This window comes from Triticum urartu, chromosome 1A, assembly GCF_056163025.1.
Source record: "Triticum urartu cultivar PI428250 chromosome 1A, HENAU_Tu73, whole genome shotgun sequence".
Classification (NCBI taxonomy): domain Eukaryota; kingdom Viridiplantae; phylum Streptophyta; class Magnoliopsida; order Poales; family Poaceae; genus Triticum; species Triticum urartu.
In genome coordinates, this window is record NC_141873.1 from 549,203,808 (window position 1) to 549,274,195 (window position 70,388).

Consider the following 70,388-nt stretch of genomic DNA (forward strand, 5'->3'; position numbering starts at 1 on the left):
TTTATTCCGGGCTACTGCGCTGATCCGTATGTGGTCGTTACTCACTCTGACAAAGGTCAGGGAGCGTTTGGTTACTGGATCTGTCCGCTGGGAGATGGTAGCGCGGGATATCTTCAACCGGTTTGGATGGCGGTCATGTAATAGGATAGGGGATTAGTTTACCTATCTTTGTTATGCCAGCCGGTTGTGGCTTTTGGGCCTATTGTTTTTGGCGTTGTGGCTCTTTGTGAGCCTGCCGTTATTTTGTTTTCAGACTATAAGACCTTATTAAACCTCTTTATTTATCTATAAATGTGGCCGTATGCATCGTTCTGATGCAGAGGCTGGGGAGTCCCCCCTTTCTGAAAAAAAACGAGTTGAGGAGACATAGTTGCCGGTGAAAACCGAGCCGTTGGTGGGCGGTGGCGGCGTTTTGCGCCGTTACCTTGATGAATGCATCATAGTGTAACTGTTGTTGACTCACTCGTGCTGCTTCGAGGGAAACCCCAGGATCTGGTCTTCCAGATCGCACGATGGCGGTACTACGGTGCCGTTTCTTTCTTGGGAGCATCGTTAGTGGAGCAGCGCTGGAAGACAGAGGCAGAAGGTGGAGCGTCTTCGTATTGCACGGAGCTTCGGTGAAGCTGTCAAGTCATGCCTGGGTGACAGGTGCTACGCACGACATATCTTCCAGAGTCTTCGCGTATGGACGGACGAGCGCAGGGCAATGGCACCGTTGGTTCCCGTGGTGGCATCGACGGATGTCCGGACTGGCAAGAATGATGCGGATCTCTTTTCTGAAGATGGGTCAGTGGTCTGATAATGATGGCGGCTTTTAAAATGTGTACATGTGGTGTGCGTTTTAGGTAGGTTGGACTGGCTGTTAGTCCCGATACATTATGTGGATGGATCGGCAACGACACCGATTTTAGATATGAGGAGTGAGAACACTCCACATTATCGAGTTTGTAGATGTGAGTGGTGATTTTGGTGGATTGATGTATATTCTTGTCAGATGTTTGTGGAATAATTAATAAAAATGACTGCATACATCGATTGATGCAGAGGCCGGAGATTTAACCACCTTTAAAAAAAACTGCTCTGATCCAACCTGAGTCAAAATTGAATTAAAAAGAGAGGGACATGATGTGGGGCAAGGTGACCATATGCTCTCTTCTTCCCCTATCCATGATTTACGACTGTATTATCTTTCCAATTTGGGCGTAATTTCTGTCCCAACTCGTTTGGAATCAGCGGCATTAGCACACATAATGTGCTCCAAATCGATATATGATCTTCAATTATAAGGGTAAAAAGTTTATCCTTAGTTGCAGCAGCAAGATTAAAAATACTCTAGATCCTTCATATTTGTATGTAGTTTTTTTTTGCGGGGTTGCATGTCGTTGTGCCAATTGAAGAAAAACGTTTCCACATAAGTACGTACTTCCTCTGTTCGGAAATACTTGTTATCAAAACGGATAAAAGTGGAGTAGTTGTTAGTACTTGTATATGCAGAAATCAGTACCCGGAAATTGCGGTACAGATTGACGGTATATTACTTTGCTACACATGTCTTGTGACTCATTTCTGGCCATCTTAGATGGAAAGTGCCTTTATTTAATGTCCAACTAAACCTTACTAGTTGTTCATGTACATGAATGCCTCATTGGCACTCAGGTAATATGTGATTTCCTTTTGAAATTCATGTTTTTCAAGGAAAAAAACTTAGTTTGCACCAGCCTTCTAACGAATTGCTTGTAGGAGGTCCCTGAAATGGGTTTTCACATCAGTTGCAACCTCTTTGAAGCAAAAACAAAGCATGTTCTTCTGTTAGAAAATAAAGTTAATTTTAGAGTTTAGAAACCAAATCATGGAACCTCCCTGAAGTGAAACCAAAACATATCAAACAATACATAATTGTGGTCTTTAAATTTTTCTCATTTCTAATATATACTCCCTCCGTTTCTAAAGAACTGCCAAAACATCTTATATTTAGGAACATTAGGGTATTCCTTAAACAGAGAAACCAGTATAGGCCAAACAAAATACCTTTGATGTACGCGGAGATATGCCACTCCTTACTTAATGCTTATTTAAGTAAGTGCTTCTTGGTTTCTCACAGTTTGGAATATGTAGGTTGTGTTGAAAGATGATGCAGATGTCGAATCTAATGTTACAGGCCTCTGTTCTTGAACATTTTGAGAAACTGAAATGCTATCCATTTTCCTGTTTTGTGTTTGTTCCTTTTCTTGTTAGCATGTGGTCTTTGACAATTTCTTTAGTCTGCCAAAATTCCTTTGTTAATGGAAACGGTTTATCTTCAGTTTGTGGCAAGAAATCTGATTGAAAAGAGTAGTCAACCAACAACCAGTAATTAAATCAGAGCCCAAACCTCCATTAATTGAATCAAGGTAAAATATCAAGAAAAGTTATTTATGAAAAATAATGATGATATACAAAAAATTGGAAGTTCTCATACTGTTCTGCAAGTAGATTACTCTTTCTAATTTTACTATCTAGTTCATCTCCCCGAAACTGATGTTTTCAGTCTCATATATACAATTTAGTAACCCATGACTTGCAGAATGTCGGTGTTCCTTATAATCCGTTTGCAAAACGTCATACATTTGAGGTTCCTATAATCTGTTCGGAAAACATGATATATGAACACATAATATTAGGTCTAGCCAGTAGTTGCCAATTTGTTTCTTATGTTGTGCGATTGACTGTTGGTTGTCCTAAAATGACTGATCATCGTGGCCAAAGAATTACCAGATACTAATCTTCTACCCGTCATCTATTTATATCTTCTTTAGTTACAAAAACCTTTTTAGCTGACTACTACTTCTCTAGAACAATCCTGTTGTATTTATTTTTCTTTTGTTTTTCATTCGAGTTATTGTCCCTTCCTCCATCTGTTATGTCATAATACATTGGAGTGCCTTATCTGCTTATCCATTTTGACAATCAGTTTATACTTGCCAACTCGCCATCCCTCTGTTGCCAATAATGATTGTTTATAGCAGCAGTGATACATATGAAGATTATCTCCACACATATTTTCAGGGCACACAAGCCTCTTCAGCGACCACTCGTTGAAATTCAAATATTTCTACATCATGGTTTTTATGATTGCTCCACAATTCACTAAGTATTTAGTTACTGTTCAGATTCAGGACCATCTTGCACGCTCCAACAGTATTTTGGCTTTGATCAGTGGGGAATGTGAAGCATCACCCTCCTTCGCAGCTTCACCAGGCTTCAAATCGATTAGTTGGAGGCATGAACTAGGGACCAGCCGGCATCCAGCATTTGTCGGCACTGGGAGAATTTTCGCAGAAATCAGAACTGGGTTAGCTACGAAATCTGAACGGACAACTGCCGAGTCTGCATTGAGTAGTGCTATCAGTCATCCTCATACATGTAACTCCACACACGTCTTTCAAACTCAAATTTCACTGAACAATAGCTAAATTCGACCTTCACACATGAAACTCCTACCTAGCACTTGGGGTTGCAGGAGCGGCAATTTGCCTGGCACTCCTAAACCTTATGCCAGCACGGAACTCCCGGCAGCACGATGCAGCAGAAGCAGTCCGGTTTCCACTTCCAGAACTCACCTTTGGTCTTGCAATCCCTTATGACGCAGAACTTGAGGGAAAGATTGCACTCTCCAGCAGCTGCGTGCCATCCAAACGCGACGAGCAGAACGATGGCCGCGCACGCGAGGCTGCTCCGCTTCATGTTTGGTCTCCACCAGCCAACTGCAGGGAAGTCATAATATTCAGTGCGTTTTAGGTGAGGAAAATTAGTCTGCTGAAGCGAAATGCAAAGCAAGGGCTAGTGCATAATGAATCCGCAAAGCAAATTATGCGCTTGTACTCAGTGTGAAACTTGCACGGTCGCAGAACTAAACACATATTAGTAGACATAGAGAAAGCAGGGGAGAAGAACCGAGTGGCTTACCAGTCGACGAAGAAGCCGTCACTGGAGGAGGGGCAGGGCAGGAGGCGTCCAGTAAGCTCCGGCACAGGCTGACGGAATAGCTGATGATTGTGAGATGGACGAGCTCCCCGAGCTCCAGAGGGATGCCTCTGAAGTAACCAAAGAACAGGTTGAGAACAGATTGAGAACCAAAACACCAACTTTTATATTTCAGCAGTCAGATTCATCAATCTACTGCCAACAAAGAACAAACAAACAAAACCCAATGAACTAGTATCAGCCAGATGGTATGCTTGTGCCTGGTGGCATAGTACATTGCTCTGAGCTCGGTGCAGTTATTGATCTCTGCTCCAAAATAGGTTGTTCTTATGCAGAGCTCTGGACATGTAGGTTCTTTTGGTGCCGAGCTCTGAAAGAGGAAACAGGGGATTTGAGGCCGATACAGGTTGGTTCATAGCTCAAAAAAATTAGAGTGGAAGTATGTAAACATGAGACGATATAAAAAAAATAGGAACCAAGACTCACAGGTAATTATGTAAACATTGAGACAATCAACCAGTCACATCAGCATAGGGGAAGAAGTAGGGACTACTAAGCCCTTCTTCGCCAACAGAGCAAGAGACTAGTAGAACAATAAAATCCACTCATGCATGGAGAAGAAGCAAACAGCGGCAAGGTTCACGGGAAAAGAAAGGATGGTTATTGCATCAATCATACTCCCTCCGTTCCAAAATAGATGACCCAAAAGTTAGTACAAAGTTGGTATAATCCATGAGAGGACGCCTCCCTACTTATCTGGGGTAGCCGAAAGAAAGAACCGAACTCTTGTGAGAGAATGTCGTACCCTGTCTAGGGCGACGGTTGCGTGTTATATAGAGCGGGTCGCGACTCCCGTATAGCATACAGAGAAGATTACATTGTTAGGATCCTTAACTTGGAGCCCAAGAGATAGACTAGAGAGATAGAGATAGTTACAAGAGATAAGATGAAATCACAACTAACTACCCTAGTCTAGGCTAGGCTGAACCGGACCTTGCACGCCATATCTGTCGCTTAACACCCTCCCTTAATCACAACTGTATAAGGTTGAGATTACGCTTGAATTCTTCAAAATTCCTTGTGGGCAACGCCTTGGTAAAGCCATCTGCAACTTGGTCTTGTGAATGAATAAATCTGATTTCTAATTGTCTGTTTGCAACTCTTTCTCTGACAAAATGGAAATCTATCTCAATATGCTTTGTTCTTGCATGGAACACTGGGTTAGCAGATAGATAGGTAGCACCCAAGTTGTCACACCACAAACATGGAACTTTGGTATGCTTCACACCAAGTTCTCTTAACATAGACTGAAACCAGATAATTTCTGCTGTAGCATTTGCTAATGCTTTATACTCTGCTTCAGTGCTTGACCTAGATACAGTAGCCTGTTTCTTGGCACACCATGATATCAAGTTTGGTCCAAAGAACACTGCAAAGCCACCTGTGGATCGTCTATCATCTACACATCCTGCCCAATCAGAATCAGAAAATGCACTGACAAGATTTGATGATGACTTGCTGAAAAAGAGACCAAGCTTCATAGTATGTTTAACATATCTCACAATGCGCTTTGCAGCAGTCCAGTGAACTGTGGTGGGTGCATGAAGAAACTGGCATACTTTGTTGACAGCAAAAGATAAATCAGGTCTAGTCAAGGTTAAATACTGAAGAGCCCCAACTAAACTTCTGTATCTAGTACTATCTTCTTGATTCAAGAGAACTCCCTCTTCAAGTGATAATTTTTCAGTACTTGAGAGGGGGGTCAACGATGGTTTGCATCCTTGTAAACCAACCCTTCTTACCAGGTCAGCAGCATATTTTTCTTGAGATAGGTGGAGGCCATCTTCATGTTTCTTTACCTCAATACCTAGAAAGTAGTGCAGATCTCCCAAATCCTTGAGAGCAAACTCAGCATTTAAGTCTTTTAACAGCCCTGTCACTGCTTCATTTGATAAACTTGTAACAATGATATCATCCACATAAATCAACACAAAAATTGATGTATTTGACTTATTGTAAATAAATAGAGATGTATCAGACTTGGAAGGAGTAAAACCAAGTGCTTGCAATTTCTGACTCAGTCGTGAGTACCATGCTCTGGGAGCCTGCTTTAGTCCATATAGGGCTTTATCAAGCTTGCACACATAGGAAGGCTTGCTCTTGTTCTCAAACCCAGGAGGCTGTTTCATGTATACTTCCTCTTCCAGAACGCCATGAAGAAACGCATTCTTAACATCCAGTTGTCTAAGACTCCATCCCCTGGATACAGTAATAGACAGTACAAGACGAATGGTTGCGGCTTTAACAACAGGACTAAAAGTGTCCTCATAGTCAATACCATACCGTTGTTTGAAACCTTTTGCGACCAACCTGGCCTTGTAGCGATCTATAGTTCCATCAGATTTTCTCTTTATTCTGTAAACCAACTTGCAATCAATTAGATTTTTACCTCGCCGTGGGGGAACTAAATGCCAAGTTTTGTTTTTCTGAAGTACCATGTATTCTTCTTCCATGGCCTTCTTCCACTTTTCATCACCAAGTGCTTCATCAAGAGTGTATGGCTCACCTGTAGAACAAGCTAGACCAAATTTGGTTATTTGCTTATAATTAAGAGGTTTAATTACCCCTTTTTGCAGCCTTGTACGTGAAGGAACAGGAGGAGCTGCACTGTTGCCCTCCACAGAGGATCCAACCTTTGGTCGAGGCGCTCCCGAGGCGGATACTCCTGGCGCGGTTTCTTGAGCAGCGGGATCTTCTGCGGCATCATCGGTCGGTGTGGTCGTGTTGAGCGGAGCAGAAGATCCCGAGCCATGCATGCGATCTGCGTCGGACCCATCATGACGCAATGATTGCGCGGGCCCGGCAGAATCTACGCCAGATCGCGCGTCTGTGGCAGGATTGGCACCGGATCCCGTGCCTGCACCAGCTTCCGCGCCTGAAGGCCCACCTGGCTGGCGGCGCACGTAGTGGTGGGGTCCGTCCGCTGGCCAGCGAGGCGGAGGCTGGCACGTGTCGCCAGCTGATTGGCGTGGAGCGGATAGCGCACCTGGCACAGTGGGAGGTGCCCGCATGGCAGTTGCGGGCTGGTTGCTGCCGCGCCCAGCAGTTGGGGCAGAACCCGGCGCGCTGACGCCCTGCTGCAGCACAGATCCCGTGGGGGATTCACTGGCGCGCTGCTGGGGCACCGATCCCAAGCCGGATATGTCCCCCGTTCGGTGGCACATGAAATATCGCTCTTTTGGAGCATATTTTGCACCGTTTTGAGAATTTCCTTCGCCATTTTCTTCAACGTTTGCATCTGCATCAGTACAGGACTCAAGAGCAAGGTTATGAGGATTAGTCAATAGTGAATCGTCACAATCATTTCCCCCTTGATGAGCGCCGGTGAGACTAGATGGTAGGAGAAGTATTTCTTGACGTAGAAGAGTTCCGGCATTGGGGTGAAGATTTGCGAAGGGAAATTTTGTTTCATCAAACATTACATCTCGGGAGATATAGACACGACCAGTGGAAATGTCAAGGCACTTGAAGCCCTTGTGTTGAGCACTATAACCAATAAAGGCACACTGTTTTGACCTAAGCATGAGTTTGCGATCATTGTAAGGGCGAAGATTCGGCCAACGGGCGCATCCAAACACACGAAGTGACGTGTAGTATGGTTTGGTGTGAAGAAGCCTTTCCATGGGAGTTTCATTGTTAATCACACGACTAGGTAGCATGTTTATAATGTGGACAGCAGTGAGGAATGCCTCGTCCCAAAATTTAAGGGGCATGGAGGCGCCGGCTAGAAGAGAAAAACCAACATCTACGATATGTCGATGCTTGCGCTCGGCTGACCCATTCTGTTGATGGGCATGAGGGCATGAAACATGATGGGATATGCCAAGTTTCTGAAAAAACGAGTTTAGCTTCTCATATTCCCCTCCCCAATCAGATTGGAGAGAAAGAATTTTACTGTCAAATTTTCTTTCTACAAGAGCTTGGAAATTGAGAAAAACTTGGCAGACATCTGAACGTTTCTTAAGGAGATAGATCCACGTGAACTTGCTATAGTCGTCAATGAAACTCACATAATATGTATGTCTACCAACAGAGGAGGGGGCAGGCCCCCAGACATCAGAAAAAATGAGCTATAAAGGTTTGGTAGAAATACTTGTAGAAACTGGATAAGGCAATTGGTGGCTCTTGGCCCTTTGACACGAATCACAAATTGTTTCAACATCACGATCCCCAACATATGGGAGTTTATTTTTCCTAAGCAAACGCTCAACTAAAGAGAAACTTGCATGACCTAACCGATCGTGCCACCGTGTTGAAGACACTTTGGTGGCACTAAGAACTTGTTTATTGGATCTTCTAATCTCCGGAATCAACGGGTAAAGCCCACGAATGCATCTACCTCGATACAGCACCCTCCTCGTTGCCTGATCCTTGACCAAAAGGAAGAGGAGGTGAAATTCAAGAAAGACATGATTATCAATGGCAATGCGGTGGACAGAAAGGAGATTTTTGTTGGCACTAGGGACATGCAAGATGCGTTTGAGATGAATTTTCCTATGAGGGGTTTTAATAATTGAGTGACCAATATGACTAATCTTCATACCTTCTCCACTAGCAGTGTGGATATGATCTTGGCCGCGGTACTTCTCCCGCATGGTCACCTTCTCCAGCTCACCGGTGATGTGGTTTGTGGCACCGCTGTCGACGTACCAATTTGTGTCGACGCCGTAGGAAGCTTCAGCAGCCCCGGCCACCTTTTCATCTTGAGATGATTCTTCATCTTCATCAAACCGGTACCAACAATCTTTTGCAGAGTGGCCCAGCTTATCGCAGATTTGGCAGCGGATAGCATCAGGCCGAGACTTGTTGGTGGAGCCATTAGATCGGCGGCCGCCCTTGGTGTTGGAGTAGGAGGGTCGGCCACAGCTGCGTGCGTTGTTGTTGCCGCTGGTGTTGCCCCCGCCAGGGCCCCTGCTCTTTCCGCGAGGAGGGCCATGAGGACGAGAGGCACCGCCACGCCCACGGGTGGCGACATTTGCCGAAGACTTGAAGCCGCCACCGGTCCCAGCCCCTTGGAAGAGGGCCACTCGTTGATCGAAGTTGCTCATCTGAGCGAACAGTTCGTCAAGAGTGACCGGGATGACACGAGCATCAAGGGCAGAGACCAGTGGCTGATATTCCATGTCCAGGGCGTTGATGATGTAGGAGATGAGCTCGTCGTCGTCCAGGGGTTTGCCGGCCGCCGCGAGCTCGTCGGCGAGAGATCGCATGTGTGCGAAGAAGGTGGCCACGGATTGTGTGCTCTTCTACGTGTTGGTGAGCGCCGCCCGGATGTTGTTGACGCGGGACAGCGAGGTCGACGAGAACATCTTCGCCAGTGCCGACCACAGCTCGTGTGCATGGGCGATCGACGTGACCTGCACGAGCACTTCCTTCGAGAGGTTATTCACGAGATATCCCAATACCTGTTGATCCTCCCGGATCCACACGTGGTGGAGCGGATTTGGGATGGATTCCTCCTTGCCATCCTTATCCTTGGTGACGACGGTTTTGGCCGGCTCGGGTATGCTTCCATCAACATACCCGAAGAAACCAGCACCTCGGAGCTGCGGCGTGATTTTGGTGCGCCAGAGGATGTAGTTGGTGCGGGTGAGGCGCTCGGTGACCTGGCCGGAGAGGTTTGAGCTGGAGGAGCCGAAGTAGGCCATGGTAGGAGGTTTGTGGCAATGGAGGAACTAGATGAGATGGAAGAGGTAGGCTCTGATTACCATGTGAGAGAACGTCGTACCCTGTCTAGGGCGACGGTTGCGTGTTATATAGAGCGCGTCACGACTCCCGTATAGCGTACAGAGAAGATTACATTGTTAGGATCCTTAACTTGGAGCCCAAGAGATAGACTAGAGAGATAGAGATAGTTACAAGAGATAAGATGAAATCACAACTAACTACCCTAGTCTAGGCTAGGCTGAACCGGACCTTGCACGCCATATCTGTCGCTTAACAACTCTAACTGATATAGTTAACACCATGTTAGACACATCGGGTCTCTCCAAGGAATGATGGGGGGAGGCGCTGATGACTGCGTGTCATGTCCTAAACCGAGTACCCACAAAGCATAAGACTATGACTCCATTTGAGAAATGGGAAAAAAAAGATTGAAACTCTCTTACCTACGTACTTGGGGTTGTTTGGCGAAAGTAAATATACCAATTTCTAAGAAGCACAAGCTTGGATAAAAAACCGTGGATTGTGTTCTTCTGGGCTATGCTTTTCATAGCATTGGTTATATATTTTTGATAATAAAATCTGAGGTATCCGACATGCATGTTGGTACGATTATGGAGTCGAATGATGCAACTTTCTTTGAGGACATATTTCCTATGAAGGATATGTCGAGTTCATCAAATCAGGAGATACCTGCTCCATCTAGTGAGGAATTCGCTGTAATTCCTGAACCCACCATTGCGATGAAACACGTTGAGAATCCCGTTGAGGGTGACAATGGAACTCCTGTGAGGAGTAAGAGACAGAGGACTGCAAAGTCCTTTGGTGATGATTTCATTGTGTACCTTGTGGATACACACCCAGGACTATTTCAGAAGCTTATGCATCTCCCGATACTGACTACTAGAAGAAAGCTGTTCATAGCGAGATGGATTCCATCTTAGCTAATGGAACCTTGGAGATCACTGACCGTCCTTATGGGTGCAAACCTGTAGGATGTAAGTGGGTGTTTAAGAAGAAGCTTAGACCTGATGGTACAATTGAAAAGTACAAGGCACGACTTGTGGCTAAGGGTTATACCCAGAAAGAAGGTGAAGACTTCTTTGACACTTACTCACCTGTGGCTAGACTGGCCACAATTCGGGTTCTACTGTCACTGGCTGCCTCACATGGTCTTCTCGTTCATCAAATGGACGTTAAGACGGTTTTCCTCAATGGAGAGTTGAAGGAGGAAATTTACATGGATCAGCCAGATGGTTTTGTAGTACCTGGCCGGGAAGGAAATGTGTGCAAGTTATTAAAGTCTTTATATGGTCTTAAACAAGCTCCCAAGGAATGGCATGAGAAGTTCGAAAAAACATTAACTGCAGCCAGCTTTGTAGTAAACGATGGTGACAAATGTGTGTACTATTGCCATGGTGGGGGCGAAGGAGTTATTCTTTGTCTGTATGTCGATGACATACCGATCTTTGGAACCAAACTTGATCTAATCAAGGAGGTTAAGGATTTCTTATCTCGCTGTTTTGAGATGAAGGATCTAGGAGTAGCTGATGTTATCTTAAACATCAAGCTGTTGAGAGATGACAATGGTGGGATCGCACTGCTTCAGTCTCACTATGTGAAAAAGATCTTGAGTCGTTTTGGGTGTAGCGACTGCACGCCTTCTCCAACTCCATATGATGCTAGTGTGTTGCTTCGAAAGAATCGACGGATTGCTAGAGATCAACTGAGGTATTCTCAGATTATTGGCTCGCTTATGTATTTGGCGAGTGCCACGAGGCCTGACATCTCTTTTGCTGTGAGCAAGCTGAGTCGGTTTGTGTCAAAACCGGAAGATGATCATTGGCTTGCGCTTGAGAGATTTATGCACTATTTGAAAGGCACTACGAGCTATGGGTTTCACTACATCGGGTATCCAAGGGTACTAGAGGGTTATAGTGACTCAAACTGGATATCTGATGTTGATGAGATTAAGGCCACAAGTGATAATGTTTTTACACTTGGTGGTATCGCTGTTTTCTGGAAGTCTTGCAAGCAGACCATCTTAACGAGGTCAACTATGGAAGCAGAACTCACAGCATTAGACACTGTCACTGTTGAAGCAGAGTGGCTTCGTGAGCTCTTGATGGACTTACCTATGGTTGAAAAACCAATACCCCCTATCCCGATGAACTGTGATAATCAAACTGTGATCGTCAAGATAAACAATTCTAAGGACAATATAAAGTCCTCAAGGCATGTGAAGAGGAGACTAAAATCTGTCAGAAATTGAGGAACTCCGGAGTTATTATGTTGGATTATATCCAAACATCAAAAAACTTGACAGATCCCTTCACAAAGGTCTATCACGTAACGTGATAGATAATGCATCGATGGGGATGGGTCTGAGACCCACCGCATGAGTTGTCCATAGTGGTAACCCACTCTATGTGATCGGAGATCCCGTGAAGTAGAAGTGGGGGACAAACTGTTGGTCAGTTGGAAGGAGAGTATTCCTATATTAATTATCTCACTCCGTGAAGATGCAATACTCCCCTGATCTGCACGGCAGGTTGATATTTATCTTAATGTGTTCCAAGTGGCTTATTCGGGTAAGCAGAGATGTTGTCGTGCGGAGCATCTCCTGAGGAACTCTAATAAATTCATGAAAGGCCCTGGAGTATGACGTATACGCTCCACCCACGAGGAAGCCTTGCGGCGGCCCAGTATCGGTCAAGAATTTGTGTGAAACTAGTCTCGCAGAAAACTTGCAGTTCAAGGCATAGTCCACTATTCAAGTATTGATCTAGTGTAGCATAAATCTCTGAGTGAAAGTTCAACTTTACAGTCTCCACTGAGCACCGGTATATAAACAATGTTTTGCAACTAAATGATGAGATGTGCCAATGAGACTTTATGGGGGATTGTTGAAATTTTGTTAGTAGGCCTTTGGCCCAAAGCCCAAATAAAATTCTAAAATTCTCTTGGCCCATTCATGCACACATGTGAGTGGAGTGAGTGAGACTAGAGTTTAGTCCCACCCCGGAAGTTGAGAGAGACTTGCACCTCCTTATAAGGTGAGCTCATCTACCACTTGTATGAGCATGAGAAGATGAGACCTACACGCGCACTCTTTCTCCTCGCTCGCCGTGCTGCGGGATTGAACCGAGTCGAGGACAGAGTTATGCACGTTGTCTATATTTTTGCTGCTCGAGAAAAATTAATGAGTCATTGCTTAATAATTAACGGATGCGTTATTTACTGAACCGTTTCCGATTTTTTGGATCGCGACTCGGATGTGGGGTTTAGTCCCACGACCTACCCGGCCTGCACTATATAGTCAGGCAGACGTCTACCCTAGCCACCACTGCTTCGTATGGTTTCGCATCACCGTTCCAGATCATTGCGCTGCCAAGCAAGTCTTCTCCATCCCTCCTTTCGGTGTGCACCGGGAGAAGGGGCAGCAGGCCTTCGGAACCCGGCCTCTCGTGATCCTGTACGGGAGAGGGACGATCAGGTTTTTAAGGAGCGCTCTCGCGCGACTACTGGCAGCGATGACTTCGCGAACGACGACTTCTTCCCCGACCTCGGCAGCCTCATCCTTGACGACATGGGCGACAACGTCGACGTTGGCGGTGCTGCTCCCGCTGCACCGTATGTGATTCTATCCTTCCTGTTCGAGATTGTGGTAGAATTCGTGTTTTTAGTATGTGTCCTAGATGTGATCTGTTCATCTACTATGCTTTTTTTTGAACGAAGGCTCAAGAAGAGCCCGGCTTTGAATTAACAAAGCCATCAACCGGCCAGGAATACAAGAACACCAACTTACAAGGAAAGCAAGAAGAGAAACAAGCGGCTGATACAAGGAGCAAAGCGAAACAGACTCAAAGGCAGCAGCGATAGCAAGATCATGCCATGCTGCCGCCAACACCCTACAGGACGACCTACACCAACCGGACAAGCTACGGACTTGAGATGATGCACCACCGCGCAAGCTTCGTGATCGTAGCCAAACTCGAAGACAGCACTGACACTCCTCTGGAACTGCCACTGCAAAGGGCCCCTGCCCTCCCATCCTGGCTCGAAGGATGCCGCACCGGCAGGCGACAGCTCGGTTCACCCTAGAACCCAGAGGAAGACGCCCAAGCTGCGCATGAAGAAAGAACTAGGAGCAGACCTTCTAGCTCAGAGCACACCATTCCGAGCACCGTCGTCGTCCGCGGTTAAGCCACACCGAAGGGCTAGAGCTGTCGGCCACAGTCGCAGCAATAAGGGCAACAGCGATGAGCCACCGAAGAAAAGGCAGTGAAGCGCCGAGCCAAGCTGCCACCCGCCACCATCACACCCACAACCCGACTCTCTCGCCGCCCCTGCGATCCCCGGACTGCGCCTCCAAGAAGGAACACGACACCGATGTGTCGTCGCCGCCCGAATCAGGGGACCTAGGCTTTCACCTAGCAGGGAACGGAAGGAGGGGGAGAAGGATCCTCACCACAGCCTCCAGGGAGGGGCACGGCGCCCAGGGCGTCGCCTGCGATGTGGCTGCGCCGGCCAGGGGTTTCCCCCGGAACCAACCCCCTCGACGAGATCCGCGCTGCCGACGCCCGGGAGGACCCGGATCCGGCGATGGAAGGAGCAGATCTGGGCGGAGAGGATGAGATGCATCTGGCGACGGCAACCGCGCAGGGGAGGCCGCACACCAGCGACCGTGGACCGACGCCTCCTCATCCCCCGCGACACCGAGGGAGGCGCCTCACCAGCTCCGGCCGGAGTGGCCCGCCGCCCGGGCCACCTGGCGCTCTCCGCTCGGGGCCGCCGCCCCGGATGCCGAGCCCTGCACGCTATGTGGAGCCGCCGGATCCCCCGCCGCCACCTTCATCGCTGTTGTGCGCACGCTGGCGCACACCTCTGGCCACGTTCATCTACTATGCTAGTTCACATGATTAGTTTAACCTATACTATTGCCGTCATGATTTATCTTCTGTTTGTTCGGATTAAATCTCGTAGTAATTTGTTCATTTTTCCAACATCCTCAACACCGAGGGATGCATGAAGGGGCCGCGGCTCCGCGTCATCAGCCAGAGCCTCCGGTGCGTGCAAATCTGTATGTCGATTATGGAGAACATCGCAGTGGTGAAGGCTCCACACCTCGAGAGGCTCATTCTGTTCCGAACTTACAAGATCGGCGGTGGCTTGTGCACCCGAATTAGGATTGGCGATGCTCCCAAGCTGCACGCATTTGGATACTTGGAGCCAGGCCGCGTCCTAGAGATCCAAAACACCATCATCATGGTACATCTCTCGTCCCGTGTCTGGTCTTTGCATTGCTTAAATTAGCATATGTGTCCAGCTGATGGATGTCCATGACTCAAATGTGTACTCTTCCTTATTGGATTCGGCGAATTCCAGGGTCCAGGCTGGGATAAATGCGAGCACAAGTGCCATTATCACAAGTGTGAGGATTCTAAGTCTGAATGTGCGGTTCGGAGTTCGCAATGATGTCAAGAGGGTGCCCACCTTCCTCAGATGCTTTCCCAATGCGGAGAGACTGCACATTGTGGTATTTATCACCAATTCATATTCTGCTTACGTTTGTGTGCAGTTCTCGCATGTCATCGCTAGTTGATAGTGCTTCAGAATTCAGATTGATTGCATAGATTGCTGCAAGTCAGTTATGCTGCCGAGATAACTATGGTCTTTTGGTTTCTTCCAATGTAATGTGAATACTGTGCAAGCTAGCTTAAGTAATTTTGCTGTGCGTTAAATTAAGGTGAGGAAAACATCAGCTGGATGACTAGGCATACTTGGCAGCTATAATGTCTAACATATGTGCCAGTTCTAGGTTAGATGGACATGCCTTGCCATTTATTCTCAGAATCAGGTCTTCTCTACTATCTGCATACATAGACTAGAATACAAAATTATTACTTATGAAGTGTTTCTTGTGGCACAATGATCATTGTTTCAGTATAGATCTTGATTTATGGTGCTTTTGCTTCGTTAGGTATGTCCAGATTTTCTTTTTCTGGTGCCTCTCACCGTGTTCATATGAGCTACTACAGTAGTATTTGGTGCTATGGTGTAACAAACATTTTCTTATTACAGACTTACAAAAGTTAAAATGGTACATAAACTAGCACATTCACGTCGACTGTTCTTTATTGGTACATGTACGCTAGTTTCGTCATATCAGGAGCTTACACTACAGGAAAATCACGTTTTGCCGTGTGAAATAGTATAAGCCGAGTTCTTTTTTTCGGGTACTCGGCTTATGTCACTCTAAGCCGAGTCTACTAGAAAAAACACCCGGCAAATAAAAAGGACTCGGCTTATGGCAGTCTATAAGCCGAGTGGTGCCGAAAAGCCCTCAGCTTACATGAGGTACACGGCATCTACACAAAAAAGCACTCGGCTTATAGAGCAGACACGACAAAGATAGCTGTCACGTGTCCAAAACGGAGGTGATTGACGGTGCCGTCACAGAACAGCCTGTAAGCTGTGTGCCCTGCGACAGCACTCGGCTTATATGGCCTATAAGCCATGTGCACCGCGACAACACTCGGCTTATATGGCCTATAAGCCGTGTGCCATGCGACAGCACTCGGCTTATATTAAGTACATTTTTATATCTTTAGCGAATATAATTCAAATTTGAATTACAAGTGTGTGAAAAAGTTGACAAGGTTAGGTTAAAAAAATCATACTTGTGTTCTTGAGTCTATGTTTAGGCCATATGCAAGAAAAGTAAATGAACTTCAAACATGAGGGTGCCAAGACTTGACCCCGAACATGTACTTTTTCTTTTTATAAAATTTGAAAAATGCAAACGAACCCTGAAAAGCATGAAAATTGGCATGGTGCCCTTACATGACACCTAAATACCGTGGTGAAAATTTGAGAACATTTCGTAAAAGGTGTGATGTATATCGCTTGGAAACTAGACCATCTCCGAAGAAGAAACGTGTTTTTGAGATGGAGCGAGCAAGGTGTGAAGGCGACGCAACTGTTCCTTCAACCATTGGCCTTGAATTTTTTTTCTACACTCAATATACACCATTACTTGATCCATGTAAAAATTTGGAATATTTCGGGCTTTGTTTGCTATATTTAAGTCATTAAATGCATTTCTATATCTTTAACGGATATAATTCAAATTTGAACTACAAGCGTGTGAAAAGGTTGACAAAGTTGGGTTAAAAAATTATATTTGTGTTCTTGAGTCTATGTCTAGGCCATATACAATAAAAAGAAAGGAACTCGAAACATGAGGGTGCCAAGACTTGATCTCGAACATGTAGTTTTTCGGTTTATGAATTCCAAAAAATGCAAATGAACTCCGAAAAGCATGAAAATTGGCATGGTACCCTCATATGACACCTAAATATTGTGGTAAAAATTTGAGAACGTTTAGTAAAAGTTGTGATGTACATCGCTTGGAAACTAGACCATCTCCGAGGAAGAAACATGTTTTTGAGATGGAACAAGCGAGGTGTGAAGGCGACGCGACCGTTCCTTCATCCGTTGGCCTTGATTTTCTTTCTACACTCAATATACACCATTACATGATCCATGTAAAAATTTAGAATCTTTCGGGCTCCGTTTGCTATATTTAAGCAATTAAATGCATTTCTATATCTTTAACGGATATAATTCAAATTTGAACTACAAGTGTGTGAAAAGGTTGACAAAGTTGGGTTAAAAAATCATTTTTGTGTTCTTGAGTCTATGTCTAGGCCACATACAATAAAAAGAAAGGAACTCGAAACATGAGGGTGCCAAGACTCAATCCTGAACATGTAGTTTTTCGGTTTATGAATTTCAAAAAATGAAAACAAACTTTGAAAAACATGAAAATTGGCATGGTGTCTTCATATGACACCTAAATGCTGTGGTACAAATTTGAGAACATTTCGTAAAAATTGTGATGTAAATCGCTTCAAAACTAGACCGTCTCTAAGGAAGAAACGTGTTTTCGAGAGGGAACGAGCGAGGTATGAAGTCAACGCGACCGTTGCTACATCCGTTGGCCTTGAGTTTTTTTATACACTCAATATATACCATTACGTGATCCATGTAAAAATTTGAAATCTTTCGGGCTCCGTTTGCTATATTTAAGCCATTAAGAGCATTTCTATATCTTTAACAGATATAATTCAGTTTTGAACTACAAGTGCGTGAAAAAGTTGGCAACGTTGGGTAAAAAAAATCATATTTGTGTTCTTGAGTGTATGTATAGGACATATGCAATAAAAAGAAAGGAACTCCAAACATGAGAGTGCCAAGACTTGATCCCGAACATGTAGTTTTTCGGTTTATAAATCCCAAAAAATGCAAACAAACTTCGAAAAACATGAAAATTGGCATGGTGCCTTCATATGACACCTAAATGCTGTGTTATAAATTTGAGAACATTTCATAAAAGTTGTGATGTACATCGCTTGAAAACTAGACCGTCTCCGAGGAAGAAACGTGTTTTCGAGAGGGAACGAGCAAGGTATGAAGGCAAAGCGACCGTTGCTACATCCGTTGGTCTTGGAAATTTTTATACACTGAATATACACCATTACTTGATCCATGTAAAATTTTGGTATCTTTCGGGTTCCGTTTGCTATATTTAAATCATTAAGTGCATTTATAGACATTTAACGGATATAATTTAAATTTGAACTACAAGTGCGTGAAAAAGTTGGCAAAATTTGATTGAAAATTCATATTTGCGTTCTTGAGTCTATGTTTAGACCATATACAAGAAAAAAAGGAATTCCAAACACAAGGGCACCAATATTCGACCCAAACATAAAGTTTGTTGGTTTTTTAATTCCAGAGAATGCAAACGAACTCCGAAATTCTTGAAACTTGGTGGCGTGTCTTTATATGATACCTAGAGGCTGTGATAAAAATGTATGAGAAAATAATGCAATTATGGGTCCTAATTAATATGAAAACGTACTAGTAAAGAAACACACATAATGTAGCTCCTGTGCTTTTTTCTCATTGGCTGAGCCGTTTGAGCCACGGATCAGTGACATGGCAAGAACTCAGCCGCATATCTCGTGCGCTCCTTCTGAAATCGAACGGCTGTTGGCCCCTCTCCTCCCTCCCCTCTCTCCCTTATTATATCCCATCCTCTCCCGAATGGCTACCGGCTCTCTCTCCTCTCTGTCCACTCCTTCTCCACTCCACGCCGCCGCCGCCTACGCCGAAGTGCCGCAGCCTCCTCAAAGAGCAGCAGTCAACGGAGCAAGCAGCAGCAGCTCGCGGCAGCAGAACCTATCCATCCATGCTCAGCTCGATGCAGTGCTCCTCCTCGCCGGCGGGTGAGTGCTCCAGCACGGCCGCGTCGATCCACCAGCAAGCAAAGCTAGCCTCTATCTAGCTAATCGAGCCGCTCGATCTACTCTCACGTGTACTAGACCACTAGACCACTAGTAGTATGTATATAGCTAGCTAATCGATCCACTCGATTGATTCCTATGTGTAACAGCAGTACGTATGTGTGGGCGTTCGTAGGCGGGGTGTATACATATACATTTGAATACTCGAATACCTGGGGTGTGTATACAAATAAGGGCAGATGCGGTTAGCGCGAACCGTTAGATTTGCGCGTGAGTGTGTACCGAGCCAATTGTTGCAGCAAAAAAAACACGTTTTGTTACAACCGTTGTACAAAACAGCCACAATGAGAAAAACAGGGGAACAGGGGAGCTGGATCCCCCGCGTTTGCCCGTCCTCGATCCGCGGCGGCGGCCGCCGGATCCGCCTGTTTTAAGTTCCCCACGGCTGAATCACGTCGAGGAGGGGCTTCCCCATCTATCAAGCGGCCTTGGAATTGCTTCAATCATGTCTTACGTTTGTAATGACCTTCTTGCCTCCATAGATTTGGGCTCGAGCTCCGCTGCCGTTCATGGCCGAAGTCCCCTGAGGCGGCAAGGCCCTGGTGGTAGTGGACCGGTGCTGCAACGGTACTACAACCCTGGTGTGGTCTTCCAAGATGCAGCACGGCATGGCCGGGATGAAATTGATCTGGTATGATTTCCAATTGCAACCCTAGATCCTTTTGTTCACAAAAAAATGTTGCAACCTTTGATTTCAATTGATGAGCATGAGATTAAAAAGAGATGTTCTCAACATACTTGTGTTTGATTTTTGTGTAATGTTTCTGATATGTTGTCAATTAATGTTAGCATCTTCCTGCTGTCTGCTAATAAAATGTTACAAGTATGTGTTGCATTTGCTACGTGCTACTTGCTGGATGTTACATGCTACATTCTAAAATGCTGCATGCAGGAGTTGTTTTGGAATTGTGATTGACATGTTGCATCCATTTTTTTTGTTCGCGTTTTTTGCATGTTTTTTCATGCAGCAAAAAAGAACTGACTTGGGTGCTTATTTTGTTGCAGAATGTTGCTGTGGAGCCATCGATTTTCCTTGATGATGATATGCAAAATGTTGCGCACGAAGAAGAAGATGATGGCATTGATCTGAATGATACTCCGGGACATGATAGTGACGATTCCTTGCGGCTGAACATGGATGGTGCAGCTCCAAACCATTGCAATGCCCGTGTGACCGGTGACAATGCCAATGGAAATGCTGCAACACTTGTTGATGAACCAGACGAAGATATATCATCATAGCCAGTTGTCCCTTTTGTTGGAATGATTTTTGACAATGTTGAAGAAGCTCAGCGTGTTTACAATGAATATGCTTCGAAGATGGGCTTTGGAACTCGCATTGTGACGTCAAAGCATAGTAGGAAAAATTGCTTGGAACAGAAGCGCATCCTAATCTATAGAGTTTTTGAGTGTATACACTTACGGAAAGATCCTTCGAAGAATGTTGGTGGAAGCATTTCTGACGGGGCTGCAACAAATCAAAGTGATGATGTTGATATGAGCTATGCTAGTAATAAAAAATCTCCAAGCAAACAAGCTGGCATCTATATGGATGTGAGCGACAAGAGGCGAAGAAATCGGTTGGAGCGATATGATTGCAAGGCTCGTATGGGTGTTAGCCTCAAAGACGGTAGCTGGGTTGTGACAGTTTTTGAGGTCAATCACACACACCAGCTGATGTTGCAAAGGGGGCGTCGGAGATTTTGCCGCTCTCACAGAAAGATCCCTGATGCAGACATGCAATACATCACTTCACTGCACTATCGCAACATATCAACAGCTAATATGATGGGCTTGCTTGGAGATGCACGGTGTTGCGATCCTAGGAGTTTGCCGTATGTGAAGACTGATGTGACAAATGCAAGAGCAAAGCTGCGAAGGGGCCTGTCAGAGCGTGATTTGGAGCTGACAATCGAGTACTTTGAGAGAAGACAAGTGGAGAATCCCAACTTCTTTTTCTCGAAGCTAGAAGAAGATGGAGTTGTTAGGGCATTTTTCTGGATTGATGGGAGAACAAGGGCCTTGTATCCAAAGTCCAAAGATTGTGTGTTTTTCGACACCACATTTTGCACCAATCGCTACAACTTGCCCTTTGCTGCGATTGTTGGCATTAACAACCACACACATACTGTTTGCTTGGGGTGCGCTTTGTTGCCTGATGAGACCATCGAAACTTTCAAGTGGGTCTTCTAGCAATGGATGTTGGCAATGAATAACGAGCATCCGTTGAACATTATGACTGATCAAGACCAAGCGATGGCTAAAGCCATCTCAATGGTATTTCCACATTCAACACACAGATGTTGCAAGTGGCACGTCTTCCGGGTTGCAAGGACGAAACTAGGGAAGATGTTGGGCAAGGATGAGCCTTTTGCTGAAGCATTCTATGGTTGCATCAATGATTCCGATGCCGTTGAGGAGTTTGAAGAATGGTGGAAGCAGATGGTCGAGTCATTTGGTGTGGATGATAAGAAACACCTCAAGAACATGTGGGACAGCAGGGAGATGTGGGCTCCTGTGTACTTTAGGAATAAGTTCTTCCCATTCACAGGAACAACCGGGCGGTCCGAGGGCCTGAATTCCTACTTCAAGACTTTAAATCATCATGGAGACTCGGTTTGGACATTTGTCCAGCAGTTTGAGCTTTGACAGGAGCTAATGCTTGATCGTGAAGACAATGCTGGCTTCGTCAATGAAGCGACGAGGCCTCCGCTCTGGGGCAAGTAAGTCCAAAGTCATGTAGCATTTTTTAGTTTTCCAGCACAGTGTGGTTGCAGCATTTCTTTGAAACATATGTAGCAATTCTTATTGATGTTGAAAGCTTTTTTTGTTTGCAGCTACAACATTGAAAAGCAAGCTGCAGATTTCTATACCAGAGAGGTATTTTTCAAGTTTCAGAAACTATTGGCTAAATCAACAGGCTATGGTCTGCAATATCAGCTGCAAGGGGATGTCATCTGGTTTCGCCTTGTTGCAAATTATGGCGTCAACCCAAAAGTGTACACGGTGCGTGTTGCTCCTAAAGATCAGGCATACATGTGCACCTGCAACATGTTTGAGATGTGTGGGCTGATCTGCCCACATATCATCCGTGTCATGATGCACCTGAATGTGCGAACGATACCTGCGACTTACATGCTCCCAGGATGGTCTAAGAGAGCAACCAACCTTGCGCCTGAACCGGGCGATGGGCATAGAGCTATGCATTTCAGCGTCCCCACGACAAACACCCTAAAGTTTAACTCTCTATGCCGGAAGTTTGGGAAACTCGCTTCTGATGCTTGCTTCAATGATGAAGCTTATAGTTTTGTCTCTGGGCTAATTGATCAGGGCAGTGTTGGGGTTGCTGCAATAAAAGCTAGAGCAACTGATGGGTTTGCAGGAGACGAAGAAGGCCAAGGTCATGCAGGAAATGAAGAAGTCTCAGGGGGTCCAAGTACAGGTCAGCGGGATCCACCCCCTGTAGGACTGCGGAACCCACCAAAGTCAGCAAAGAAGGGGAGGCCAAAGGAGAAAGAGAAGCGCAGGAAACCACTAATTGAGATTCGAGAAGATGAAATGAAGAAGAAAGCAAAGAAGGACACGGCGAAAACGAAGAAAGCTCCAAAGCCAAGGAAAAAGAAGACTCCATGCAAATATTGTGAAGATGAAGATCACAACGTGAAGGATTGCCAACTCCTTGCAGCTTTTCTTACTGCGAGTGCGAGCGCGAAAGCTCCGGGTGTCGAAACAATCCTTACACTTTAGGATATTTTCGTGAGGGAAAAAATGATGAATTGCCTTGTAACACCCCATGACTTATGATAATAAGTTGTGTTGACTAGCTGTGAATGTTTGTTTTGTGGGATTACAACATATTACTACATGCGTGGTTTGAAAAAAGCAGAATGTTGCTTTTTACAAGAGTTGTTTTAAAAAAAATTCTTATTGTTATATGTTTGTGAGAGCTTACTTTTTGTAGTATGATGGTGCCAAAATTTGTAGAATTTTTTAAAAAAGCAGAATGTGGGTTTTTTCTTATTTTTTTAAATAGTACTCAATGGTTGTTGTAACCACAGCTTGATCCATGCTTAAAAACAACATGTTTTAAGCTTTTGAAAAGCATGGTTGAAGCTTTTAAAAAACATGGTTGAATCTTTTTGAAAATATGGTTGAAGCTTTTAGAAAACATGTTTGAAGCTTTAAGAAAACATGTTTAGAAGATTTCTGAAAAGCATGGTTGCAGCTTTTTAAAAACATGGTTGAAGCTTCTGTAAACAAGGTTGCAACTTTTAGGAAACATGGTTGAAGCTTTTGAAAACTTGGTTGTAACTTTTTCAAAGTATGGTTGAAACTTTTTCAAAATATGGTTGCAGCTTTTAGGAAACATGGTTGAAGCTTTTTGCAAACATGGTTGAAGCTTTTTAAAACATGGTTGAAGCAAAATAACAAGTTTGAAAAGGAAAAAGCCTTGAATGATTTAAAGTGTTGATTTAGCTGTACAACAAAAGTTGGGAAAGGAAGCATATTTATATTATGCTTCCAGCAAAAATATTGTAGGGACGTAGCTAATTTGCAGGTAAAAAAGTATATTTTGGCTCTGCAACAAATCTAACAGAAGGTTGTAGCTATTTCCTGTGAGCTTCCAGCAATTTAAATGTGTGACAAAAGAATAGCATTCACATATTATTTTTCAGAAAATATGTTTTGAGGGGGAAAATGCACAGAGATTCCCTTGAAACTTCAATGGATGAAGTTTGAAATATTTTCATATTTTAGAACCAGTGAAACAAAAAACAATTGTCAACGCATGATCATGTTGGCAAACAGTAGAACGCATCCATTAAAAACATAAGTGCATCATCCAAATATCAAGTTATCATCGGTTTACATACCAAAAGGACACATGTTTACTGGAGGTATCAACAGTTTACATACGAACGCGCACTACTCTAATCCTATCAGAACGCTACCACCTCGGACATGATCTAGACCTAACGAAGAAACAAGCTTGTTCGTCTTGAACCTTCCAGAAAATCAAGCCGCCAACTCATCGTTGAACGCCCGCTCCTTTGGGGCATTGTTCATTGGGTGGCTGAAAAGGTTGCATGCCACATCGATGCGGTATCGCGCCATGTCTTCCTGTAAAAAATGAATACAAAAAGTAAGCAAGTATGATACTCGTTATTCTTGAGTTGCATGAGTGATGAATGCAAAAAGTTCACATCCATCCACCGCAAAATTTTTTTATGGATGTAGCAAAATTATGATATGGATAAAGCAAAAGCAGAATGTAGTTGTAGCACACTAGACATATGGATGTAGCTAAAAAAGCCTAGTAGGTACAAACTTGAACCACATATGAAGCAACAACAAAACATGGTATTCTTCTGTTGCATGAGTATTGAAAACAAAGAAAGTAGATTGTAACAAAATGACAAGACAAAAAATTAAAAATGTGTACCTGCTTGAACTCTCTCATTGACTTCCCATCATAGTTCTCCACATACTTGAGCCCAAAAAAACCACAATCACATCTGTGAGATAAAAAAAGTTCTCCATCATACTTCCCATGCGTAGTTGAAAAAACAAAATGTTGAAATGGAACACATGATTGAAGCAAAATTCAAAAAGAAAACTCATAGGGTATCTTGCTTTGGGTAATCCTCTAGGTCAACACAGGCGAAGGATCCAACATTGACATTGAATTTGCTGCACTCTTGTGCGAGGGTTGCAAAGTTTGTGATCTAGCACCGAAAACACACACAAAAGTTTCAAAAATAAAATGAGGTGTGTAAAGATGACAACAGGGCATTTATGTAGATGAATCTGAAGGCTAAACAGAAAAAATTAGAGAGCATGAGCATACCAGGTTATTGGCTTGCTTCTTCAAAGGAGATTGTTTTCCTTTTGAATGGATTGAGTCAAATACATTCCACTGCTTGTGAAGCAAGTTTGCGCAAACAACTATCCAATGGTGATCATGAACAATTGTGAAAAAGAGCTGCAAAAAACAAAAGAAAGGCGAAAAGGTACTCAGAACATGTAAAAAATGTTACAGCCGCGTCACATCATTGGATCATATTTGGAAGTTATTTGTGGTGTGGAACAAAAGAAAGCTTCGTGAAACTTACGAGGTCAAACTTTTGAACCTTGAACACTTTCATAGCCCTTTCAAGCTCAGCCATGAGTTTTGCTGGTTGGAAAGTTGATGGGTCTTGTTTTAGTAGGATCTACTTGAAAGATACAACAAAATGGTTAGTGTGTGTTGCAACGAAAATGTGAAAAGAAAGAAAAGAATGAAGCATTGCTTGTTTTTACAAAAACTTACCCCTGCGTGGACTGAGAAAATGTATTTCTTCAGCTCCGGTTCTTTTGCTGCACGGGATGTAATGTTATTCATCTTGATACATAGTGACATGACCTCATCATTCATATCCCCACGAGGCTTGAAGCAAACAAGGTAAAATCCACCTAGCTTGATGAAAGGTGTCCTGTTACCATAGATGCAACCAAAATGAATCATTTGTTTTGAGCAGAAAAAATAAAAAAATAGAAAGCAAAAACAGATAAGGCTTAGGTAGCTCACACTTGTTCATTGGGTTGTGATTTCCTCAATGGTTTCCCATGTTTTACAAACCTCTCATACATTTCTGCAGCCTTGTCGACCTTTTGCTTCTTTGCCTTGGTATTTTTTATGGCTGGAACTTTGGCCATCCTCTTCTTCCTAGTGTTCTTGTCATGTGTGCTAGGGCCACTGCTTGCATCAGCAAAATGCTCTTCTGTAGCGACCATCTTAAGAGCTGTAGCAAAAAAATACAAATGGATGAGTTTGCAAGAGATTGTACAAAAAGAATTTGCTGGAATCACACAAATGTGAAAAAATGATATGGAGAAAAACAAAAAGAAATGATGCAAGATGAAGGAAGCATACTTGGGCTGTCATCATCGTCTGAAACAGGAAACACGGGGATGTTTGCATAGATGGGGCTGACTGTGCTCTTCTTAATTATAGGCTCATCCGTGGAATGCATCATCTCATAGTTTCCGGAGCCCTTTGGGAACAACTCACAGGATGGCTCGTCGTCCCAAATGCCGGCTGTCGCACTCCTGGGTGCATCATAGAAGAGTGGGGGGCTGTGAGGTGAGGCGTTGCCTTCCATCTCGAAACTCACTCTTTGTTGCTCACAAGTTTCCGCAGCCTCTGTTGCAACTTCTAGGTTCAATCCGGTGACTTCATCCTTGTTGATGCTAGGTGTTGTACCTTGAGCTTGAGCTTGAGCACCAATGTCGGCATTTGCAGCTTTAGCATCATTCTCTTTTCCGCGACATTCGTCCATGATAGGTGCTTCAAAGGAAAAGTTGGGTTCATTGGTAGCTGTGATGGCGTCTCCAACATCACGAAGGAGAGCAGCCATCCGGTTGCACTGCAATTCCTTTAAACACTGTCCAAACTTGCCTACTACACCATCCACCTCTGCTGCAAAAATACCCTTGTGCTTGTCGTAGAGCATTTGAAACTGAGTTGGTACCTACAAGAAGGCAAGTGGCCAACATTTTTAGTGACAAGTATATCCAGATTTTGAGAAGTATGGATGTAAAAAAACACAAATGTGGGTGTAGCACATTAGAGGTATGGATGAAGCGAGAAACAAGTAGGTGTGCTGCTGTGTCACTATGTATCAAATAAACAGTGTGATTGTAGCAATTTACTGTCATGGATGAAGCATAAAAAACAAATGGTCTATACCTCTAGGTAGCAAATTATTGATATGGATGTAGCAAAATTATGATATCTTTGAAGCAAAAACAGGATGTAGTTGTAGCACACTAGACATATGGATGCAGAAAAAAGCCTAGTAGGTATGAACTTAAACCACATATGAAGCAAAAACAGAACATGGTTGTAGCACATCAGAATGAGGGATGCAGCAAACAAAATATACACTTGCAACTGGGTATAGTAAATAATGCAAAGCCAAAGGCAAACAGGAAATGAATACAAAGAAAAAAATAGTTTAGATGGGGGAAAAGTACCCTTAGATCTTGCATGCTAGGGAATGATTGCTGCAGCCAATCATTGAGCGAGGATGATAGGTGTGGTTCAGCTTCAACATTTTGTTGAGCCTCGTTTGATTGAGAGTCCTTTGCTTGAATTTCAGCACCTTGAATTTGGCTTCCTTGGCCACTAGTTCCTTGGCCACTAGGTGCTTCAGCACCAACTCCCTGCCCACTGGCTGCTTCAGCACCAACTTCCTGTCCCGCGAGTTGTGCTGCATAGGGGGTGTTGCACAAACTCCGTATCTAGGAAAACAAAACATGAGTGGCGGAAATAAGAAGGCTGCCATAACTTAAATGGAAAAGCAAAGATTGCTACATGCAAATTCAGTGAGCAAAAAACAGGGGGGGTCTTAATACTCCATTGGCAAAGGAAAATACATAGGCGGGATGTAGCAAAATTACTTGGGTGTGTTTCCCGTAGAAAGGTTGGACAAGAGTGAGCTTGTTCTTGTCAACTTTATCCAACCAATCAAAATCCTTTTGACAAACAAAATGTATCCTCGACACGGAATAATCAATGGCATGCTCATTTGGGAGGCCGACCGGAATATCAATATGATCCATGTATATGATCTGCATAGAATGGAAAAGGACATTAGCCAACAAAAACATAAATGCGAGCTATAGAAATGTATATAAGGTTTCATGCAGCAAAGAAAAAATGCATGTATTTCATAATGTTGCGTTGCATACCGCTAACATGGGAAGGCATGAAGCGATCTGAAACTCCGCTGCTTTTTCTGTATTTGCTTGCATCCTCTTCTTCTCTTGAAAGACTCCAACCTCCTCCATCACTCGTGCCAACAAGTGCTCATCCCAAGTGAATTCATGCACCAAAGACATATCTTCCAAGGAAGCTAGATACTCAAGATTCACCATATTGCCAGTGCCTGGGCACAAAACTGTTGCCAACGCAAGGAGTGTCCAAGTCCTATTTATCATAACCACGTCCTCATCGCTGCAACTAGTGAGCAACTTGACAACATGGGCGATTGGAGCCCTGTTCCCCTCCTTGTAGATGCTGCGAAGATCACGTTCATCACTCTTCTTAAGAAGCTTCACGGGTCTATCACCGGATGGCACGTTGAAAATCCTTTTCACCATGAGCTTGCTGAAGGTGATGGACTTGTTCTTGTGTTTGAACTCAGAGAGTATGTGATTCGTGTTCATCACAAAAAACTCAATGACCTCATGGGGCACCTTGAAAGACCGGATGTCCAACAAGTCTCCAAACGGTCCCTCCCTTATGATTCTCTGTTTTTCTGGTGTTACTTGCTTCCCAATCTCAGCCAGCCTTTTTGAGTTAAACCTTGACTTAAAGCCACATAGATTGCCTTTCTTCTTGATCTTCTTCTTAACCTTCTTACTCCCTTCATTCTCACCAGCGGTGCCTGCGACATCTACAAAAAGGAAAAAAACAAGTCAATAAAACCCTAAAACTGCATCATCAGTAGCTAGGAAAAAACATACAAGAACACCTAAAAAATCTGTAAAACCTATGAAACATACAAGCACACATAAAAAATGTACAGAATAAAACATTGCACTCTAAAATTAGCATTTATACAAGTACGTCTGCTATAGAATAAAACCTAGGAGATTTTGCAGCACCAAGAAACCTATTTACAAATTTACATGGCAAACAAGGATGCCTCTATGCGGTGTGTGATTCCTTCAGGATCTCAAACAAGTTAATTTTCAGCGTCATTCTATTCAGCGCTGGAGCTTGAGATACATAAGTAAGAGTTCACATGTTTCGTGTAACTGCTACTGCGAACACGCGTTCGGCGCAAGGCCGGTCATAACTCCGTCACTCCGTGTAAGCTACTGGTAAATCCGCCGCATAAGATTCATGTTCAGACATGAATTCATTTCTGTTTGTTCTAGTTTCAGCAATCAAATCTGAAATGATCCTCGATTCAGAAGCAGGGGTATTGGGCTGCGGAGTTCAAACTTGGTTCATCATACGCAAAAAAAGGTTCGGAATACATATTGATCTAGTACATTTGCTGGTAAACTCTAGTACTCCTACATGCTTGCAGATGATGATCTTAGACAAAGTGCACGTACATTTGCAAAAGTACAAAGTTGGTTTCGGCCGTATATACAACACAAAAACACAAACACAGTAGTGTGCATGCATCTTCACATGGTGATCTGAAGTTTACTCTGTTCTACTGTATCATCTAAAACAAAATGTTCCTCACAAATTCCCCTCGGAAGTGTCCAGTGACCATTTAAACATAGCAATACCAATTCCCTGTATCCAATAGTTCGTGGATGAACAAAATCCCAAATCCTCCCAAATCCTAATCCCAATCCCATCCCAAATCCCTAGTGAACACAAGATTCAAATCCACCACCCCGCCCCCTCCATCTGCCCGCGGGAACACCACCCGCCCCCTCCCTCTGCCCACGGGAACACCACCCCGCCCCCTCCCTCGACTCGCGGGAACACCACCCCGTCCCCGTCCGCGCCGGCCCGTGGGAACACAAATGACTCGCTCGCACCATAACCCGCCCTAACCCTAAAGCCAACGGGGGAGGGGGAGACAACAACGAAAGGGAGAGCAGGAGGGGAGAGTTACCATCCGGGAAAGCCATAGATCGCCGGAGAATCGAGATCCGCCCTGGGCCGCCGCCGCCGCTCCTAATCTCCAGGCGCCAACAAGCCCGTCGCCCGCAGGTCGCCCTGCCTCCTCGCACCGAAATGACGCCCCCGTGCGGTTGCAGCAAAAAACTGGGGAAGGGATAACCCGTGCGCGTTAAAAAAACATGGGTCTGTGGTAACACGTGGCACAAACAACGTCCTTGGATCAAAAGAGATCCAACGCACAGAGCGCGACCGGCGCAACGGTTCGGCCGGCGCCCCAGCCACAAACACTTCCCTTTGAATAACTGCAAACCACAATACCTCAGATTTGGCACTCGGCTTATAAGGTATAAGCCGTGTGTAACAGGTGCCAGACACCCGGCTTATAGGCATTACAAGTGGCGGCCTGCCAAATATAAGCCGAGAAGGAGGCACTCGGCTTATATATAATATATATAAATTGTCTGTTGTGCGGCCCGATGCCGACACATGGCCGTTAGCACATGACTACCGTTATGTTACTTTATTAATCCGTGTGCCTCGCGCAAACACTCGGTTTATATATAAACTGAGTTTTTTTAGCACGACACCCAGCTTATACCTGGTAAGCCGGTCCCCTGTAAGCCGTGTCCTATAAACCGGGAGTTTTACTCGGTTTATATATAAGCCGAGTGCAAATCGACATAAGCCGAATGTATTAGGCACACGGCTTACATTTTTTTCTTGTAGTGTTAGGAACTTATCTTGACTAATTTATTGTAAAAAGCTGTCAGAGCTCACTTCTGGAAATTAGCAGTAGCAAAATGTGGTTAAGATTTAAGGCATCCGGACTAAGCTTTGCAGCCTTTACATCTAATTTGACATGTGTGAATTATGACCATGAGATCTTGTTTAGTGCATACATCATTCTTGTTTTTTTCTCTCCACTGCTACGCCATCTGGTAATTAGTATATTCTGCTACTTTCATCTATGGAAGTATGATTTGTCACTTCTACAAATCAGACCAATCATTTATTTATGGACCAGTATAATATAATTTGCAGTACTTGGCGTTGAGCTGCTAGCACTGCTGAATCTTAGCCGCAAAAAAGCCCCATTTGCTCATGAGAAAAGAATTTTGATGATAGTATTTTTTTTCGAACAATGCAGGAGAACTGCATGTGACAATAATTTTGATGATAGTATTGCTTTTGCTAACCTTTTCTTCCCAAACAGCTAATGGAAGCTACAGGTGAGTGGATAGACTCCCCTCCCCTCCTGGCCGCTCCCGCGGGCGCCGCCGGGGGGGGGGGAACCCTAGCGCGCGGGCTCGGCCCTCCTCCTTGTTCCTCCCTCCCCTCGCCGCTGCCCCCGCGTGCTGGCGGGCAAAGCCCGGCCAGCTCGGGTGGCGGCAGGGCCTCTTCCTCCCCCCGCACGGCGCTGGATGGTGCGGGCCATCGGGGCTGGGCGGCGGCGGCGTGGCGTGGCTGGTGCGGGCTGGGGCGTTCTCTGCTCCCGGTGGCGGCGACTTTGGGCGTGGCTCAGATCTGACGAAGCTGCGGCGCGGGTGGCCTGGGCCTATGTGGTGGCGAGGCTCCGGCTCCTGCAGGTGGTGGTCGGCTCAGGTGACCGCCCCTTGCTGCAACGCTCCTTGGTGGTGGCGGGCCTGCCGGCCCCCGGCCGATCCGGCGATGGCAGGTGCCGCGGGCTGTGCTCGGCGTGGATGGGGCTACCACGGCGTGGTGGTGGCCCTTGGCGGTGGTCGGGTTCGTCTCACGGCGGCGGCTGGATCTCTTCGGCGTCGGCCCGTCGGTGAGCGGCTTGTGCATGCCTTCAACCCCTCTTCTCGGTGCCCGGGCGCAATCTTCGTCGAAGAGTTGGCTCGTCCCCAGCTTTGGTCCATCGCTCGTTGTCGGTGTCAAAACCGGCGGATCTCGGGTAGGGGGTCCTGAACTGTGCGTCTAGGCCGGATGGTAACATGAGGCAAGGGACACGAAGTTTTACCCAGGTTCGGGCCCTCTCGATGGAGGTAAAACCCTACATCCTGCTTGATTAATATTGATGATATGGGTAGTACAAGAGTAGATCTACCACGAGATCAGAGAGGCTAAACCCTAGAAGCTAGCCTATGATATGATTGTGTTGTCCTACAGACTAAAACCCTCCGGTTTATATAGACACCGGGTAGGGTTAGGGTTGCATAGAGTCAGTTACAATGGTAGGAGATCTACATATCCGTATCGCCAAGCTCGCCTTCCACGCCAAGGAAAGTCCCTTCCGGACACGGGACGAAGTCTTCAATCTTGTATCTTCATAGTCCAGGAGTCCGGCTGAAGGTATAGTCCGGTCATCTGGACACCCCCTAATCCAGGACTCCCTCAGTAGCCCCTGAATCAGGCTTCAATGATGACGAGTCCAGCGCGCATATTGTCTTCGGCATTGCAAGGCGGGTTCCTCCTCCAAGTACTTCGTAGAAGATTTTGAACACAAAGATAGTGTCCGGCTCTGCAAAATAAGTTTCCACATATTGCCATAGAGAGAATAATATTTACGCAAATCTAATCTGCTGACGTATTCCGTAGTGTGACATCACACCACGGCCAAGCTTTTATTCGAACCGTTTTACTGTCCCATCTCAGCGTGTTATGCGAGGCGGCTTCCTTGGCACGTCTTGTTAAAGCAGAGATCGTGTCCCCTTATTCCGGGATTCTCATCAATACGGGCGTGGGTAACCCAACCGCGCCATTGATTACGGCGCTTGGGAGATAAGCGAGTTTTACCAGGCTGGTGGGGACGCATAGCCGCGTCCACCCATATAAGGGGATAAGGATCCACCTTTTCACCTACGCCTTCTTCCTCCTTTGCCTATCCATTTTCGTGCACTCGAGCTCCAGCGCCCAAATTCGCACTTCCCACCTCAACCTTCTCCAGCCATGTCCAGAGCGGGAGGCAAGTGGATGGTCTCCTCCGTTACGGAGGGACACATCAAAAGACTAAGGAAGGCCGGATACTTGTCCAACGACATTGCGCACCGGCTTCTCGAAGGAGGGCAGCTCATCCCTACCCCTAGGCCCCATGAGAGGGTGGTGTTCCTCCCTCATTTCCTCCACGGATTGGGTTTCCCTCTCCACCCATTTGTCCGGGGGCTCATGTTCTACTATGGCCTGGATTTCCACGATCTAGCCCCGAACTTTGTCCTCAACATCTCGGCGTTTATCATCGTGTGCGAGGCCTTCTTCCGCATCTGCCCCTATTTCGGCCTATGGCTCAAGACTTTTAACGTCAAGCCGAAGGTAGTGCGCGGAAACCAGGCGGAGTGCGGAGGCGCCATGGTGGGCAAGATGCCCAACATCTTATGGCTCGAGGGCTCCTTTGTGGAGACCCTGAAGGGGTGGCAATCATGGTGGTTTTACATCACCGAGCCGCGCGACCCTAAGTGGGTCGCAGCCCCCGAGTTCCGATCCAGACCCCCAACGCGGCTCACGTCCTGGAAAGAGACGGGCCTGTCATGGGGTAAAAAAGGAGAGCTGACCGGACTCCAAACATGCGTCCAAACCCTGGTGGACAAGCAGCTCAAGCTTGTCAACATCGTCCAGGTTATGCTCATCCGCCGGATCCTCCCGTGTCAACAACGGGCTTTCAACCTGTGGGAGTTTGACCCGGCGCGGCACCAAACTTTGAGTAGGCTCTTCGACACGACGTACGAAGATGCCTGGAAGGTGCTTTTCAAAGGCGCCGAGGCCCCCGCATCCGCAACCGAGGATCGCAGATTCAGCATGCAGCGTCACGCTCGTGCGGTAAGCTATTTTTACCTTTTACAGGGTATCAGTTTTTCATAGTTTGACTCCATGCAGGATCTAAACTCCCTTGCCTTTGACAGGATTGGCAGGAGACGTACGGACAAATCAACTGTCCGGCTCCTTTGCCCGAAGGCCCAGCGGACGCTCGTTTGGCAAAGCTGCTAGTTCCGGCACCCTATGTGGTGCCGGAGAAGAAGGCCGCGAAAAAGGCCACGGGGACTCGAAAGAGTGCCCGGCGCCAGGAGGTGTCGAACCCATCATCCGACGGTTCCGAGGCGCATTCCTCCCGTGAAGACGAGGAGGAAGAAGAAGAGACCTCCCCCCCTCCAGCGGGAGGTGAGAAGAAAAGGAAGGCCGCCCTTGCTGGAGAGGCCGGAGGGTCCAAGAAGGGGAAAACCCTTCCTCCAGACTATTCCACCGACGCCGACGACGGCGGAGAGGAGTGGCCGCCCAGGGCCAAGCCCCTGGCAAAATCGTAAGTATCCGGATACCAGAGTAATTCATAGTATTCGTTTATTGCACAGCTTTCCCTTATGTCGAATATGTTTATGCAGCCCACCCAAAGACCGGCTCGACGCGTCGTCGAGCGGCTCACTGGACTCGTCGGATGTGAACTCGCTTCCGACGGCTTCCTCCTCCCGCCCTACGGACGACACCGAAGTGTTGTCCCAACAGGTTCCAAGCTGGGAGGAGGTGGTCCTGGAGGCGCCGCAAGGCGACCTCCCGGACTCCAGGAGTAAAGGGGATGAAACCCCCCAGGGCTCCAAGTCCGGCTCTAGGCCGGACACCGCTTCGGAACCTTCAAAGGTTCTAGAGTCCGGCGGGGGACCTCCTTCCAAGAGGAGCAAGCCCACCGTGCCGGTGACCCCCGTCCAACCGGAGGCGCCGGACAATCTGTTGGAGGCGCTCCAAGGCGCCTCCATCGACGAGGAGCACCGCACCATTATGAGTGCGGTGGTCCAGAAGGTTCAGTCCGCTAAGAGCGGACTAACTGAAGCTTGTACTAGCCTTTTAACAGGCTTTGAGGTAAGTAAAGATTGTGTAAATAATATTACCGCATAGACAGTAGCCCCTGATGCTCTGTTTGGCGTTCGGGAAGAAAAGCCGAATAGAGGATCAAATAAAATTCACAGGAGTCTAACAAAAAGGAGTCAATATGCGTATGCAGACTTCTCTGCTTGCGTCCGCCGCACTGACTGGGGAAGTGGACACGCTAAAGCAGAACCTCGAGCGGTCCGAGCAAGAGCTCGGGCGTTCCAAGAAGCAGCTCGAGGACAATGAAGGTAAGAAATACCTTGTTTAAATATATATAAAAAGGTGCAATTGCAAAAAAATGACAGTATTATCGTGGCTATTGTAGGGGCCACGTCTGAGGTGGCGACCCTTAATCAAGCGCTGGTCGAGGCCGAGAAGAGGGCGGCCACAAAGCGCACCGAGCGGGAGAAGTATGAGGCCGAGATTGGCAAGGTACGGCAAGAGCTCCAGGCTCTCATAGAAAAACATGAGAGTTTGGAGCTTGACTCAAAGACGCAAGCGTCCGAGCTCACGGTGGCTATTGAAAATGTCAAGTCTGCCAAGGCCGAATCCTAGAAGACCCTCCAGGAGTTGGATGAGGTGAAGAAGATAGCGGCGGGTAAGGCATTCTTTATGCAAAGCAAACACATAAACGTGAGCTACTTGTTACTTACCCGAATTCGGAGCTCTCCAGGAGCGTTCACAGATCTTCCCCGGAGTGTGTTCGATGCCGCCGCATTCTATCGAGCCGAGGAGGGCAGCTCGACAGAGAAGGTGTTCTGGTCTCAGTATGCTGAGGCCGGACACCCCGTGCCCCCTGAGCAACCAGCTGAAGCAACTGGTCGAGCTCCACAAGGCGGCCGAACAGGCCATGAAGGGCCTCATAGTTCGGCTATGGCCTGGAGGGGCTCTGCCTGGGAGCTATTTCGGGCTAGTGCGGCGGCTGGTGGAGGCCTGTCCAAGGCTCGAAGTCATCAAGCGCTCCGTCTGCATTGAAGGTGCCCGTAGGGCCCTTGCCCGTGCTAAGGTGCACTGGGGCAAGCTGGATTCTGAGAAGCTTGTGAAGGACGGGCCACCGCTGGGGAAAGAGCATCGCAAGCCCGAGAATTATTATAAGGATGTTCTGAAGGGTGCCTGCCTTGTGGCGGATGAATGTTCTATGGATGTAATTTTTGAGTGAAACTTGCTCGTTTTATCTTGTGCGCTGAAAACTTGTTCATATGCGCTAAGCAATGCTGTTGGAATTTAAAATATTACCTTCTGTGCGGTTGTTTATCAATTCTGAGAGATGGCAAGTCGTCGGCTTCTGCCCCCGTGCCGCTAGTGCTGGGGTGTTCGGGGATAAACCTGAGCGCTCTTTTCCCCATGTTTGGGTCCTTCGAGGGAGGCGCTCAGCCCAACGAACAAGGCAATCGGACTATAATGCGTGAACACTCTCACTTAGCCATAGAATTCTATAATTTTAAATTTCGGCGAAGCCCTTGGTATTCGGAAGACCGAGTTCGGGGCGCTATCCACGCCTTGGCCGGACAGAGCCGGCTCCTCGCTCTAAGCGGCATAAGTCTTTAGGGACTCGAAAAACCTCTCGAACAGTGACCAGCTCTCGCTTCATCATGACAGTCAGTTTTAGCTTTCTCCACTGAGGTGCTCGACCCAGCTCAACTGGGGCACAATCGCAGTGGTTCTCCTAGTGCTACCTTAGCCAATATAGCGGAACGTAAGGCACCAAAACATAGGAGCCGGGCAAACCCAACTATTGACCCAAGACATGATTCGGAGCCGATGCATATAATGCTATAAGTTCGGGGTACCGCACTTGTTAAAGTGTTCGGACTTCTCACACCATATTGAGGGGTACTAAAGCCCCTGGCGTATTTTGGTCGTACCAAAGTGTACGGATGCAACATGTCGTTAAGGAACATATATTAAAAAAGAGTAATGCAAAAATAGACAAAAGCTATGCATTGTTTATTAAAGAGGGCTGCGATCAAAGCAGAACGATACAAATAATGCGATAAGCAAAAGGTTGGACTATGTAACATGTCCGTTCCAGGGGCAAGCTGCGGAATAGTATGCAAAACAGGTATACTACTCGTGATATAGACCACCTGGGAGTTCCGTAATGCGGCGTGGCTTGTCTGCTTCCCTGGTTCTTGCATCGTTTCTGCGGCAATTGAACTGCTGAACAGGCCTTCCAAAGAGTGGAGTCCTGAAAGTAAGAGAAAATTAAAAAATCGGCACCCCCTGGTGCGGTTTAAGCCGTGTTTCGGGCGTGCCGTGATGGTGCCCCTCCCCTGTACCCATGGTATTTCTAGAGCGTAATTATGTACGCAAAGTACTGGTATCGCATTTTTGCGAGGGCTGGGGTTGAGGACGCATTGCTACGCCTGCTCGGGTCGTGCCAGGCGGTCTTGTTGTAGGTTACTCCGGGCGCGCTTGACAGTGTCCGGTCGTTTAATGGCCGGACTAGAGAACTGCCTGGAGAGGCTGCTTTGTACTTCTGCTGCAAGGGCCGCCGTGTGCTCCTCCGTTCGGAGGGAGCGTTCGGTGTTTCCATTGACCGTAATTACTCCTCGAGGGCCTGGCATTTTGAGCTTAAGGTATGCGTAGTGCGGTACCGCATTGAACTTGGCGAATGCGGTTCGCCCGAGCAGTGCGTGATAGCCACTGCGGAATGGGACTATGTCGAAGATTAACTCCTCGCTTCGGAAATTATTCGGAGATCCGAAGACCACTTCAAGTGTGACTGAGCCTGTACAGTTGGCCTCTACACCTGGTATTACGCCTTTAAATGTCGTTTTAGTGGGCTTAATCCTCGAGGGATCTATGCCCATTTTCCGCACTATATCCTGGTAAAGCAGGTTCAGGCTGCTGCCGCCGTCCATAAGGACTCTAGTGAGATGAAATCCGTCAACAATTGGGTCTAGAACCAATGCGGCGAATCCGCCATGACGGATGCTAGTGGGATGGTCCCTTCGATCAAAGGTGATCGGGCAGGAGGACCATGGGTTGAACTTTGGGGCGACTGGCTCTACCGCGTATACGTCCCTTAACGCGCGCTTCCGCTTCCTTTTGGGGACGTGGGTTGCGTATATCATGTTCACCGTCCGCACTTGTGGGGGAAAACCCTTCTGTCCACTGTTGTTCGGCGGCCGGGGCTCCTCGTCGTCATCGCTATGCAGCCCCTTGTCTTCATTTTCGGCATTTAACTTTCCTGTCTGCTTGAACACCCAACAATCCCTATTGGTGTGATTGGCCGGCTTTTCGGGGGTGCCATGTATCTGGCATAAGCGGTCGAGTATTCGGTCCAAACTGGACAGCCCCCTAGGATTCCTTTTGAATGGCTTTTTTCGCTGACCGGATTTAGAGCCTCTAAATCCGGCATTAACTGCCGTATCCTCAGTATTGTCGCCGTTAATGCGGCGCTTCTGCTTGTTGCGACGCGACCTACTACTACTATCCCTGGTATACGAATTACCAGGGTTCTTGGTCATATTGTTGCTACGAGCAAGCCAGCTGTCTTCTCCCGCGCAAAAGCGGGTCATGAGTGTCGTGAGTGCTGCCATAGACTTCGGCTTTTCCTGTCCAAGGTGCCGGGCAAGCCACTCGTCACGGATATTGTGCTTGAAGGCTTCTAGGGCCTCAGTGTCTGGACAGTCGACTATTTGATTTTTCTTTGTTAGGAACCGTGTCCAGAATTGCCTGGCCGATTCCTCTGGTTGCTGAATTACGTGACTTAGGTCATCGACGTCTGGGGGTCGCACATAAGTGCCTTGGAAATTGTCGAGGAATGCGGCTTCGAGGTCCTCCCAACAACTGATTGATCCTGTTGGCAAGCTATTAAGCCAACGCCGAGCTGGTCCTTTAAGCTGGAGTGGGAGGTATTTGATGGCGTGGAAATCATCGCCGCGGGCCATGTGGATATGAAGGAGATAATCCTCGATTCATACCGCAGGATCTGTTGTGCCATCATATGATTCGATGTTTACGGGTTTGAAACCCTCAGGGATTTGATGATCCATTATTTCGTCTGTGAAGCATAGTGGGTGTGCGGCGCCTCTGTACTGGGCTATATCACGACGTAGCTCCAATGAGCTTTATCTACTGTGTTCGGCCCTGCCGAATTTGTGGCCGGCGTGACAGTTACCGTCTTGAGCCGTGGGGCGCCCACGCGATCCGTAGATCGATCTTATTTGCCTTGCCTTGTCCTCCAACATATCTCGTAAGTCCGGCGCATATTCCCGTGCCTTGGTACGGGGTGCGGCTTGAGTGGAGGGCCGAGAGGCCTCTCTGTTGCGGCCACGAGGTAGCCGGTCGGCCGCATCAAGTGCTTCCTCCTCTAATCGGGGTAGCAACCTGCGCTTTGGGTAGCTCTTGGAGGGGAGTTCGAGTTTATGCTCTTCGGCCGCAAGGACTTCAGTCCATCTGTCGACTAGCAAATCTTGGTCAGCTCTAAGTTGTTGCTGTATTTTCTTGAGGCTTCTTGCCGTGGCCATAAGCCTGCGTTGAAAACGCTCTTGCTCGATGGGATCCTCTGGCACGACAAATTCGTCGTCGTCGAGGCTTGCCTCGTCTTCGGAGGGAGGCATATAATTATCGTCCTCGACCTCTCTGTCTGCCGCTCTCTCATGAGGGCTGGTTTCTCCATCCTCCTGTGCTAAATCTTGCTGGAGGGGGTTTTCTTCGGCACTCTCCGGAGTATTATTATCTCCCGTGCTGGAATCGCCGTATTTGTTTTGGCGGGATTTTGATCGGCGCCGCTGACGCCGGCGCTTAGGCTGTTTCTTGGAGGGGTCATCCTCCGCTGTTCCATCGCCATCTCCTTCTTTTGGGGTGTCCACCATGTATATGTCATATGACGAGGTGGCTTTCCAGAGCCTAATAGGCGCTGGTTCTTCATCGTCTCCTTCATCGGCGTCCATACCGTCGATGTCTTCGGAGTCGAAGTCGAGCATGTCGGTTAAATCATCGACAGTGGCTACAAAGTGGGTGGTGGGTGGGCTTTGAATTTCTTCATCGTCCGTACCCCAACCTTGCTGACCGTAGTCCGGCCAGGGCTCTCCTGATAAAGAGAGAGACTTCAGTGTCTTCAGAATATCGCCAAAAGGCGAGTGCTAAAAGATGTCCGCGGCAGTAAACTCCATGATCGGCGCCCAATCGGATTCGATCGGCAGGGGCGCGGAGGGTTCGGAGTCCGGAGAGGAGTCCGGCTTCTTGGAGTCACGAGTCTCACGGAGTGCGGGGCTGGTGTTCGGCTCGATCTCCGTTGGGATCGCAGCCCCCGAGGCGGCGTCCAACCACCCATCCTCGATCGGCGCAGTTGGCTCCGAATTAAGAGTCAAAGCCGATGCGGGTGCGGCCTCCAGGGCACTGTTTGGCGGCAGAGCTAGATCATGCTCGTCGTGATAGTGCGGCACGCTCGGCAGTGGCTCGAATCCGTCGAAGATCAAGTCCCCGCGGATGTCAACCGTGTAGTTTAAGCTTCCAAATCTGACCTGACGGCCAGGGGCATAGCTTTCGATCTGCTCCAGATGGCCAAGTGAATTGGCCCGTAGTGCGAAGCCGCCGAAGACGAAGATCTGCCCGGGGAGGAAGGTCTCACCCTGGACTACATCGCCATTGATGATCGTAGGAGCCATCAAGCCTGACGGCGACGACACAGAGGAACTCTCAATGAAAGCACCAATGTCGGTGTCAAAACCGGCGGATCTCGGGTAGGGGGTCCCGAACTGTGCGTCTAGGCCGGATGGTAATAGGAGGCAAGGGACACGAAGTTTTACCCAGGTTCGGGCCCTCTCGATGGAGGTAAAACCCTACGTCCTGCTTGATTAATATTGATGATATGGGTAGTACAAGAGTAGATCTACCACGAGATCAGAGAGGCTAAACCCTAGAAGCTAGTCTATGGTATGATTGTGTTATCCTATGGACTAAAACCCTCCGGTTTATATAGACACCGGATAGGGTTAGGGTTGCATAGAGTCGGTTACAATGGTAGGAGATCTACATATCCGTATCGCCAAGCTTGCCTTCCACGCCAAGAAAAGTCCCTTCCGGACACGGGACAAAGTCTTCAATCTTGTATCTTCATAGTCCAGGAGTCCGGCTGAAGGTATAGTCCGGTCATCTGGACACCCCCTACTCCAGGACTCCCTCACTCGTCTCGCGCCCGGGCTGCAGGACCGATCTCTTCTTGCGCCTGGCTGCAGGACCGAGCCCGTCTCGCGCACGGCTGCAGGACCGAGCTTGTCTCGCGCCTGGCGATAGGACCGAGCTCATCTAGCGCACGGTGCAGCAGGACGAGACGATGGTGGCCAGATGCTTGGGGCCGCTCAGTCTCTTTGATTGGGGTAGCGGCGGGTCTCGGATGAGGTGGTGTTTAGGCCTTGGATGCCGGGGCGGCGGCCCTGTGGTGGTTGCGCGGTGCTCATGGGCAGAGCCCGTGGCTCGGTGCTGCCCGGTGACTATGACCGTGGGGGCGGTGTGGCTGCCGGGGTATGGCGTTCGGTGGCAATGAGTGTTGGCCGGGGTGAAAACCCGCTCTTTCTTCGGACGGACCGGCGGCGGCGAATCTCGCTCCCTTCCTGAAGGCATCGTCGCGGCTCTCATCGCCCGTCGTGTTGCTCTAGGGGAAACTCTAACCCTCGGGTCGGGCGGTGGCGGCGCTCCGGTGTTGTTTCCTTCCTGAAGGCGCCGCTTTGGAGCTCACGGTTCATCATATATGGCTTCATCTCATCGCAGTGGCGTGTTCACGGCGGAGACCCCGATGGTTGTTGTAGTGCTAGGGGAGGTGTTGCTGCGTTCAACATCTTTGTATCCGGCCTTGGGTGTGTGCGTGTGTTTTGGTCGCGTGCGTTTGTACCATGTTGCTGTGGATCGTGCTTTATATATAAAGCGGGGCGAAAGCCTTTTTCGGTAATGGAAGCTACAGACAAATTTATCTCAGTTCATTCATGCTTTGCTTACATTTTTACCGATTTCCTTTACATGTTACTTGAAATTATTTGTTCCGATCTAGCAGCAGATATTATTATTTGCTGTTTTCGGACTTATTTGCATATATGTGTCAACTGTCAAGTAAATTATTATTAGAGCTATTTATGGTCTTTTCGTTTTCTTCCATTGTGAAATGCGAGTCATATATGTGTGCAGACATGCAGTTCTGCATACTAGGCTAAGTAATTGCTCGTGAATAACAAATTAAGGTAAGCAATATGACTAGGCATACTTGATCAATACAGCTAAATCAGCCAAGCATTGCCATTTATTCTCAGCCATCAGGTCGTCTCTACCCACACAGACTAGAATACGCAATTGGAATTATTGTGGTTGCATGTTCATTTGTTTGTGTTGTGACATTTGTTTTTGGAAATTTTCCTCTGCCACAGTTTATTGTTGTGCATTGTATTGCTTGTTTTTTTTTATATCTGGTATGTCCAGATTTTCTCGTTAGTGTTTCTTACTGTCTACAGTTTCTTGGAGAATGATACAAATTTATCTCAGTTTATTCATGCTCTGCTTACATTTGACAAATTTCCTCTGCCACAATTTATCTCAGCTAGCAGTATTTGTGTTGTGAATGATGCAAATGGCATGCAATGCTTATGTCAAACCGATTAAACTTACACTTGATAAACTAGCACATTTCCTGCGTACAGTTTCTTGGAGGCTGGACGGTATTCGGTATGTCATCATACCAAATTGATGCTACCGGATTAATGACACAATATCAGGCACTTGACTCCAATTAAGTAATTATTAAGTAGTTGGCATGGCTCACTTCTGGAATTCTGCCTTGAGGATATTTTTGGCAAAACCGTTCACATGCTCAAGACCTCCACTGTAGACTGTACTCGGCTGCCTCACTTTCTAATTTGTAATACATGAGGGGCTGCATATATACCAGCACAGTTGTTTTTTCTGTTCTAGTAGGTTACTTGTTGCTTTGTGCTAGTTTGATGCATGGAAGCATTGATTTCTTGTTTCTCTCAACTAGGGCTGGAAAAAAAGCTCGAATCTCGTGAGCTAAACGAGTAGCTCGTGACTCGGCTCGAATCGACTCGAACTCGAAGAATAACGAGACAAGCCGAGCTTTAGTTTAAGATCGTTTATAGACCAAGTTAAACGAGTCAATCTCACGAGTACTCGTGTAACTCGTTAGGCTCGGTACAAAAGATCAGCCACTCTCAATATAAAAAAAGATCAGCCACTCAGCATCCTATGTCCCAAGCGCACAACACAAGGCCTAGCCATTGAAGGCCCAACCGCCTAGGAGACTCATGCGTTACAAGGAAATTACTATTGTTTAATATATACATAATAATTTTTATAATATTTGAGGGTTTTATATTCGTATCTTTAACGAGCTTAACAAACTAAACGAGCCAGCTCGCAAGTTATACGAGTCGAGCCAATCTTAGATTTAAGTTCGTTAATAATAACGAGTCGAGTCGAGCTAGCTCGTTAACGAAACGAGCTCTAGCGAGTCAAGCCGAGCTGGCTCGACTCGGCTCTAATTCCAGCCCTACTCCCAACATATCAGATCTTCCATGACATTTAGGTATGCACAAGTATAATGTATAACATGTAATTTGAGGCTTACTTTACTCACCATGTCATATCACCTTCCTCAGATCTGTCGACTGATTTAATCAATTTCTGCAGAGCGAGGAATGTGATCAACCCACCGGTAACCTCACCGTCAAGTTCTGGGAGGAGTCTGGTCCCATCGAAAACGTACTCTCGCGTGTCAGCGTGATGAGTCTCCGTGAGTTCAGAGGAGAGCCAAGTGAGCTTGGCTTCCTCGAGTTCTTCTTCCAGAGCGCACGGGCGCTGAAGGCCGCAACCATCGTGATGGCCAATCCAAACTTCACACCGTCCTTAGAAGACGAGGCGCTTTACAAAGTGAGGAAGAGTTCCGTAAACATGGCAAGTAAGTCCTGCGAAATGTCTGTCCGCGGGAGTAACGATCCCGCCGGAGGTGAGGTCTGGAACTTCAAAACCGGAGCTGATTTTTCTTTCCAGGACCCCTTTTCGGTAGCTGGGGTTCTCAGCCGAGCCTAGTTTCTGCGGACAAGTGGGTTTTTTTTAATTATATATGTACAAACTATATGAAGTATGGTACAAACTATGGCCTGGTGGGCGTTGGAGATTATTAGCTTCTTCCTGACTGTGATCCCTAAGACATTTCACTATGGCAACGTATTTCATCCCTTGGTGCCTGCTAATTTTGCATTCCACTATGGTAAGATCTTTGGTGCCCTTGGTCAGTTGTGACTTATAACTCCAAACATTACTTCAGGCCTTCTCCACTTAGTATATTCTTATGTGAAGGAGCTTTTGCCCTTTTGCATGTAATTGTGAAATAGAAAGAATTTCTATGCTTGCCTGCTTATCTCTTACCACGAGTATTTAACAAAAAACTACCACAATTTATGGAAACGTGTCCAGAAACTATCACTTTACAAATTTATGCCGAAAATTACCAATTTTTGACCAATCTTTGACTAAAAACTACCATGTCGCAAAAGTGCCCGATTTGCCTCTTCTAAACGCCTTTCTGACAGGATGGATCCACAAGTCAGGGATGACGTGGCGGCAAAGTCAACTCTGTTTATTTTGACCGTTAAGTTAACCGTTATGACAGGTGGGACCCACACGTCATCATCAACCTTCTTCTTCCTCCCCTCTTCTCTCTCTTTGACATCTCAACAAACACCTCTTGTGCATGGGACGAAAGCAGAGGAGTTCCGGCAGCCTGCTCGCTTTACACCACGTCGGACCCCAGCACGAGCGTCGGGTGAACCAGCTCCGGGCCGGCTCTGCCTCGCACTGCACGGCGGCAGTGGCGGCAGCCTTCGCGGCGAGCCGAGCCGCTGGAGCGAGCTCCATCGGTGACCCCAGCCAGGCCCGCACGACGCCTTTCCTCCACTGATTTCTTCTCCCTCCCCTGCTCTAATCTCTCTCCCTTCTTCGTTTCTTCTCTGCTAGGAGACGAACGGAGACCCGACGCCAGAACCTCCCTCGATCCGGCCTCCTCCTGCTCGCCCCCGGAGCACCTTGCCTCAGTTAACCAAGCAGAGGAGCCCCGCCGGCCTGCTCTTCCTTTCTGCCTTCCAACCCATCTGCTTCTTTCTCGCTCGCGTGGCCCCTTCTCCTCACCTCTCTCATCCTCTGCTGCTACAGGAAAACGCCATGGATGGCCCGAAGCTTCGACCGCACAGCTCCAGCGAACCCGCCCGCGATGACCTCGACCCCCAGGCCGCCTGGATCCGCGCGTTTGCCACCCTCGGCTACCTCGAGGAGCTTAGGCGCCCTGCTGCCATGTTCTGCTACTGCCGATGCAAGTCCCACGGCCCACGCCTCCGCAGCCCTGCTTCTCGCTTGCGTGCAAGCGAACGCACAGCCGCGCGCGTTGACCCTCGCTGTGTCCAGCGTGCGACCGGCGGGCGCGGCGAGCGGCGACGCGGCGCGCGGCGGAACGGGCGAGCAGCAGCAGGTACAAACGGCGTTGACTAACGATGCCAGCCCTTACATGTGGGCAATGCCTGTCATAAGGGCGTTTAAAATGGACGAACGGGTCGATTTACATACTTGGTAGTTTTTAGTTAAAGATTAGAGAAAAAGTGATAGTTTTCGGCACAAATTTGTAAAATGGTAGTTTTTGGCACGTTTTCATGAATTGTGGTAGTTTTTTTGTTAAATACTCCTCTTACCACACTAGTAGAACTGCATTGCCCCTGTCATGAGGTGAGATGACATAAACTGTGATCAAGTTAATAGAGAAAATCATTTATACATACAATACCTGATATATGTAGTTGCCAGCATCTTTTGGTCTACATGATGACTTCTCGGCTGTTGCTTCTACAAACTTCTGTGTTTCAACAAGGTTGCTCCAGTAAGACAAAGACCTTTATAGCTTTGCTTATGGCTCACCATCAGTGGGTGCAGAAGGAAGACGATTATGATTTCTTCAAGGACTTGGCTATAATTTCAGTATATGGTCTTCGGCCTTTTTAAAAGAATGTAGTTTAGGGTGAATTTAATGGTATTGGTTTGATATTTTAGATGTTGAAAGATTTTATACAAACTTGGTCATAATTTAGAAAGTTTGGATTTGAAGAAAAATATATTACACATTATATTATATAAGACGGGGGAAGTACATAGAACATGAGAACCTTTTTTTTTTCTTAAAAAAATCTGAAACTACCACCTAAGTTTTCTTTCGACAAAGAATGAATTTTATTGGCTCAAAATAAAGCAAAAAAAAAAAAGAATACAAACACAAGGAGACAGACGGCCTCTGCATGACTCGTTATAATCCTGTCACTTCAAGTCTGATAAATTAGTACGGGGAAGCTCAACCATCTTGCTGTTGGGAAAAGTAAAGATTACTATAGCATTTATACTAGCGTTCCAGTACGAAGACTCTTGGTGTAGACCCTTGAGATTCCACGCAGACCATTAAACCGTGCCACTTCAACAGGCCTTGGTGGATATTTAAGGGCTGCATAAGCATCCTCTAAAGTTAAACTGCGCATCAGTTTAGTTTCAGAAGTTGTAGCACATTGCATACGCCATGTCGAGCAATGGCGGACCAACGGTCGCCGTGAAGCTGTTCATTGACAAGGAGAAGAAGAGGGTGCTGTTCGCCGAATCCGACAAGGACTTCGTGGACATCCTCTTCAGCTTCCTCACGCTGCCTCTCGGCACCATCGTCCGTCTCTTCAACAAGCAGTCTCAGATCGGGTGCCTGGACGAGCTGTACAGGAGCGTGGAGAGTCTCGGCGAAGATCACTTCCAAACCAAGGAGTGCAAGGCCATGCTCCTTCGTCCCGTCAATGCCGCGGCACTTCACTGCGACCGGCTTAGAGTCAAAGTTGACGACGCCGATCTGACGGCAATATATGTCTGCTTTTATTATGGGAGCTGCAGCGAAAGGTACTTCAGCACAGTACGGGGTATTCGATGCAGGTGTGGTACTAGTACCATTAGTGACACTAGGAGGTGGCCACAAAGCTCTCTCGTTGCTGCTGGAGAAACTGCGGATGGGATTTTTTCCAAAGGTGGATCGAAGTTCATCATCACGGATGATCTTCATGTTGCTCCTTCCTCTACGAGTCTCATGTTCTCCCTGATGGACAAGCTTGGGCTGCATGAACAATTGAATATCAAGGAGGAGGTGCTACATCTCAATTCCAATAAGGTCTGTCTTTCTAGCTTCGTTTTTATTAGATTTTATAATTTGAATTTCACCAATTTGTTTAGAATCTTGATGTATCTGTAGTTCTGTACCAAAGTTTTAAATGACCAACTATAGGATTCATGCACAATTGTTCGAAAAAGTTCTAAAATAAAGATATAGCCCTGCTACAGCTGACAGTCCGCTATTTAAAACATTGATCTATACTTCTGTAGTGCAAATTGGGATCCCCCCCCCCCCCCCCCCCCCTATCATTTACAGTTACATTGTATTCCTTCCAGATGATTGGCTTGCTTAGGAGAGCACTGCTGTCTAAGCACCCTTTGACTGGCCTATATTTCAATGCTGCTATAACGCCCAATGGGGTGAGTTCTTCCCAGCTTCCTCACAATCTGTTCGCACCACAAGCAATTGAGGCTGAGCCCAAGTTCAAACCAATAACGATAAAGCTTGTTCAGAAGAAGGATAATTCCTCGGTGTTGTACGCGGAAGTTAAACAAGACTTGGTTGATCTTTTGTTTGGCCTCCTTTGCATTCCTGTTGGGTCTATAATGAAGACTTATAGTCGACTGTCACCAAATGGATGTCTTGATAATCTCTACAAAAGTGTAAATGGAGCAGGATGTGTAAAACAAGACTGCAGAAGCTTACTCCTATCCGCAAAGCTGGCCCCTTTCTTTGGGTGCAGCAGTAATGTGCTCCAAGTAGAAGAATTACCTCGGAGATGCCATAACTTTCCAAGGTATCTTTACGAGATGAATCCGAAATCCCCCAAAAGAGGAGATGAAGCTTCTTATAGGGCTTATGTCAATGGAGGGTCCATCAACTTCATCGTGACTGATGATCTGCGTATCGTCGATTTCTCCCTGGCCAAGAGTCTCCAAGCCATACATGCAGCCAAGATTCCCAAGGGCGAGCTTGTGGAGAAAGAGATAACACTTGACAAAACCCAGGTAAGTCAACAAGGCAAGAGAAGTAGTACATCGTTTTCTCCCCTTTTCCAGTTTTGTATGTTCTTAACAGCTGTTTTTTCTGGCAACAGGTTTTGAAGCTACTAAGAGCTTCACTGGATACTCGCAATGCCCTAAGCAGTGTGCTCTTGCCTCCAATTCCAAAGAAGAGTGTCACCACCAGCGCCGCGACGACGTCAACTCCAGCCGCCATGGCATCAGTACCTCCCCAGCCGAGAAGGAGCCTGCGGCTCCGAAAGCCCATTCAGCCATCAGAGTGACCCACCTACCCATATCATGCGAAAACGAAAGATGCCAAGAAGAAGACATTTCTGCGAACTAAGGATTGTCCAGTGCAAACTTGCAATCGCGTCTCAGTTGCTTGAATGAAGCCACTGTCCTGCAGTTTACCCAGTTGCTTGAAAAAATTCTGTTTCTTTTTTTCCGTTTTCCCTAATTACTAGTATCATGTTTCGAGTGATTGGAAACACTCACCTCTGTTAAATTGGCATTCAAATGTTGAACGATGTCGAGGGCAAATCCTGTTCTGTGTTTTTTTTCTTGAGAAAATCTCATGAAGTTTTTATTTAACTCATCACAATGTTTACATGGATGAAAGTAAGATCTCCCGGGTTGCCCAACCAAACATGACGGCCAACACCGATATTCGAGCTCCTATACTCATGACTAAAAAAGCAACTAGTAAAAAGACTAGAACGATCTATAATTTCTTGAATAATCGCACCATGACTTGCCGCACTTCTCTGCTTGATGTCGTTGATGACAGCTTTGCAATATGAAGCAATATAGATTCTCCGCTCATAGAGATCATCGGCCAAAGCCTGTGCTTCTCGAACTACAAGGGCATCTAGTGTGGTTGGGTCAAAGATTCCCACAAAAGTGATCGTTGAAGCTCCCATGTAATTTCCATGAAAATCCCTGCACACAGCGGCCACAGCTCCCACCGAAGCATTCCAAGAGCGTCATCAACATTAATTTTCTTCATATTCTCCGGTGGAGCAACCCATCCGCTCTGCCTAGCAGGATGCTTGGCCCTCTCACTACTTATGGCTTCTTCATCGCCTGTAAGTCATCTATGAATGAGTTGATGAAAGCATTAGTAGCAAACGGCGTCTGGTATATGTCCTTGTGAAGAACTTTTCTCCTTGAGCTCCAGATCATCCACAGGGATACAACCTTGGAGGCAGACTATATGGCAGCAAGGGTCTCATCCACCAAGGCGAGCAGCCGTAAAGGGGTCGACGTTCTCCATCTTCGACTCTTGGAGGCAGACTATATGGCACCATAGTGCGGCAGTCCGGGCAGTTCAGATCTATCATTTGGAAACAGATGATACATCTTTGGGTGTGGCAAAACCAAAGCAGATTGGAACTCACAAAACCCAGCCTCGCACCTCAGTACAGCAGCAAACAGGCGTAGTACCACACGTAGACAGGGGTTGCAACAGCAAACAGGGCGTAGCATCAGGTTTTCCTAACATTGGACATAGACACACACATGATCACACATGTAACTCCTAGCTAGCACTTGGGGCTGCAGGCCCGGCAATTTGCCTGGCACTCCTTAACCGTGTGCCAGCACGGAACGCCCGGCTGCACGACGCAGCAGAAGCAGTCCGGTTTCCACTTCCAGAACTCACCTTTGGTCTTGCAATCCCTCATGACGCAGAACTTGAGGGAAAGACTGCAGTCTCCAGCAGCTGCGAGCCATCCGAACGCGACGAGCAGACCGATGGCCGCGCACGCGAGGCTGCTCCGCTTCATCTTTGGTTTTCCACCGGCAAACTGCAGGGAAGTCATAGTTGAGTAGGATTAGTCTGCTGAAGCAAAGTGCAAAGCAAGTGATTGAAAGCATAATGCATCTGCAAAGCATATTGTTGATTGGAAGTACGGAGTGCGCAACATAGCAACACTTTGGAGGTGTTTGGTACAACACAAGGTAACGGGACTGGTAATGGAATCAGGTAGCGGTGGGATCGTGGTGTAACAGGAGCATTTGCTTTTAGTAATCAGATTACATCACAGAATCAAACTGGCACTGGCTTTCCACATACATCAGTGAACAGAATTTCAAAACCATCTATTTCACATAGAATTTTAAAAAGCATTTTACATGAATAAACACAAATACATCACTACAAGTTCTTAACCAGGGTTTAAACACACTTCAAAATAAAATAAAATGTCAGATTTCCTTTTTAGAACTACAAAATGTCAAAATTGAAGGACACTTCGGAGTTATAAATGAGTATATTAAACCATAGATACAAATTCATAATTAGCACCATTTTCCAAGTCAAGACCCTCGCAAACCAGCTTCATCATCAACCATGGAATGTTCCTTCAATCTTGCTAAAAGATTGAAGTTAATGTGGTCACAAAAGATTGAAGTTTGAAAATTGAAATTTTCTTGCTAAAAGAAATTAATGTCTATTCAAGTGTGGTTAGCACTAGATATATGAGTAGCATTTTTACTCTTTATTGATTATTGTCGTATTCGCAAGACACAAATGTAATATCAAACCATACAGCTTATAGACCTTTCATCAGAGAGGAAAATCACTACAAGCTAGGTAAAAGAAAATAAGTAATAGCAAAAGCATGGCCAACAACATTCGAGAAGAGCTGACCACTAGGTGGGAGCCTGGGAGGAGAGTGCCGAGCGGGACAAAACCGACGAAGTGCGCCGCTGCCGGGAGAAGGAATATTAAAGAGGTTGATACTTCAGATCCTGCACACGAAAGCAACAACAAAAAATAGAAATTGCTATCAATTATAAGCCAACGACATTGTACAGAAACAAAATACTAGTTTTCCTACGAGAAAAGCCGACAACAACACTTCAGATCTTGACATTGCTACTGTGAGAGTACAAACATAATAGGCAAGCTAGATACCACCATAAAAAAAACAGATCAAAGGGACAAAACCACTATACAACAAAAGAGAAAATACATACCCAAGCTTCTTGGATAAGAAATTTTGTCAATGAACAGAAACGAAAACGATGGCAGGAAACTATGGCTGAACGAAAACGATGTTATGTGTGCTCATTCTGGTTATGTCAAAAAGCTTCCTTTATATTCTTGTAAACTGAGATCGAGTTTGCAAACCCTACACATGAAAAGGTCCAGTTACTTGCAAAGATAACTTAGACGGGCAAGGTTGGAGGTGGAAGCTGACTTTTCGTCTTATTCACAAGGCTTGCTGAGTGCTAACTGACATCCTAAATTTGCAGCAACTCTATGGGAGACTCAAATGAAATTGTAGCCACACTCGTATGCCTATTTAAATTTTTGATGGTACATATGGGAGAGGAAAATGAATGCTAATGTGATTTATGCCAAATGCCATATTTCTAGGCAAATGTAGGAGGAGATTATAGGTAGTATTGCGGGAGGCAAAGCAGCGGTTTCTGAACATTCTGGCAGCTCTGTTTCTGAAAATCACTCTGCAACACTCAGCCTGGCATGGCACCTAAAGGAAATGCGAGTTGGAGATCACAAGCTGCAGGCATTTCACCTCAGCGGACTAATTTTCCTGTCCTGCTATTTTTGTTGGGGTTCAGATCCGCTGATCTGCAAAGTAAGCAAGGGCTACGGCCATGGATGTGTTGAGATCAACACGATTTTATCCATACCTGTATGTTCTTCGGGCTGGACGGTGAAGACGAGCTGGAGCGCCGCGCACTGCTGAAGGCCGCGCCGGGAGGAGCTCGACTCGACTGGGTTCCGGCCGGCCGCCTTGCGCCGTCGATCGAAATTGGTGAGGCACCGGGAGAAAGGGGATTCGGCCTCGGGGGGAGAATGTGAGCTGTCAAGTTGGGGAGAGAGAGCGCAGTGCAGGGAGCCCGGAGCTGAGGCTCCGCTTTCTCACTGCCACTGGAATAGGAATAGGGCAGCAAGATTTATGACAGAGAGGGAGCGGTGAGGAGTAAAGAGGCAAAGTCAGGTTGATGGCTTCACCTGCCGGACTAAATTGCTCAGGGGCGTTTTGGCTGGATGAACAGTCAATTCAAAATAAAAATGTAAGAAAAATCCAGATTCTTTTTGTTGATCTTGGTGTTGCATGTTTGACAAATTTCATGCTAAATGGAGCACCTGTGTTTCGTCGGTGACATTTGGTGTCACAAGCATGTCTGACAAATTTCATGCAAAACAAATTTGGGATGACATTTGGTGTTTTTTTTTTGCACAGGCCAAAATGCTTAACACTTTTGCCTCAAAATTTACAGGTAGCATTTGGATGTGACTAAGAACACATAAAAATTTTGTCTTGTTTTTTTTTTTACATTTAAAAATTTATTTTTGGGTCCGAGAGCAGAATTGAGTTTCTGCAAAACCACCATATTTATAGATAGGATAACATGATGATGTTATCGGTTTTCTCAAAAATCACAAATCACCGACATTTATGTGGCAAGTGAGTGACAGATGCCACGTCCTTCGACTCCTGATGTGTTGCAAAGTGAGATCTTTTGTTACCTTTTAGATGTGGAATTGTTTTTTGACAAATATGAACCATAAAAAGTAGGTGTCATCTGCAAGGTAGTAAGAGCATCTCCAGCCGTTCAGCCCCTTAGGAGGCCGAAAAAGCGACGTCTGGGGCCGAACCGGCGTTTGCTTTCAGCGTGGGGCCGATTGCGTTCCCAGTCGTCGCCCCCAAAATCGCGCAAACTCGGCGATCTGATGCGAATCTGGCACAAACTCGGCGATTTTTCATTAAAATTTGTACAAAAACAGAGAAACATACAAACAATGCCTAGCCCTATTACGCCGCGGCCGCCGCCCGCCTTCTACATGCCAAGGAGCCTGTAGAACCGGGTGTAGTCGCCGCTGTCGTCGTCGTCGTCGCCGCCGCCACCCTGCGCCCCGCGGAGCCGCCGTCATCCCTACTGCCCCCCTGACCAGGGTCGCCGACGCGCGGGGGGTTGGACGGCCCAGGCTCGTCCTCGTCGTCGCTGTCGAGGATGACGACACCGCCCTCCTCGCGTCCGCGGTGCCACGCCTTGATCTCCGCGTGCGCCCGGCGCTAGCGAGCCACATGCTCGCGGACATAGTCTGCCTTCGCCCACTTGAGGGCGGTCTCGTCTGCGGCGGCCATCTCCGCGTGCTCTAGCTTCACGAGAAGCAGCCCCGGCTCGGTCTTCAGCCGGACTAGGCGGAGGGAAGGCGGGGAGGGGCGCCCGCCCTTGTTGATGTCAAGGGCGCCGTTGCAGGTGCGGCGCTCAAGCGACGTCTCTCGCGGCTCCGACTTGATGGGGCAGAGCGCCGGCGAGCCGGAGCCCGACGATGAGGAGGTCCCCGCCTCCATTCGCCGCAGCGTCTAGGAGCTGCCACGACGACGAGAGAATGACGGGCGCGGCGGGTACTCGAGCCCGACGATGTGGTCAAGGACGGCCTCGAGGGTGCGGTCGGGCACGCCCCACCACTCGCGCCACCCATCGGCATTGAGGCGGCCGCGGGGGATGATGCCGTTGGCAGAGGCGATCTGGTTTTTGCGGCGGCGCTCGAAGTACATCGTCCCCAGCGTGTGGCTGTCGGCGGCGTACCTCGGCTCGTACCGCTGCGCCTCTGTCAGCGACGAGCGGATGCGTGCGATCTCGGCCCGCCGTTCAGCCCCGGTGGTCACCTGTGGTACCGGGACGCCGCTGGCGCTCAACTTCCACGAGCCCGACACCCGCATGTCTGGGGGTGTTGGATAGTCGGCCTCGTAGAGGAGGCGTGCCTCGTCCTCGTGGAGATGGCGTCGGCCGAAGCCATTCGCCGCCGCGGAGTCGTCGGGATACCGCTCAGCCATGCTCATCGGTGTGGGAAGAGGGGGGAGAGGCGAGAGCAGGCGAGTTGTGGCGACTGTGGTGTTCACCGGCGGGGTGGTCGGCTTTTTATAGCCGAGGCGGGGTGGTGAGAATCTGCATGTCGGGCGGCGCGTGGCAGGAGCGGGCGGGACGCGCGTTGCGGCGCCTTCACTGCACCGCCCGTGAGGCATCAATGGAGGCTGACCGGCGCGGCAGCCTTGGCATTGATTCCCGCAGGAACCGAGGCGATGAGGACGACGTAGCGGCGTGTCGCTGACTCAGCGGGCCCATTCCCGTTCACGCCAAAATCGCTTTCCCTGGTGCCCCCAAGCGCCCCCAGCGCGCTGAGTTCGGCCTGGGTACGCCGGCACCAGTTTCAGCCCAAACCGGCAAAAAACGGGCTCCTGGGGGCGCGACTGGGCCGTTTTTTGGGCGCCGGCGGCAAAAAATGGCCTTGGGGGCCTGTTGGGGGCGCGGCTGGAGATGCTCTAACCCATTGTGTACTCACGACCATTGATCATATAGTTGCAAGTCTCCGGCAACAGGCCTAACAAACAGTGGTGATCTCGACAACACATTCAAATCATTGTGAGAGCCAGACAATCCAAAGAATGAATACCAAATCCATAGATCCTCCGATGCAACAGCCTCACGAATGATAGTTGGACTATGGCAGTGGCCTTTGTATTGACCTTTTCCGCCTTGCAGTTGATCCTAGCATCCCAGGCCATCTCTTTTTACGTTCGATGCCAACAACCTCCCGGTGTCTTCCTTGTTGGGTGCCTTCAAGTACTCCGGCCCTAAGATATCAATGACGACTCTTGTGTATCTTCGAATGGCCTCCAAGTTTGTATCTTCTCCAATGCGAAGATGCTCATCAATGGCATCGGCCAAACACCCATAGGCAGAACTCGAACAGCCGCAATACACTTCATAAAAGAGCTCGCGCTTATCTCTCCACATGCGTTCCTCCTGAGTTTGAACCAATCATCATTCTTCTCCATGGGTTTTGCAATGGTGAGAAACAGACTTTTTGATGAGGAACACTAGATGAGAAGAAAGAAAACACATGCCAGATCTGTCTGGCTACTTCTAGATGCTTCCACTCTAGTGTAGTATTTCTTTCCTTTTCTTTTCCATCCTACCTACTGTTTTCTAGAGTCTTCTAGTTGTGAGTAGCTATGAGTAGAATGGTGAAACTTCCATAATGTTTTCTAGAGTATTCCAGCTATAAGTAGAAGTATGTGAAGGCTTCCCAAAGCCCTATAAATAGAGGTCCTCACTGTTGGAAATATGCCCTAGAGGCAATAATAAATTAGTTATTATTATATTTCCTTGTTCATGATAATCGTTTATTATCCATGCTAGAATTGTATTGATAGGAAACTCAGATACATGTGTGGATACATAGACAACACCATGTCCCTAGTAAACCTCTAGTTGACTAGCTCGTTGATCGATAGATGGTTACGGTTTCCTGACCATGGACATTGGATGTCGTTGATAACGGGATCACATCAGGAGAATGATGTGATGGACAAAGACCCAATCCTAAGCCTAGCACAAGATCATGTAGTTCGTATGCTAAAGCTTTTCTAATGTCAAGTATCATTTCCTTAGACCATGAGATTGTGCAACTCCCGGATACCGTAGGAATACTTTGGGTGTGCCAAACGTCACAACGTAACTGGGTGACTATAAAGGTGCACTACGAGTATCTCCGAAAGTGTCTGTTGGGTTGGCACGAATCGAGACTGGGATTTGTCACTCCGTGTAAACGGAGAGGTATCTCTGGGCCCACTCGGTAGGACATCATCATAATGTGCACAATGTGATCAAGGAGTTGATCACGGGATGATGTGTTACGAAACGAGTAAAGAGACTTGCCGGTAACGAGATTGAACAAGGTATCGGGATACCGACGATCGAATCTCGGGCAAGTATCGTACCGCTAGACAAAGGGAATTGTATACGGGATTGATTAAGTCCTTGACATCGTGGTTCATCCGATGAGATCATCGTGGAACATGTGGGAGCCAACATGGGTATCCAGATCCCGCTGTTGGTTATTGGCCAGAGAGTCGTCTCGGTCATGTCTGCGTGTCTCCCGAACCCGTAGGGTCTACACACTTAAGGTTCGGCGACGCTAGGATTATAGAGATATTAGTATGCGGTAACCCGAAAGTTGTTCGGAGTCCCAGATGAGATCCCGGACGTCACGAGGAGTTCCGGAATGGTCCGGAGGTAAAGATTTATATATAGGAAGTGCTATTTCGGCTATCGGGACAAGTTTCGGGGTCACCGGTATTGTACCGGGACCACCGGAAGGGTCCCGGGGGTCCACCGGGTGGGGCCACCTGCCCCGGGGGCCACATGGGCTGTAGGGGGTGCGCCTTGGCCTGTATGGGCCAAGGGCACCAGCCCCAAGAGGCCCATGCGCCAAGAGATGAGGGAAAGGAAGAGTCCTAAAGGGGTAAGGCACCTCCTAGGTGCCTTGGGGAGGTGGGACTCCTCCCTGGCCGCACCCTTCCTTGGAGGAAGGGCCAAGGCTGCGCCCCCTCTCCCTTGGCCCTATATATAGTGGGGGGAAGGGAGGGCAACCATACCTAAGCCCTGGCGCCTCCCTCTCCCTCCCATGACACATCTCCCTCCTCCTGCAGCGCTTGGCGAAGCCCTGTTGGAATCCCGCTACTTCCACCACCACGCCGTCGGGCTGCTGGATCTCCATCAACCTCTCCTCCCCCCTTGCTGGATCAAGAAGGAGGAGACGTCGCTGCTCCGTACGTGTGTTGAACGCGGAGGTGCCGTCCGTTCGGCGCTAGGATCATCGGTGATATGGATCACGACGAGTACGACTCCATCAACCCCGTTCTCTTGAACGCTTCCGCGCGCGATCTACAAGGGTATGTAGATTCACTCCTCCCTCATTGCTAGATGACTCCATAGATTGATCTTGGTGACACGTAGGAAAATTTTGAATTATTGCTACGTTCTCCAACAGTGGCATCATGAGCTAGGTCTATGCATAGTTTCTATGCACGAGTAGAACACAAAGTAGTTGTGGGCGTTGATTTTGTTCAATATGCTTACCATTACTAGTCCAATCTTGATTCGGTGGCATTGTGGGATGAAGCGGCCCGGACCGACCTTACACGTACTCTTACGTGAGACTGGTTCCACCGACTGACATGCACTAGTTGCATAAGGTGGCTAGCGGGTGTCTGTCTCTCCCACTTTAGTCGGATCAGATTCGATGAAAAGGGTCCTTATGAAGGGTAAATAGCAATTGGCATATCACGTTGTGGTTTTTGCGTAGGTAAGAAACGTTCTTGCTAGAAACCCATAGCAGCCACGTAAAACATGCAAACAATAATTAGAGGACGTCTAACTTGTTTTTGTAGGGTATGCTATGTGATGTGATATGGCCAAAGGATGTGATGAATGATATATGTGATGTATGAGATGATCATGTTCTTGTAATAGGAATCACGACTTGCATGTCGATGAGTATGACAACCGGCAGGAGCCATAGGAGTTGTCTTTATTTATTATATGACCTGCGTGTCATTGAACAACGCCATGTAATTACTTTACTTTATTGCTAACCGTTAGCTGTAGTAGTAGAAGTAATAGTTGGCGAGACAACTTCATGAAGACACGATGATGGAGATCATGATGATGGAGATCATGGTGTCATGCCGGTGACAACGATGATCATGGAGCCCCGAAGATGGAGATCAAAAGGAGCAAAATGATATTGGCCATATCATGTCACTATTTGATTGCATGTGATGTTTATCATGTTTATACATCTTATTTGCTTAGAACGACGGTAGTAAATAAGATGATCCCTCATTAAAATTTCAAGAAAGTGTTCCCCCTAACTGTGCACCGTTGTGAAAGTTCGTCGTTTCGAAGCACCACGTGATGATCGGGTGTTAGATTCTAACGTTCACATACAACGGGTGTAAGACAGATTTACACACGCGAAACACTTAGGTTGACTTGACGAGCCTAGCATGTACAGACATGGCCTCAGAACACAAGAGACCGAAAGGTCGAGCATGAGTCGTATGGTAGATACGATCAACATGAAGATGTTCACCGATGTTGACTAGTCCGTCTCACGTGATGATCGGACACGGCCTAGTTGACTCGGATCATGTAATCACTTAGATGACTGGAGGGATGTCTATCTGAGTGGGAGTTCATAAGATGAACTTAATTATCCTGAACATAGTCAAAAGGTCTTCGCAAATTATGTCGTAGCTCGCGCTTCAGTTCTACTGTTTAGATATGTTCCTAGAGAAAAATTTAGTTGAAAGTTGATAGTAGCAATTATGCAGACAGTAAAAGGCTTATGTCCTTAATGCACCGCTCAGTGTGCTGAACCTCGAACGTCGTCTGTGGATGTTGCGAACATCTGACATACACATTTTGATAACTACGTGATAGTTCAGTTAAATGGTTTAGAATTGAGGCACCGAAGACGTTTTGAAACGTCGCGAAACATATGAGATGTTTCGAGGGCTGAAATTGGGATTTCAGGCTCGTGCCCACGTCAAGAGGTATAAGACCTCCGACGATTTTCTTAGCCTACAAACTAAGGAGAAAAGCTCAATTGTTGAGCTTGTGCTCAGATTGTCTAAGTACAACAATCATTTGAATCGAGTGGGAGTTGATCTTCCAGATGAGATATTGATGTTTCTCCGAAGTCATTACCACCAAGCTGCTAGAGCTTCGTGATGAACTATAATATATCAGGGACATATATGATGATCCTTGAGATATTCACGATGTTTGACACCACAAAAGTAGAAATCAAGAAGGAGCATCAATTGTTGATGGTTGGTGAAACCACTAGTTTCAAGAAGGGCAAGGGCAAGAAGGGATACTTCATGAAACGGCAATTCAGCTGCTGCTCTAGTGAAGAAACCCAAAGTTGAACCCAAGCCCGAGACTAAGTGCTTCTGTAATAAAGGGAATAGCCACTGGAGCAGAATTACCCTAGATACTTGGTAGATGAGAAGGCTGGCAAAGTCGATAGAAGTATATTGGATATACATTGTGTTAATGTGTACTTTACTAGTACTCCTAGTAGCACCAGGGTATTAGATACCGGTTCGGTTGCTAAGTGTTAGTAACTCGAAATAAAAGCTACGAAATAAACGGAGACTAGCTAAAGGTGAGATGACGATATGTGTTGGAAGTATTTCCAAGGTTGATCAAATATCGTACGCTCCCTCTACCATTGAGATTGGTGTTTGCGTTGAGCATAGACATGATTGGATTATGTCTATCGCAATACAGTTATTCATTTAAGGAGAATAATGGTTACTCTGTTTATTTGAATAATACCTTCAATGTTCTTACACCTAAAATGAATGGTTTATTGAATCTCGATCGTAGTGATACACATGTTCATGCCAAAAGATAGTAATGATAGTACCACCTACTTGTGGCACTGCCACGTAAGTCATATCGGTATAAAACGCATGAAGAAGCTCCATGTTGATGGATCTTTGGGCTCACTCATTTTTGAAAAGTTTGAGACATGCGAACCATGTCTATTGGTGTATATGCATGAAGAAACTCCATGCAAATGGACCGTTTGGACTCACTTGATTTTTGAATCATTTGAGACATGCAAATCATACCACATGGGCAAGATGACTGAAAGCCTCGTTTTCAGTAAAATGGAACTAGAAAGCAACTTGTTGGAGGTAATACATTTTGATGTGTGCAGTCCAATGAGTGCTGAGGCATGTAGTGGATATCGTTATGTTCTTACTTCATAGATGAGTTGAGTATATTTACTTGATGAATCACGAGTCTGAATTATTGAAAGGTTCAAGTAATTTCAGGGTGAAGTTGAAAGATCGTCGTGACAAGAGGATAAAATATCTATGATATGATCATAGAGATGAATATCTGAATTACGAGTTTGGCACAGAATTAAGACATTGTGGAAATTGTTTCACAACCAATACAGCCTGGAACACCATAGTGTGATGGTGTGTCCGAACATCATAACTGCACCCTATTAGATATGATGCATACCATGATGTCTCTTATTGAATTGCCACGATAGTTTATGGGTTAGGCATTAGAGACAACCACATTCACTTTAAATAGGGCACCACGTAATTCCGATGAGATGACACCGTATGAACTATGGTTTAGGGAAACCTAAGCTGTCATTTCTTAAAAGTTTGGGGCTGCGACGCTTATGTGAAAAAGTTTTAGGCTGATAAGCTCGAACCCAAAGCGGATAAATGCATCTTCATAGGACACCCAAAACAGTTGGGTATACCTCCTGTCTCAGATCCGAAAGCAATAAGGGATGTTTCTAGAATCGGGTCCTTTCTCGAGGAAAAGTTTCTCTCGAAAGAATTGAGTGGGAGGATGGTGGAGACTTGATGAGGTTATTGAACAGTCTCTTCAACTAGTGTGTGGCAGGGCACATGAAGTTGTTCCTGTGGCACCTACACCAATTGAAGTGGAAGCTTATGATAGTGATCATGAAACTTCAGATCAAGTCACTGCCAAACCTCGTGGGATGACAAGGATGCGTACTACTTCAGAGTGGTACGTGATCCTGTCTTGGAAGTCATGTTGCTAGACAACAATGAACCTACGAGCCATGGAGAAGCGATGGTGGGCCCGGATTCCGATAAATGGCTCGAGGCCATAAAATCCAAGAGAGGATCCATGTATGAAAAACAAAAGTGTAGACTTTGGCAGAACGGCTCGATGGTCGTAAGGCTGTTGAGTACAGATGGATTTTAAAAGGAAGACAGACAATGATGGTAAGTGTCACCATTGAGAAAGCTCGACTTGTCGTTAAGATTTTTTTTCCGACAAGTTCAAGGAGTTGACTATGATGAGACTTTCTCACTCGTAGCGATGCTAAGAGTCTGTTGGAATTATATTAGCGATTACTGCATTATTTATGAAATCTTGCAGATAGGATGTCAAAACATTGTTTCCTCGACGATTTTCTTGAGGAAAGGTTGTATGTGATACAACCGGAAGGTTTTGTCAATCCTGAAAGATGCTAATAAGTATGCAAAGCTCTAGCAATCCTTCTAGGGACTGGAGTAAGCATCTCGGAGTTGGAATGTACGATTTGATGAGATGATCAGAGATTTTGGTGTATACAAAGTTTATGAGAAACTTGTATTTCCAAAGAAGTGAGTGGGAGCGCTATAGAATTTCTGATGAGTATATGTTGTTGACATATTGTTGATCAGAAATGATGTAGAATTTCTGGAAAGCATGCCGAGTTATTTGAAAAGTGTTTTTCAATGGAAAACCTGGATTAGGCTACTTGAGTATTGAGCATTAAGATCTATAAGGATAGATCAAAACGCTTAATAGTACTTTCAAATGAATACATACCGTGACAAGATTTTGAAGGAGTTCAAAATGGATCGGCAAAGAAGGAGTTCTTGGCTGTGTTATAAGGTGTGAATATTGAGTAAGACTCGAAACCTGACCGCGGCAGAATAGAGAGAAAGGACGAAGGTCGTCCCCTATGCTTTAGACGTAGGCTCTACAGTATGCTATGCTGTGTACCACACCTGAAGTGTGCCTTGCCATGAGTCAGTCAAGGGGTACAAGAGTGATCCAAGAATGGATCACAGGACAGCGGTCAAAGTTATCCTTAGTAACTAGTGGACTAAGGAATTTTCTCGATTATGGAGGTGGTAAAAGAGTTCGTCGTAAAGGGTTACGCCGATGCAAACTTTGACACTAATCTAGATTATTCTGAGTAGTAAACTGGATTCGTATAGTAGAACAGTTATTTGGAATAGCTCCAATTGTAGCGTAGTAGCTGCATCTACAAGATGACATAGAGATTTGCGAAGTACATATTTAGACCCGTTGACTATAACATCTCTCACAGGCATAACATGTTCAAACCCAGAACTCATCGAGTCTTAATCACATGGTAATGTGAACTAGATTATTGACTCTAGTAAACTCTTTGGGTGTTCGTCACATGGGGATGTGACCTTGAGTGTTAATCACATATCGATGTGAACTGGATTATTGACTCTAGTGCAAGTGGGAGACTGTTGGAAATATGCCCTAGAGGCAATAATAAATTAGTTATTATTATATTTCCTTGTTCATGATAATCGTTTATTATCCATGCTAGAATTGTATTGATAGGAAACTCATATACATGTGTGGATACATAGACAACACCATGTCCCTAGTAAATCACTAGTTGACTAGCTCGTTGATCGATAGATGGTTACGGTTTCCTGACCATGGACATTGGATGTCGTTGATAACGGGATCACATCATTAGGAGAATGATGTGATGGACAAAGACCCAATCCTAAGCCTAGCACAAGATCATGTAGTTCGTATGCTAAAGCTTTTCTAATGTCAAGTATCATTTCCTTAGACCATGAGATTGTGCAACTCCCGGATACCGTAGGAATACTTTGGGTGTGCCAAACATCACAACGTAACTGGGTGACTATAAAGGTGCACTACGGGTATCTCCGAAAGTGTCTGTTGGGTTGGCACGAATCGAGACTGGGATTTGTCACTCCGTGTAAACGGAGAGGTATCTCTGGGCCCACTCGGTAGGACATCATCATAATGTGCACAATGTGATCAAGGAGTTGATCACGGGATCATGTGTTATGAAACGAGTAAAGAGACTTGCCGGTAACGAGATTGAACAAGGTATCGGGATACCGACGATCGAATCTCGGGCAAGTATCGTACCGCTAGACAAAGGGAATTGTATACGGGATTGATTAAGTCCTTGACATCGTGGTTTATCCGATGAGATCATCGTGGAACATGTGGGAGCCAACATGGGTATCCAGATCCCGCTGTTGGTTATTGGCCGGAGAGTCGTCTCGGTCATGTCTGCGTGTCTCCCGAACCCGTAGGGTCTACACACTTAAGGTTCGGTGACGCTAGGGTTATAGAGATATTAGTATGCGGTAACCCAAAAGTTGTTCGGAGTCCCGGATGAGATCCCGGACATCATGAGGAGTTCCAGAATGGTCCGGAGGTAAAGATTTATATATAGGAAGTGCTATTTCGGCTATCGGGACAAGTTTCGGGGTCACCGGTATTGTACCGGGACCACCGGAAGGGTCCCGGGGGTCCACCGGGTGGGGCCACCTGCCCCGGGGGCCACATGGGCTGCAGGGGGTGCGCCTTGGCCTGTATGGGCCAAGGGCACCAGCCCCAAGAGGCCCATGCGCCAAGAGATGAGGGAAAGGAAGAGTCCTAAAGGGGGAAGGCACCTCCTAGGTGCCTTGGGGAGGTGGGATTCCTCCCTGGCCGCACCCTTCCTTGGAGGAAGGGCCAAGGCTGCGCCCCCCCTCTCCCTTGGCCCTATATATAGTGGGGGGAAGGGAGGGCAACCATACCTAAGCCCTGGCGCCTCCCTCTCCCTCCCATGACACATCTCCCTCCTCCCGCAGCGCTTGGCGAAGCCCTGTTGGAATCCCGCTACTTCCACCACCACGCCATCGGGCTGCTGGATCTCCATCAACCTCTCCTCCCCCCTTGCTGGATCAAGAAGGAGGAGACGTTGCTGCTCCGTACGTGTGTTGAACGCGGAGGTGCCGTCCGTTCGGCGCTAGGATCATCGGTGATATGGATCACGACGAGTACGACTCCATCAACCCCGTTCTCTTGAACGCTTCCACGCGCGATCTACAAGGGTATGTAGATTCACTCCTCCCTCGTTGCTAGATGACTCCATAGATTGATCTTGGTGACACATAGGAAAATTTTGAATTATTGCTACGTTCCCCAACACTCACCTCTACTTTGGACCCAGACTATGTACCCCTACCTATAATAAAACTTGTTGTCTAAGATCTTGGAGTAGATCTCATGCCCTAGGAGTTCTGGATTGAACTCTTGCTGCCCTATCAGTCTACATTCGCCTCTAGAGCGATATCTAGCGCAACACGTTGAAGCCGTTCCTTCAACACTTGTGTTGTACACATTGTAGCAGCAAGATGGAGTCACTCCTTCACAACCTTTCTGCTGCTTCAGGTGGTATTAGAGCCTCGTTGACCCATAATCGTTCTTGCTGTCCTCTTCGAGAGCAAGTTGGAGCAAGCAATGGAGCAATTGAAGAAGAGAATGGATGCTGCTGAACAACAAATCAAAGAGTTGCGTGAAGATCTTAATAGGAGATTTGACCAGCTGGTTGAGATGATAAGAAAGGGTGTCCCCCTGCTACCAATGACGGAGATTCATCTAAAGAAGAGGAAGATGTTCATCAAGGAAGAAGGAGAGGTAATCTTGGAGCAAGACCACCACAACAACATGCTGTTCAACGTGCTTCAAGAAGGCCAATTTATGTTGAAGCTTCTGAAGGTGAAGAATATGATGATGCCCTTGAAGAACCAAATCCCTATGCATATCGGAGAGCACCCAACCCTACATATGCAAGAGATACATACAAGGTGAAAGCTGAGATCCCAAGTTTTAATGGAAATGTTGACATTGAAGGGTGTCTGGATTGGTTATATGAAGTGGAGACTTTCTTTGAGGTCATGGAGGTTCCGGAAGATCGTAGAGTTCCTTTGGTCGCATACAAGCTGAAAGGAGGAGCCGGTGCATGGTGGCATCGCGTTCTAGAAGAGCGCAGGCTGAGAGGAGAACCTCGTGTGAGAACTTGGCGGCAAATGAAAAGTCTCTCGAAAGGGAGATTTTTGCCCGCTGATTATAACCAAATCCTATTTATCCAATTTCAAAATTGTGCTCAAGGAAATAGGACTGTTTCAGATTACACGGAGGATTTTCTAAGGCTACAAGTGAGGTGCAACCTTGCTGAAACTGAAGAGCAACAAGTTGCAAGGTACATCAATGGTCTCAATGATGCTATTCAAGATCGATTGATGATGCAACAAATCTGGTCCGTTGATCAAGCACAAGCTCTAGCCTTAAAGGCCGAGAGGTTTGTGAGGATGAGAAAGACAACTAAGGCTCCATATCCTCATACCGAAGGCCCATCTAGGAACCAACCTAATAGAGTGGAAGAAAAGACCACTCCACCAAAGACAAAACAGCCCATCCCGAAGCAAACTAGAAGCAAGGGTAAGGCAAATGAAGGCCCAAAGTGCTATAAATGTGGTAAAGAGGGACACATATCCAGCGGTTTCCCACTAAGGAATTTTTTTAACATGACTATCCATGATGGTGAAAGCGATGAGGAATAATACGAATATGAAGATGTAGACAGACAAGAGGTTTGTTAAGAAGATGGTGAAGAGGTGGTATGTGTGATCTAGCGTGTCCTATGTTCCACACCACAACTCGATGACACACAACGGAAGAAAATATTTGAGAGCAAATGCATGGTGAATGGCAAGGTATGCAAACTAGTGATTGATAGTTGCATTGCAGCTGCGAGAATCTTATCTCCCAGAAGTTGGTGGACCATTTAAAGCTTGAAACCCATGATCATCCAAATCCTTACACTATTGGATGGATCAAGAAAGGAGTGAATATGAGGATCACCAAACAATGCAACCTGCCACTTTCTTTGGGTAAGCATTATCGCTCAAATGTGCTGTGTGATGTGGTTGACATGTATGCCAGCCATGTTCTTCTTGGGAGGCATTGGCAATTTGATGTGGATACTACACACAAGGGCAAGGAAAATTCTTACTCTTTCATTTGGAACAAGAGAAAGATCATTATCTTACCAAACAAAACCGAAGGTAATACCTCTAAGGAGGAGGGGAAAACTATGTTAACTATCTCCCATACCTCTCATGAGTTTATGGAAGACTTGAAGGAGGCAGATTTGTGTGATGCACTTGTTGTAAAGGGAGAAGAGCACCTGACTGTTGAAATTCCAGCAAAGGTACGTCGTTTATTGGCAGAATTTTAGAACATACTTGGGGAGCCACATGGCTTGCCACCGATGAGAGGAATTCAACATAGAATTGACTTAATTCTGGGAGCAAGTCTTCCTAATCTTCCACACTAATGAATGAGATCAAAGGAGCATGATATATTGAAGGAGAAAGTGGAGGAATTGCCGCAAAAGGGGCACATTCGAGAAAGTATTAGCCCATGTGTTGTACCAGCCCTGCTCGTGCCTAAGAAAGATGGATCTTGGCGCATGTGTACGGACAGTAGAGCCGTTAACAAGATCATCGTAAGCAAGGATGAGGATGAACACTTTGATCACATTCGGAAGGTGCTAGAAGTACTAAGGGAAAATGAGCTCTACGTCAACTTGGAGAAATGTGTTTTCTTGCAAACACAACTTCTTTTCCTAGGATTCGTCATAACATGTGACGGCATTTGTGTTGATGATTCTAAGGTTGAAGCAATTCGAGAATGGCCAACTCCGAAGACCATTTCTGAGAAAGGAAAGTTCCAATGGACAGAAGCAGCTGAAGCTAGTTTCAGTGAGGTTAAACAAAAGCTATCACAAGCTCCTGTCTTGGTGCTACCTGATTTCAACAAGACTTTTGAGTTGGAGTGTGATGCAAGTGGAGTAGGCATTGGAGCTGTCCTATCTCAAGAAAGGAAGCCCATTGCTTTCTTTAGTGAGAAGTTAAGTGAAGCTAGACAGAAGTGGAGTACCTATTAGCAAGAATTATATGTTGTTTTCAGAGCGTTGAAAACTTGGGAAGTCTATTTGCTGCCTAAAGAGTTCATTGTTTATAGCGACCATCAATCCTTGAAGAATTTTAGAAATCAAAAGCATGTTGACCGCATGCTAGCAAGGTGGGCAGCATATCTGGAGAGGTTTAACTATCTCATCGTGCATAAATCTGGAATAACTAATAGGGTGGCCGATGCTTTGAGTCGTCGTGCATGCCTCTTTACTTCTTTTGAAGTTGAACTTCCGGGCATGGATCAAATAAAGGAGTTGTATGAGGGTGACGAAGACTTTGGCCATGTTTGGGTAAAGTACGCAAGGGGCCAACCATTAGGTGATGACTATTTGATGCAAGATGGATATCTCTTCAAAAATGAACATTTGTGCATTCCAAGAAGTTCTCTACGTGACAAGCTGGTTAGAGAGCTCCATTCAAGTGATCTTAGTGGCCATGTTGGACGGGACAAGACTGTCGCTAGCCTGGAAGCTCACTACTTTTGGCCACAACTAAAGAGAGATGCTGGAAAGTTTGTTCAGCGATGCCCTATATGTCAAACCTACAAAGGCCAAGTCCAGAACATAGGGTTATACATGCCTTTGCTTGTTCCCGTCGCTCCATGGGAGGACATCTCTATGGACTTCGTCTTGGGCTTGCCAAGAACAAGACGAGGGAGTGATGCTGTGTTTGTGGTCGTGGACAGATTCTCTAAGATGGCTCATTTCATTCCATGCCGCAAGGACGCTGATCATGTGGCAAACCTATTCTTTCGAGAAGTGGTCAGACATCATGGAGTTCCAAGGTCCATCGTCTCAGATCGTGATAGCAAGCTTCTTGATGCATTTTGTCTCACTTTGTGGAAGCAATTCAACACTGAATTGAAATTTTCTAGCATTGCTCATCCACAAACAGATGGACAAACGGAAGTGGTGAACAAGTTTTTGGGTAATCTGATCCGTTGCATTTGTGGAGAAAGAAAGGGGCAATGGGATTTGGCTTTATCTCTTGCAGAGTTCTCCTACAATAACTCCAAGCATAGATCCATAGGAAGGGGCCCTTTTTTCCATTGTCTACACTAAAGTTCCAACACATGTGGTGGACCTAGTGAAGCTGCCATCAAGGGGAAACTCAAAATCAACATTGTCCTTTACTGATAATTACACCGAGTTATTTGAAGAGATTCGCGGCACTTTGGAAGCACAAAATCAGAAATATAAACAACTTGTTGATTGCAAAAAGAGGCCAAAATCATTCCAAGTCGGTGATAAGGTGATGGTCTACCTCCGAAAAGAGAGGCTACCTTTAGGTGTTAAAGGGAAACTTATGCAGCGAAGGTATGGGCCCTTCTCTATCGTGAGGAAGATAAATGATAATGCTTATATGATAGATCTTCCAAGTGACATGGGTATCTCCAACACTTTCAATGTTGCGGACTTGACTCTCTACCATCCAGAAGAAGCACTCTATGAAGATAACTCGAGGGCGAGTTCCAAACAACCAGGGGAGAATGATGAGGAACAATAGATGAGAAGAAAGAAAACACATGCCAGATCTGTTTGGCTACTTCTAGATGCTTCCACTCTAGTGTAGTATTTCTTTCCTTTTCTTTTCTATCCTACCTACTGTTTTCTAGAGTCTTCTAGTTGTGAGTAGCTATGAGTAGAATGGTGAAATTTACATAATGTTTTCTAGAGTATTCCAGCTATAAGTAGAAGTATGTGAAGGCTTTCCAAAGCCCTATAAATAGAGGTCCTCACCTCTACTTTGGACCCAGACTATGTACCCCTACATATAATAGAACTTGTTGTTCTTATCTAAGATCTTGGAGTAGATCTTGTGCCCTAGGAGTTCTGGATTGAACTCTGGCTGCCCTATCAGCCTACATTCGCCTCTAGAGCGATATCTAGCGCAGCACGTTGAAACTGTTCATTCAACACTTGTGCTGTACACATTGTAGCAGCAAGATGGAGTTGCTCCTTCACAACCTTTGTGCTGCTTCACTTGTGTGCATCCAAAATCGGAGCCGAAAATACTTCTCCAGATAGGTTGAATTAGGGTTGAAATAATCTCTCATAATCATGGCACGGCCTTGCACTCTATCACGACTGAGTGGTATGCGGTCGAACTGCGAGCATCGTTGGAGATCACGCCAACGACAATTTCAAAGTCATCATCATCTTCTTCCTCCTCCCCCGACGAAGAGTCCTTGAAGATCATTTCTATCAGCCTCTTGATCTTCAATTTAAATGACTCGGTTGAATTCAATTGACCAAAAAGTAAACAAAACTCACCTAGGCAAAACCGTCGAACACTTGCAAGGCGGCAAACGTGTAACAGCCGACCGGCGACGTTGAGCGGATACTATCGGTCGGCGAGGCATGGAGATGACCGACAAAGCACGATCATGTACTGGTGAGGCTACGAGGAGGAAGAAGATCCGTGCCGATTTCTTGCGGCAGAGTAGATGCAGCGGCGGTGACGTTTGAACTCAACTCCGGCGATGGCTATGGCCGGCGGCCAGCTGAGACTGGGGCAGAAGGGTGGCGAGGGCGAATGAGAGCAACGAGGTAGCGGTGGAGGTGGCAGGTAGTCGCCGGCAGCAGCGCCGGTGGTGAGGTAGCGGGAGGTGGGGCATGAAAAATAGGCCACAGCTTTAACTCGACCGGATGGAGGCGGAGTCTATTTAGGAGTCCATGGTGGCGAGGAGTATAATTTATTCTCCGCTAACAATTATAAGAGTTCGGCTAGGTGCTGGTTAAAGGAGCAAATCGTGATTTTTGGGCTCTAACCGGATATAGAGGATCGGCTAGAGTTGCTCTAAATTACTTGCCATCATGACCAACCTAACATCAAACCGAACTTTTTCGACTCAGCCAATTTGTGAACATTTCTTAAAATCCAAGATTTTTTTTTTCAAATTTGTGAATATTTTTCTAAACTTATGATCATTTTTTAAATTCGTGTTGTTTTTAAAATTTTGAAATATTTTTAAAATTAATGTGCATTTTTGGAAGTCATGAACATTTTTTGAATTCATGAATCTGATTTAAATAAGGAAAAAACAAATACAGAAAAAAAGAAAAAAAAGGGCGCCCCTCCCCACAGATGGGTCAGCCCAAAAGGGTGTGCTAGGTGAAAGGGGGTGCGTGTTTGGGTGACTCGCATCGCACGACACGCTAAACAGGAGGTCTTCATATGCACGCTAAATAGAGCGGCATCCAAAGGCCAGGAACAACCACATCTTGAGATTCCATGGTTAAAACTGCTAATGACCTGAGAGGACCAGAAGCAAAATAACATTAGTGAAGAAGGCGAGGGGCTGAAAATTCTAAACCAACGGACATTTATAGGGTATTACGCAAGATTTCTTCCAACCAGATGATCCCAGCTCAGCTTCCGCGTAAAACTCCGTTACCATGTGCCCGTGCGTGTAGCATTCCTCGCGAGGGGCTCATGGGGCACGTGGCGATGGTTTAAGCTGTGCTAGAATCAGTCGACGGAATTAGAGCATTTTCAAGAAAATTTAGGATAATACAAATGAACAAGTAGAAGTGGGTGACTCATGGGCTGAGAGAAATCCGCGCCAGAATTTGGCCCAACTTCTGGCCTAGGCAGCGCACAAGAGACAGTCGTCGCCCACCCTCCACCATTTCACACGCCGCTCGAAATCCCAAATCCCCAAAACACTCACCGTCGGCCATGGACGGGCGGGCAGCCTTCACCAACGTGGACCCAGTGACATATAACATGTCTTGAAGTTCCAGAATTTTTTGTCAAATATAAATATACAAAATAAGTTTTGTTTGATTAAAAAATTCATATTTTTAGTATTTATGTCGGACAAAACATTCTGAAACATTTATCCTAGATTCTAGTTAGAAAGTTTTGCCACGCTATAAAGATTTGAACTTCAAGACATATTCTATATGAGAGCAAAAAAAAGAGAAAAATTCATATAGAAAGTTAGTTGTGTCGCACGGATCTTAAAGCGATATTGGAGAGCCGGGACAGGAGGGCCGGGGTGCAGGTGCTCTAAAAATCCACGTCCGCGAGTCACGGAGTTCATGCTGACGTACATCTACCAGCTCCTCCCTGACTTCCCCGTCTACCACGACCGGCGGCTCACCTCCCTTGCCGCCTCGGACCGCATCGACCGCCTTCCCCGCGCGCTCCTACGTGAAATCCTCTCCCGCCTCCCGGCCAAGGACGCCGTGTGCACCGCCATCATCTGCTCTCGATGGCGCATGCTCTGGCTCTCCACGCCCCTTGTCCTAAGCGACGCCCACCTCCTTCACGGCTGGCCCCCAACGT

General features: G+C 46.6%; 5 protein-coding genes and 2 pseudogenes across 5 annotated transcripts; 3 read left to right on the top strand and 4 right to left on the bottom strand.

Moving 5' to 3' along the window:
• Window positions 1-8,620: 8,620 nt before the first annotated feature.
• On the bottom strand, window positions 8,621-9,332 carry LOC147992557 (uncharacterized; annotated as a pseudogene).
• LOC147992558 (small nucleolar RNA Z247) lies at window positions 9,056-9,194 on the bottom strand (annotated as a pseudogene).
• A 5,319-nt stretch (window positions 9,333-14,651) lies between the features above and the next one.
• Window positions 14,652-43,551, top strand: LOC147992559 (uncharacterized). The gene is made up of 3 exons (XM_087539066.1): window positions 14,652-14,958; window positions 15,083-15,226; window positions 43,153-43,551. Exons 1-3 carry the CDS (start codon window positions 14,716-14,718, stop codon window positions 43,549-43,551), a joined length of 786 nt encoding a protein of 261 aa, XP_087395192.1. The 5' UTR covers window positions 14,652-14,715.
• Window positions 18,783-22,837, top strand: LOC125528496 (protein FAR1-RELATED SEQUENCE 3). Its single transcript, XM_048692960.2, has 3 exons — window positions 18,783-19,692; window positions 20,067-21,784; window positions 21,899-22,837. Exons 2-3 carry the CDS (start codon window positions 21,720-21,722, stop codon window positions 22,806-22,808), a joined length of 975 nt encoding a protein of 324 aa, XP_048548917.2. The 5' UTR covers window positions 18,783-19,692; window positions 20,067-21,719; the 3' UTR covers window positions 22,809-22,837.
• Window positions 24,078-28,286, bottom strand: LOC147992560 (uncharacterized). Its single transcript, XM_087540792.1, has 11 exons — window positions 27,795-28,286; window positions 27,504-27,674; window positions 27,078-27,344; window positions 25,975-26,572; window positions 25,630-25,843; window positions 25,372-25,534; window positions 25,175-25,273; window positions 24,910-25,044; window positions 24,688-24,787; window positions 24,505-24,581; window positions 24,078-24,182 (listed from the first exon to the last, which is right to left on the bottom strand). The coding sequence occupies exons 1-11, from the start codon at window positions 28,269-28,271 to the stop codon at window positions 24,078-24,080; spliced, it is 2,406 nt and encodes an 801-aa protein (XP_087396918.1). The 5' UTR covers window positions 28,272-28,286.
• A 419-nt stretch (window positions 43,552-43,970) lies between the features above and the next one.
• Window positions 43,971-48,734, top strand: LOC125528510 (uncharacterized). The gene is made up of 3 exons (XM_048692969.2): window positions 43,971-46,699; window positions 46,978-47,649; window positions 47,739-48,734. Exons 1-3 carry the CDS (start codon window positions 46,073-46,075, stop codon window positions 47,925-47,927), a joined length of 1,488 nt encoding a protein of 495 aa, XP_048548926.2. The 5' UTR covers window positions 43,971-46,072; the 3' UTR covers window positions 47,928-48,734.
• Window positions 48,735-49,032: 298 nt separating this feature from the next.
• On the bottom strand, window positions 49,033-52,979 carry LOC125528521 (uncharacterized). The gene is made up of 5 exons (XM_048692979.2): window positions 52,791-52,979; window positions 52,487-52,697; window positions 51,307-51,537; window positions 50,297-50,397; window positions 49,033-49,451 (listed from the first exon to the last, which is right to left on the bottom strand). The coding sequence occupies exons 1-5, from the start codon at window positions 52,977-52,979 to the stop codon at window positions 49,188-49,190; spliced, it is 996 nt and encodes a 331-aa protein (XP_048548936.2). The 3' UTR covers window positions 49,033-49,187.
• Between the last annotated feature and the right edge of the window lie 17,409 nt (window positions 52,980-70,388).

Coding starts and splice junctions, on each gene's coding strand:
- LOC147992560 (XM_087540792.1), bottom strand. CDS start 28,271: ATGAACACGAATCACATACTCTCTGAGTTCAAACACAAGAACAAGTCC. Junction 25,844..25,974: donor AGACGATGATGACAGCCCAA/GTATGCTTCCTT, acceptor TTTTTGCTACAG/CTCTTAAGATGGTCGCTACA. Junction 24,582..24,687: donor GGATTACCCAAAGCAAGATA/CCCTATGAGTTT, acceptor TTTTTTTATCTC/ACAGATGTGATTGTGGTTTT.
- LOC125528496 (XM_048692960.2), top strand. CDS start 21,720: ATGCTTGATCGTGAAGACAATGCTGGCTTCGTCAATGAAGCGACGAGG. Junction 21,785..21,898: donor AGGCCTCCGCTCTGGGGCAA/GTAAGTCCAAAG, acceptor TTTTGTTTGCAG/CTACAACATTGAAAAGCAAG.
- LOC125528521 (XM_048692979.2), bottom strand. CDS start 52,979: ATGGAGGCGGGGACCTCCTCATCGTCGGGCTCCGGCTCGCCGGCGCTC. Junction 51,538..52,486: donor GACAGCGGCGACTACACCCG/GTTCTACAGGCT, acceptor AGTGGCAGTGAG/AAAGCGGAGCCTCAGCTCCG. Junction 49,452..50,296: donor TCCCAGGCTCCCACCTAGTG/GTCAGCTCTTCT, acceptor ACTTCCCTGCAG/TTTGCCGGTGGAAAACCAAA.
- LOC147992559 (XM_087539066.1), top strand. CDS start 14,716: ATGAAGGGGCCGCGGCTCCGCGTCATCAGCCAGAGCCTCCGGTGCGTG. Junction 14,959..15,082: donor TCCAAAACACCATCATCATG/GTACATCTCTCG, acceptor TCCAGGGTCCAG/GCTGGGATAAATGCGAGCAC. Junction 15,227..43,152: donor CGGAGAGACTGCACATTGTG/GTATTTATCACC, acceptor CAATTTCTGCAG/AGCGAGGAATGTGATCAACC.
- LOC125528510 (XM_048692969.2), top strand. CDS start 46,073: ATGTCGAGCAATGGCGGACCAACGGTCGCCGTGAAGCTGTTCATTGAC. Junction 46,700..46,977: donor TACATCTCAATTCCAATAAG/GTCTGTCTTTCT, acceptor TATTCCTTCCAG/ATGATTGGCTTGCTTAGGAG. Junction 47,650..47,738: donor TAACACTTGACAAAACCCAG/GTAAGTCAACAA, acceptor TTCTGGCAACAG/GTTTTGAAGCTACTAAGAGC.